General features: G+C 33.4%; 1 protein-coding gene across 1 annotated transcript; it reads left to right on the top strand.

The window, feature by feature from the left end:
• The first annotated feature begins 17,693 nt into the window (after positions 1 to 17,693).
• LOC143229890 (transcriptional regulator protein Pur-beta-like) lies at positions 17,694 to 64,449 on the top strand. The gene is made up of 8 exons (XM_076462756.1): positions 17,694 to 17,789; positions 28,583 to 28,670; positions 34,872 to 34,990; positions 44,985 to 45,087; positions 49,939 to 50,057; positions 53,292 to 53,421; positions 56,626 to 56,732; positions 59,964 to 64,449. The coding sequence occupies exons 1-8, from the start codon at positions 17,709 to 17,711 to the stop codon at positions 60,087 to 60,089; spliced, it is 873 nt and encodes a 290-aa protein (XP_076318871.1). The 5' UTR covers positions 17,694 to 17,708; the 3' UTR covers positions 60,090 to 64,449.
• The last annotated feature ends 7,640 nt before the right edge of the window (positions 64,450 to 72,089 follow it).

Raw genomic sequence — 72,089 nt, 5'->3', positions numbered from 1 at the left:
TCAATAAAAAAACTTATAAATTAAAGAAACCTCTGTTCACGTGCGCTAAAAGTAGTTACTTAAAAATTCTCTAATTTTAAAAAGAATGAGCCAAAAAGCTTCTGACAGATTTGCAACTGTTGGTCTAGGAGACCGAAGTTATCCAAAAATAAAATTTCCTCAAGATGTAGGAGACAGTATTTATCCAAGAAATAAATTATCCTCAGGATTTAGGAGACAGCAATTGTCCGAGAAACGAATTACCCTCAGGACATATGGATCAATAGGTGTCCAAGAAATTTTTTTTATGACGTATAGAACAATAGTTGTTCAATAAAGTGAAAAAAACAAACAAAATAAACCTTTTTTTTTCCATCAGTATGTAGTCCACACACTATACTCGGCAAGTAACTGAGTAAGTAATATTAATATATTCACAGGAAATAATTTTCCTGCTTTCCAACACTTGAACCTGTGCCTTGTGTCTACTGTTCTTCTTTATTGCGTAGCTAAACAATGGACTATCTGCGCTCTGTACACAGCGAGACATTGAATCATTCAATTAAGCGTTGTAAATGCGTATAGCGTAGGGGAAAACACAGAAATACAAAGTGTTATCACGAAAACACGCAACCTCACTGCTTTAACTGCCAACAGCAACACACGGTAAGCTACAAGTGAAATACAAGAACATTAAAACACGCATAATGAACATAATAAATAACACAAACACGCAACCACCACGTCAGGAAACAAACAGAACACCAAGTGTTTCCAAGAGACCCACCTCTCAAGAAACAATTAACATAAATCAGCAATCCATTACTAAACATACAGTCGCACAGGCTACAAAAACACGCATTGGGACTCATTACACAACAAAAGAAATAAAGAACACACAACTGACAACGGCTCAACCACAAAATGACGAAACAACAAATCAAGCAACAGAATCAGCCAAAAATATATTCCATGAATATCTATCACGATAAGAAACCCTCAAAACCAACATAACACCGTAACACTAATAATTAAAATAGGTATTGAACTCTTAACACCATTACTATCACGAATCATCCAGTCACTCGTACTCCCACAAGCAACACAGCACAAAAATAAACAGCAAATCAAGGAAATACATAACCCGGCAACATAAAATAGACATAGTCCTGAAAAGGAATGTTACAAACAAAAACGAATAGAAATCCAAACCAAAATTTGATTTTAATCAAGTTTTAGAAAATCTAACAAGGACAGCTCGCGAAGGAGGAAAAAACCTATTTTACACCTGACCTTCCCAGGTCATCAAAGACCCAAATATCAATAAGTGGAACCTGACCTTTCCAGGTCATCAAAGACCCAAATATTAATGAGTGGAACTTGATTTTCTCAGGTCATCAAAGATCAAAATATCAATGAGTGGAACTTGACCTTCCCAGGTCATCAAAGACCCAAATATTAATGAGTGGAACTTGATCTTCCCAGGACATCAAAGACCCAAATATCAATGAGTGGAACTTGATCTTCCCAGGTCATCAAAGACCCAAATATCAATGAGTGGAACTTGACCTTCCCAGGCCATCAAAGACCAAAATATTAATAAGTGGAACCTAACCTTCCTAGGTCATCAAAGACCCAAATATCAATGAGTGGAAAGCAAATCCGTAAACATACCGTTAATTCCTCAGTGGGATCCATACATTGCAAAGATCTGTGTTCAAATAATTACCAAGAGCTTGACAAGACGTTTAAGGTTTCACTGGGAGGATGATGTAAGTGAAACTGGTGAAACCACAAAAAAAACCAAAACAGATTAGCAGTTAAGGGGATCTTCGTGTCGAATGTCGCGACGTTTCTAAACACCACTTATAAATACAGCCCTTTCACATCTACGAACACTTGCGTCTACCGAGGTCTGTCCAAACCGCTTTGTATTGTTTTAATGATACATTAGCAAGTGACAGCTGTGACAGAAGAATACTTGTGTCCAAATCATTATCAAAACAAGTTAATAAAGCTCACTCACTAAACGTTGACTACAACTTCTAACGATTTAAAATAATCTTGTTTAATTTTTCACTTATCCAACATTACCATAAATTACCATAAACTCAGTGATCTTTTATCCAAGAGTCTTATCGAGAAATGTTCCGTACAACTTATATCAACATCATGAAGAAGCACTGTATTATTTGAGTTTGTTAATAGTGAAGAAACTGTTAAATGGACGTGATTTTTTAATTAATTTATCTGAACGTTGCATTGCAATGAATAAGGATAATGTGTGACTGGAAGAGTTCTTGATGAGATGAAAGCCACGGTGGGAAGATAATCACCTCAGAATTAAAATCGTCGCACTGTTCAGTTTCTGAACGTGTTTACATTAGTTACAGTGTTGACATAAGTACTGTGTTTTTACAAAACATTAAAGTTAATGAACTGGAAATAAACGGAAAAAAAATCAGTATTCATTAAAGTAAATGGTTTTATTTTCAAAAGTTGAATTTTGTCCCGTCTTTCACCCGCGGTGTTACAGAGGTATCTTTGCGGACTTACAACGCTAGCAAATGGGCCTCGATACCCGTGGTGGGCAGAGCACAGATAGCGCATTGTGTATGTATGTGATTTATTTCAAATAATTGAACTTAAAGTCGTATTAATTAATATTATATCTTCCTTGTGTTTTACATCAAAATTTGCAAAAAGGAAAGAACATTTTCGGTAGTGGATAATTAAATAGTCATCTCAGTTAATTTGGTTGCAATTGTAGTAATTTTCCCAACTATTAATTGTTTAATCACAGTCAATACAGAGAGTCAGAATCAATCTTTGTTATGTATTAATGATGCTGATTTTTGAAGAATTAGCCTATTTATTCATCTTTTATCCAACTATTTTTTTAACGTTTGCTTCATAGAATCAACGAATAAGAGTGTTGCAGAATCTCCCTCATACCTAGGACTCGTGAAACAAATTAAAATTGTTTATAATACAAATTATATTTAATAAATAGTTTCATTTTTTACTACTGATCTGAAAGTTGCGTGTAGGCAACTCCAAACATAGTCAGATGCAATATAATATTATAACTTTCAGAACGAACGTTATTAAACTTGTTAGCTGAAGCTAAAAAAAGGCCCGGCATGGCCAGGTGGTCAAGGCGCGCGACCCGTAATCTGAAGGTTACAGGTTTGAATTCTCGTCACACCAAAACATGCTCGCCCTTTCAGTCGTGGGAGCGTTATAATGTGACGATCAATCCCTCTATTCGTTGGTACAAAAGTAACCCAACAGTTGACGGTGGGTGGTGATGAGTAGTTACCTTCCTTTTAGTCTTACACTGCTAAATTAGGAACGACTAGCGCAAATAACCCTCGTGTAGCTTTGCGCGAAATTCAAAAACAAACAAAACTACAAAAACACTAAAAGCTGGATATTTCGCTCTTAAATTATTCTTTTAAAAAAATTAATAACATAACTAAAATTATAATGTAATGTACATTTGGAATACCATTTATTACCCCTCATCTCCGTGGTTAAACAGTAAATTAGTGAATTATTTATAACACTACGAATTGGGGTTCAATACCTTCGGTTAACACAGCGCACGTAGCCATTGTGTAGTTCTACGCTTAGAAAATAATAAAAATTTATCAATAGAACTGCAGTTACTAAATCGATTTCGTAGTTAATAGTTCACTAGTTACAACCCATGGTTCATAAGGATTCTTATATAGTTACAACCCATGGTTCATAAGGATTCTTATATAGTTACAACCCATGGTTCATAAGAATTCTTATATTGTTACAACCCGTTCTGCAAAAGGCTCATCGTATAGTTTCAATCCATAGTGCATTAGTATCCTCACATAGTTACAGTCCGTGATGCATATGGATCCTCAAATAGTCACAACCCGTGGTGCGTAAGGCTTCTCACATTAAAAGTTATTCAACTTATCACTCAGATAAATAAAATCACTTGAAAAGGTTGTAATTAGGAAGAAAGGTTCATGGTACCCTTTCCTGTGGATTGAAACAGTCTGCAGAAAGGATACTTCTAGCCAATCTGTGAGTAACGTTCTCTCTCGGGAAGTCTGTTCCATTCTTCTGTCAGCATAACGCCAAGCACTTTGATGTATGTTTACATTCACCGGGTTCAAGAAGTGTCTCTGAAATGTCCTGAATGATCTACGATCATGCGTGACCTCTATTAGTTGTTGTTAAAGGTGATTTACCCTTGTAAACGTTTACAATATTATTGGCTCAAGACCGCGTTTCAGAATGGAATTACGAAGATATGAAATCGTAACCACATTTTGTAAGAGATATATCAAATTATAAAACTGTTATTTTTGACGTTGAATATCTTATTGTGCTGAAGTATCATAAGTAAGCTATCTTATGATAAAATAATAGATGTTAGCTATGTAATATAAAGTTTTTATGCCTGTATATTAAATAGTATTTGGCAAAAAAGTTTGTGTAGGCCATTGATGTGCTTTAAAACCATTGAGAACTGCTTTTCCCTGTTGCATTCTAAGTAATACAGTTTTATCATTGACAAATATAATTCTTTTGTACTTAAAGAGCTATAAAACACACTCCTAGCATTATTACACTTGGCAAGTTCCGTTAGAATTCTTTTGAAATAATATCAGCTTTATTCCAGAAGCAGATAGAAATAGGCTTTCTCAATTTCTCAAAATACGCGTGTTAATTGAATTGTAAGATCACAATTACAGTCTTTGCTAAGAGTAAGCTAGAATTTACGAATATTTTACCCTTTTAGTACATCAAATTGGTTTAAGCTTTAAACTAATTATTTTCTGTAAACGGTAAATCTTCGTTCATTGTCATCATTTTTCTTCCAATAATGATATCATAGATTGTACTTAAATATATGTAATTAATGTTTGAAATAAAAATATGATGCTTGATAAATATTTCTTGTATTAAACACATTGTGTTTAAATTCTAATCTTAAACCATAACGTTTTATTTTCATCATTAAAATTGTTGTTTGGTTTGAATTTCTCGCAAACCTACACCAGGGCTATTTGCGCTAGCCGTCCCTAATTTAGCAAGCTGAGACTAAAAGGAAGGTAGCTAGCCATCACCACCCATCGCTAACTCTTGGGCAATTCTTTTACCAACGAATAGTGGGATTGACCATCACATTATACCGCCCCCGCGGCTGAAAGGGCAAGCATGTTTGGTGTGGCGGTGAATAGAACCCACAACCCTCATATTACGAGTCGAGTGCCTAAACCACATAGCCATGCTGGGCGTTGCTGTTTCTATGTTAGATACTTATGCAGAGAAATAATATTACTAGAGCATTATAGTTTTATAATATCCTATCTTCTTTTCCTTGAACTTCCCATATATGGAGCATTATTTGTTTGTTTGTTTTTTGAATTTCGCACAAAGTCACTCGAAGGCTATCTGTGCTAGCCGTCCCTAATTTAGCAGTGTAAGACTAGAGGGAAGGCAGCTGGTCATCACCACTCACCGCCAACTCTTGGGCTACTCTTCTACCAACGAATAGTGGGATTGACCGTCACATTATAACGCCCCCACATCTGAAAGGGCAAGCATGTTTAGCGCGACGGGAATGCGAACCTGCGACCCTCAGATTATGAGTCGCACGCCTTAACACGCTTGGTCATGCCGGGCCCTATATGGAGCATAGAGCGCGTGTGTGTGTTTTCTTATAGTGAAGCCACATTGGGTTATCTGCTGTGTCCACCGAAAGGAATCAAACCCCTGATTTTAGCATTGTAAATCCGTAGACTCACCGCTGTACCAGTGAGGGACATGAAGCACAGAACTACATTTGCCCTTTTTAATTATCAGAATGTTTCAGGTGTTTATCAAAATTCACATATTTTCCACAATACTAGTCCATTTTCCACATAAAATAAGTAAATCCTGTCGAAGTTTCCATGAGCCAAGTACATGATTTTACACACTCCTCAATATAATATTGGAATTTGATTTCTCAGTTGTAACCAGTCACACGATAGTGGAGATTCTTTTGAATAAGTAGAGTACTGAAATAAAAACTCAGCTCTTTATAGCCTCTCATAATCATCAGTGAAATGCAAATTGTCACTGTCCAAGATGATACAAAAATCGTAGTACATTTGTAATGAATAGCAAAGGTCTCAGAATTAATCTGTCAGAAAACCCACAAGTCATATTCCGCTAAATTATAAATACGCCCTCGAATGATTGTTCTCTATTTTATGTAACAAAGCCAGTTATCTGTCCACGCTTACAGTTCTTCATTATTCCATTTAAAAAGCATCAACTGGTTAACCTCTTTGAGGCATCCAACGTTTTGTTTGGTTGTTTTTTACTGAAAGTCAAAATAGACAACAGCAAATAACTGGGGATGTGGGTTACCCTCGTATAAAGTTTTGAAATCTGCATGTATATCTAAGTTTATAAGCTAAAGAAGATAATTTTTCTTTCCTAAACCACTTTGAGAATTATTAGTTAAATTAGCTTTAACTGAAGTCAAACAAATACGAACGTCAGGAGCAAACTGCCAATTATTTGGTCAGTTAAGTTTCACCATTAACTCTGTGTTGCATATTTTCAAGATTTCAATCAGGTATCATAAGTGGCGCAAGGTTTACCTTCAAGACCGCCGCTTCTGAAGTAGTTTTTTTTCTGAACACAAACTTAGTTTAAGGGAAATAAAATTCCTCGTTCGTTTAAGGAAGTTGTTCGGTTTGACAGCTCTTTACTTGCATCAGCAAAAAATAAAAATAAAGCAGTGTTAAGCATTTTAATCATGTGTTATTTGCCATAACGTTTTATGTTTCATAACGTTTCGTTTGATAAGTCTTAAATGAATAACATCTCCCTTGAGACTTTTGTTTTTGCAGCTTGTTTGTTTGTTATTAAGAACAAAGCTACACAATGGGCTATCGATGCTGTGCCCACTATGGATATCGAAGCCCAGTTTATAGAGTTGTAAGTCCGTAGACACACCCTCTGTGCCATTGAGGGGGTGAGGTGGCTCCCTTAAGTCACATTTCTTATTTTGAGCAAAGAGGCTTTCATAATCCATCTTAGCCTAGAGGAAAACTTTTATTTAATTATTTTTTGTTAATTGTAATAACCTCAAAAGCTTTTTTGTTTGTTTGTTTGTTTGTTTGTTGAATTTAGGCAAAGCTACATGGGGGCTATCTGCGCTAACCATCTCTAATCTGGCAATGTAAAACTAGAGGGAAAGCAGTTAGTCATCACCATCCTCTGCCAACTTTTAGGCTACCCTTTTTATCAACGAATAATGGAATTGACTATTACGTTATAGCGATCTCACAGCTAAAAGGGCGAGCATGTTTAGTGAAACGGGGATTCGAACTTGCGACCTTCAGATTATGACCTCAGAAGCAGCCATGGTGTTAGCAAAGTTTATACTGAATAATAAAAACGTGTTTTATTAAATTCTAATGAACATATTCGTGAGGATTTAGCATTTTTGAGCTTAAATAGGCGGGAAATGTTATAGTTTTATTTAAATGCAAATACTTTGAGATCTGGAAAGGCGTAAAACCGTCTATGAGACTACCAGAATATTGGAATCGAAACATTTCTGAATTCTATAGCAATTAAACTTTCACGTTACGAGAATCAAGAGACAAACGCTTCTGTTTGTGTGGGTAATTAACTCCTGGCGGATCTCTTCAGGGTCTGTTCAATCACAGTTTTCATTTTCCAACTCTACTGATGACTAATGAACAACCAGGAAGTGATCGTATATGTGCATTCTATTTCTTCGGTAATGTGAAGACTACTAGCCCAATTATGCTCATCTCGAATCAGCTCCTAATCTAAACATAATAAATATGTTATTTGTATTACCATATAACTTGAGTGGCACGTTTTCTTTCATTTTGCCAGCGCATATTTGAACTTATATTTAGTTAACTCACTCGATTTGTGCTTTCTACATGTAGTTGGTATGCCTAGCCTATACCTCATACCAGAATTCCAGACTGTGAATTACTTATGAATGACCTAATTACACAACGCTGTAATAAAAGTTTGGTAAGAACATTAATATTCGTTCATCGGTGTCACAGCGATGTATCTGAAGTTTATAGCTCTAAAAACTGTATTTTGATACCAGTGATGAATACAGCACAGATAGCCCATTGTGTACCTTTGTGCTTAACTACAAAACAAATAAGCTTGCGTACTTTATATGTTGAACATTTTAATGACTGAAATATGAACATATCTTTGAATAACGTTTGAGGATTCATCAATTTAAACACATGTGGTGAAAATAAGAAGAGAGAACTTGAAGAAAAGCTAAGAAAGACTGGCCAGTGTAAATAGATCAGCGTTAGCTCTGCCACGCCCCCAGCAAAGAGTGTGTTAACACTCCTACGAAAAGTGGGGCCTAATAGGGCCCACTTTTCGTAGGAGTGTTAAATACTGTGGCAAGGAGTGAGAAAGTCTAGTAGAAAAAAAAATCAAACTTACTTAATAGTACCACGATGAGAATAATACAATCTCAAACAAATTAGGTTAAAACCATCATATTAACAATATTGGGAAACTATGTCTGCTATTATTCATTAAATCATAATTATTCAAAATAATGCCTCGTTTCTACTCTCCTCAAACGTCACTTCCTATGCCTCCTAATGATCCAAGGGAATATAAAACCATTGACTTCTGTGGTTAACTTGTAGGGGCAAATTATTGTCCAGGTAGTTTTTGTGTTTCTTTAACGTTGTTTATTATGCTTAAAAATATATATGCCTGACAATAGTTTGTAAAAAAAAATCTGTTTTACTATTGTGTGTTATTAAATTGATATATATACACAAGTATCTTTACTCATAAAATAAGGTTTTTTAATCAGTTGCATTGAAATTTCATGTAGTCTTAAACATCGATTTAACATATGAAAATAATGCTCTTTACATCGTTAATGAAATACCAAAAGCTTAGTTTATGTAGAAAGTAGATTAATTTTTTTAATTCAGTAAAACATAAACATCAAAGTAGCCCATCATTTTAGGCCCGATAACAAATGTAGTGTTGTTCGTAGAAGTAGGATATCCCTAAACAGATAAATTAATGTCTAGCAAGTGGTATATCTTAACGTTAACATTTTGCACAATGCTCTGTTAATAGACAATAAATAACATCATTTCTCCAATGCTCCACTAAATATGCTGGGTATTACTTAGGTAAGCCTAGCATTGTGCTTCTCAACTGATTAATTAAGAACTTAAACTTCTTCAAGCAAATAATCAACGATATGAAGGTAAAACGTTTTATATGTATATTTCATGTGACTTCTTATTATATTATATAGCAGCTAAGAAAACTAACATTTTTATAGATCTAACTACTAACGATAGAACAATCCATTTAAATATGACATTTCAGTGTCTTAATATCATATAGTAACACAGTATTGACATATGACGAGTAACAACATTACATAGAAAACTGATTAAAGTGATATAAGTTATTTGTTAAAATTTCCGAATGTGTTAAGAAGATTTATAATTCTTGACACACAAGTTAAGTGGCATAGAAGCATGTTAAGGCAAAACCAACAGCATATAAGATTAAATATGTCATTAGGAGTATTCTTTGATCTTACATGAAAATATGACTCTTTAAAACCAAGAATATATGTGATTAATGATGTCATTATGAGTATATGTTGATCTAACATAATTGTATAATATGACTCTTTAAAACCAAGAATATATGTGATTAAAAATGTCATTATAAGTATTTGTTGATCTAACATAATTATATAATATGACTCTTTAAAAGCAATAGTATATGTGATTGAAGATGTCATTATGAGTATTTGTTGATCTAATATAATATGACTCTTTAAAACCAAAAGTATATGTGATTAAAGATGTCATTATGAGTATTTGTTGATCTAACATGATTATATAATATGACTCTTTAAAAGCAAGAGTATATGTGATTGAAGATGTCATTATGAGTATTTGTTGATCTAATATAATATGACTCTTTAAAAGCAAGAGTATATGTGATTAAAAATGTCATTATGAGAATTTGTTGATCTAACATAATTGTATAATATGACTCTTTAAAACCAAAAATATATGTGATTAAAAATGTCATTATGAGTATTTGTTGATCTAACATAATTATATAATATGACTCTTTAAAACCAAAAGTATATGTGATTAAAGATGTCATTATGAGTATTTCTTGATCTAACATGATTATATAATATGACTCTTTAAAAGCAAGAGTATATGTGATTAAAGATGTCATTATGAGTATTTGTTGATCTAACATAATTATATAATATGACTCTTTAAAACCAAAAGTATATGTGATTAAAGATGTCATTATGAGTATTTCTTGATCTAACATGATTATATAATATGACTCTTTAAAAGCAAGAGTATATGTGATTGAAGATGCCATTATGAGTATTTGTTGATCTAACATGATTATATAATATGACTCTTTAAAACCAAAAGTATATGTGATTAAAGATGTCATTATGAATATTTGTTGATCTAACATAATTATATAATATGACTCTTTAAAAGCAAGAGTATGTGTGATTAAAGATGTCATTATGAGTATTTGTTGATCTAACATAATTATGTAATATGACTCTTTAAAACTAAAAGTATATGTGATTAAAGATGTCATTATGAGTATTTGTTGATCTAACATGATTATATAATATGACTCTTTAAAAGCAAGAGTATATGTGATTGAAGATGTCATTATGAGTATTTGTTGATCTAATATAATATGACTCTTTAAAAGCAAGAGTATATGTGATTAAAAATGTCATTATGAGTATTTGTTGATCTAACATAATTATTTAATATGACTCTTTAAAACCAAAAGTATATGTGATTAAAGATGTCATTATGAGTATTTCTTGATCTAACATAATTATATAATATAACTCTTTAAAAGCAAGAGTATATGTGATTAAAAATGTCATTATGAGTATTTCTTGATCTAACATAATTATATAATATGACTCTTTAAAAGCAAGAGTATATGTGATTAAAAATGTCATGATGAGTATTTCTTGATCTAACATAATTATATAATATGACTCTTTAAAAGCAAAAGTATATGTGATTAAAAATGCCATTATGAGTATTTGTTGATCTAACATAATTATATAATATGACTCTTTAAAACCAAAAGTATATGTGATTAAAGATGTCATTATGAGTATTTGTTGAACTAACATGATTATATGACTCTTTAAAACCAAGAGTGTATGTGATTGAAGATGTCATTATGAGTATTTGTTGATCTAACGTAATTATATAATATGAGTCTTTAAAATTATGAAAGATCTTACATAACATATGCATTTCAAGTACATTAATGAAATTTAATCAGAAGAAAAACCTTAATTACGTGTAATACGCAGAAATACTAAAATATTATAGATTCATTACATGCACGTTTTATACTATAATCTGTATGTTTGTTTATCTGTCCGTGACGAATATGTTTCAACTTTTGATCACCATCAAAGTTTCAGGGATTCTTGTGGAGTTCCCTGGAGTGAGTCTTTAAAAAAATACTTTATCTGTTTTTAAGGAATTTTTCAGCTATTTCAATGTATCTTTGCTGTACCTCCCCTCCTTGGTGTCAGGTAATGGAAAACATACACACCGTCCTGCCACCCACGTGAAGTCAATGAAATAAATGCCTATAAAAGTGTTTCAAAATTAGAACGATTCCTGTTTCCTCTAAGCAACTTAAAAATTTTAAATAGAGCTTACTAATCCCAAAGCTATTAAATCTCTTTTAACCAGTGAACACATTCAGTAATTCAACAAAACAATTTTAAGCTTTGGATGTATTTAAGATTACAGCAGCTTACGCAGTGTATTACAAATATTGAACGTTCGGAAAGAAAATAGAAGGTGGGAACATTCTATTTTACTATCGCCAAAACTCTGCTGCAAAGTGATAAAATATCGTATAATCACGAGACTAAGGAAGAGAATGGATACATTAATGAGCCAAAACTGCACAGTGCAAACTCTTATAATCTATTTAAGATATTACCTGAATGTATTTCCAAATGGACGATAGAGGTATTAAAAAACCTTTTATTAAAATAAAGAAGAAAGAAGGTCAAAACATTGTTTTCTACTTTATTTTAATAAAATATTTTTATTAAATTAATTAAAGGTTTTAAACTTTTATTAAAAGTCTAAGAAGTTCAAACAAGAATTTAGAAAATACCAGAAGATAAAATAAACCCATTTTAGAATTTCATCATTAAAACTACAGCTAACACTAATAGTCAACCATCAAAATTCATGTTCTGTTCTTTTTTTACGTTTTCAGAATTGAAGATGTTGTGTTAGTGTGCTGATATTCTGGTTAAGAACCAGTTTTCTTAACTTAATGGCAAGAAATTCCAGCATTTTAAGGTAGAATTCTTCCAGGAGAGGATGATGATGTGAAAGAAACTGGAGATAGACATGACATCACATTCCTTTTGTAACACTGCTGGTGTTGTAGATTTTAACGTTACAATGTTCTTTTATTCAATCGCGGGGCCCTCTAGTGGTTAATTAAATATAGCTCTAATTGCACATTGTGATATTAAATTGATTTTGTTTGTCTTTACAGTAAAAGAGTCCGTTTTATCCGGACTCTGTTTGAAAGACGCGTATTAAATGAACTTTTGTATATAGCTATTTAATAAGTTTCTTCTCATTCATGTAACACTGCCTACGTGGAGCACCCCATTCTGCGGACTCACACTGCTAAAACCTGGTTTCGATACCAGAGCACAAATAGCTCATTGTGTTGCTTTGTGCTTATTTCCAAACGAACAAAGACTAAATGGTAGTATAGTTAAAGTAATCGTTTTTTGTTTTTGTATTTATCTGTGGATTATAATATTTAGAAACGACAAAAAAAAATTAGAGTTTCTTCAGTTTTCTCAACTTCTTCCAAAGAATGTTTTCTCGTGATGTTTAAACACTATGAATAGCAGGTCTTTAACCAGATCCTTACAGACTGAAAGAGTAAAGTCATCAAAACGTGAATAAAGCCAAATGAAAGTGTGTTTATAATAAACTTTAGTAACAAAATAGACTGGTTATATAAGACACGAGCATCTAAGAATTAGAGTAAACCTTACATTCGATGTTTAACATTTATAAACTAGACAAATAATTTAATTGATTCAGCATTCTTAAAATTCGTTAAGAGTGTGTTTTTTTTTAAATTTCGCGCAAAGCTACTCGAGGGCTATCTGCGCTAGCCGTCCCTAATTTAGCAGTGTAAGACTAGAGGGAAGGCAGCTTGTCATCACTACCCACCCCCAACTCTTGGACTATTCTTTTACCAACAAATAGTGGGATTGACCGTTACATTATAACGCCCCCAGGGCTGAAAGGGCGAGCATGTTTGTTGCGATGGGGATGCGGTTCGTCATTTCAGCCATGGAGGCTTTATAATGTGACGGTCAATCCCACTATTCGTTTGTAAAAGAGTAGCCGAAAAGTTGGCGGTGGGTGGTAATGTATAGTTGTCTTTCCTTTAACCTCACACTGCTAAATTACGGACAGCTAGAGCAGATAGACCCAGTTTACTTTTGCGCGAAATTCGAAAAAAAACAACAACAACCCTAACATTAAGTAAAATATTTTTATTTACACTACCATTTGGAACGAGCATGTTAATTTCTATACACAGAGTTCTTAATAAAAAAACCCTTTTGTCTTTATTAAGTTTGTCACGGAGAATTAATGAAGAGCTAACCATCAAAGAAAAATGTTTTTTTTTTTTTGCAAATTGGAAAGAAACCCAACGACACTACTTTTATAAATGAAATTACCATGTCATCTTTATGAACGAATGCACTGGTTGATAAAAATAATTCTTTCTCTCTTTACCTTGGGTCCTATATGTGTGTGTATGGCTAGTGGCATGTGAATATTTCTGAAAACAACACAGAATGAATAAAAAACACAACAGTAATGAATAGCACAGCAAATTTTTGACCTCTGGCATTATTTGACATTCTGTTACAACTTATTATACACTTTCCAGAATGTCACAGCATTAGGGAAATCCATTAGTAAAAAAAGTAAAATCCGAGTTTCCAGCTTTCTATCTCAGCACGCGAATAACATGCCAACAAACCATTAAGACACCCATTTAAAGGGTTTCGTAGGACGTCAGCTAAATGTAGAGTAGACGTGCTTTTACCAAGCATTCGCTCACGTGTGATCGTTGGCACTCGAAAGAGCATACATAATGTGGTTATTCTTACACACTTTACTTTTACTCAGAAGTACTTATTAATAATTAATAAGTTTGAGATTGAACGTGGTCATTGAACTATATCATGTTGCTAAACATTATATCTGTATAAAAAAGTGCGAAATTCAAAAACAAAACAAAAACAAACATCTTAAAATGGAACATATGTGAAGTTATTAAAATTAATAAAATGATTTGATTTACTTATCACATTACGTAGTGGGTCCTCTTTGTTCGTGTTTTTCTTTAACGAGATCAGGAATGATAGTTTAAAACATTAACAGATTTGAAATTATCAAAAATATTTCTTTAACTGCTTTATAACATCATCGATAATAAGGTAATTACTTTATAACTCAGTTTCTCTGTCTTATTTTTGGTATAATGACGGCATATTTTAAAACTTCTTGATTTTTTTTAAAATTTCGCCCAAAGCCACACGATGGCTATCTGCACTTGCCGTCCCTAATTTAACAGTGTAAGACTAGAGGGAAGGCAGCCAGTCTTCACCATCCACTGACGTTTCTTGGGCTACTCTTTCACCAATGAATAGTGGTAATGACTGGCACATTGTGGTACTTTCACAGCAGACAGAGCGAGCATGTTTGGTGTGATGTGACGGGGTTTCGAACCCACCACCCTAAAACCCCTAGAATAATTCCTTCATCCATAGTTAAAACAACTTAACATGTTATTATCGATGTTAATTTATCAATATTTTCTTTTAGATTGTAATTTTATATTTTTTCGTATCTTTTTCACTTTTTACAGGTTTTATGATTTTCATAATTGCATATTCAACAGTTGGTGTTAGATTTTAATTAATTAAAACTTGGTAGGCGTTTTCGTTTTAAAGACCTTTGGGGAGACCCCAAAGGCAAGCCAGGAGCGCTCAGAAACTTCTGTTTCTCTTCAGCCCCGCACATGAAAAAAGATTAAAGTAATGAGGAATTGAAGAATTAGCACTTGGTAGTTTGGTGACTTAGTAGATTTCTGCTGGTCGACTTGAGGTCATTCGAGGGTAGTTGCAATGAAGGCCAGAGAGTCGGGGGAGAAAAGGAGGAACAAGCTAACTTGAAGTGAGGAAAAAAATAACAACACTAACGTAACGAGCAGGAGTAGACAAAGAGGGTACAGTAGGGAAACGTATAAACTTAGATCCTGCATGAAATGAAGTGGAGGCACAGGGTAACGGATCACCTTTTCAGGGCCTAGGTAAAGAAATACCCAAAATTTTGTTGTGGGGGGAAACGGGAGTACCTCGAGAAAACCCACTTTCATGATCATGGCGCCGAATAATCTACCCAGACCGTGCCCTGGATAGCTGGGGAATTTACATCAAATAATTGTGGAGGGGTTAGACATGGCCAATCCTCATTGGAGTGAGACTGTGCTTGTTGGAGCCTAGAAGATAACTTTCTAAGTACCAGCAAGCATCTTTGGTTCTTTAGTCTTTCCATTTCGGCAAGTCTGTCGTAATGATTTACATATACTGAATTGTAGTCTTGGTCAATTGCACAGGCTTGTGTTAATCTTGGTTTCGGTGGGTGTGGTGTCTGACCTTGTATAGGTAAGTTTTCCGGGTATTCCTCATATGTCTGGGAAAATTTATTTCTTCTGGGCAATCTAGTTTGAATAGCTTGAGAGATGGTTTGTTTTGGAATTTCGCACAAAGCTACTCGAGGGCTATCTGTGCTAGCCGTCCCTAATTTAGCAGTGTAAGACTAGAGGGAAGGCAGCTAGTCATCAACACCCACCGTCAACTCTTGGGCTACTCTTTTACCAACGAATAGTGGAATTGACCGTCACATTATAATGCCCCCGCGGCTGAAAGGGCGAGCATGTTTGGCGCAACGGGGATGCGAACCCGCGACTCTCAGATTACGAGTCGCACGCCTTAACACGCTTGGCCATGCCGGGCCTTGAGAGATGGTAGACAGCTTGTCTGTCATGGTTGATTTGTCCGAACAGGTAACTTGTGTAGTTTGCATCTATGAAAACGTTTTCGAGCGAAGTGAAATAGATAGCGTCTGAGTGAGTTTGTTGAAATACTGTGGCTTGTTCTGTACCTGACCAGCGGTCGAGTCGTCGGCTGTTTGAGTATGGTTATCGATCTTCATGATGGAGGTTTGGATTGAGTTGGATGGCGGCTTCACAGGAAACGATCTGACAATAGCCTGTGGGAGGTGGATGAGTAGATTAGATGACACATTGGGTGGCGAAACAGGTTCTGGTTGCTTGGGTAACCTGGGATGAATTGAGCGGCGGTGACAACGTTCAGCACTAAAATGGAAGATGTGATAATAATAACCATTACGTAGAATGGTATCGGCAGTATGCTTACTGGTAGTTACTACTTTCATGAAGTTGGTAGCTTGTCTGGAGTATTTCGAGAATATCCGGTGCATGCCGTATATCACGGACTTTGTTTGGCTTTCAATGGCGTGTTTGACTTCACTTGGTTGAATGGAGTGGTGAACTCCTCTCAGGAAAACAGTGAAAAGGTTAGTAGGGCTCTTGGTAGGTGAACATTTAATATTAAATTGGGAATTCCATGGTTCGCAAAAATATGATAGGTCAGCAGGCGTTGACGGCTGGAGGAGAATTCCCCCTCGGCGAAGAATTCGCGTTCTGGATGGGTCTAATGAGGCACAACGAACGTAGCAATTTGAAGAGGCGACAGGTGGGGTGGCAGACCGTCGACGATTACCGGCGGGACCGTTGGCGAGATTGGCATAGCAGGACCAGGTAATGAGAACGTCATGCTGGTATAGCAGTGAGAGAAAACACGTCTGACTAGCTCGCTGTCAAAGCTGGGGTGAAACGTGTTAGATACTTGGTGCTACGCAAACGCAAACTAACGTGGCAGGGGTTTAGTTTAGAGAGAGAGAAATCAGAAGAATTCTCTCTCCAACTGGGGTGTTCAGGAACGTTGTGGTTCCTCTTCGTCCCCTCACGTGAGAAATTGTTTAAAATTTCCATGGGGTTTTTTTCCTTTACTTTTATTTTGATATTTTTAAAGTGGAGTGGGGTATTTGTGAGTGAGAGGAAAGACCGGAGAACTGGACGAGACCAGCATAAGTGAAGTGAGCCAGACCTTGGCCCGATGACGGAGTACACTGGCGGCTAGCGAATTGATTTAAAATTTACTATGGCTGGATAACCTGGGACTGAATAAACGGCCCTTTTCAGAATGTGGCTGGGACCTACAGATCCGATGCCAGATATTTTGCTGTGGGGAAACGGGAGTACCCCAAGAAAATCCACTTTCACGGCTTGGGCGCCGAAAAATCTACCCAGACCGTGCCCGGAAGTAGCTGGGAAGAAACACAGGAAAAAAAATAAGAGAAAAACTGATGAACTGTGACGGTGGTATACATGGAAACTGTTAGCTGCGGTCTTGTAGCTCAGGTAGTAACTTCGTCATGAACTTGTTTTCACACTTGAAGCCCATTGGTGCAAGTAAAAAACGTGGTCTAGGTGGTGGAACAACTGGCTATTTTTCGGTGAGTTGTTTTTCGCTGGTCTGTGATGCTTTGTTTCTTCTTGTGATTTTGGTTTGAGTTTTCTGCGTGGAGGTAGTTTGTTTTTCAGTTTGAACTTGGTGTTACTTTGAACTAACAGTTATATATCTTTATATTGTACAGGGTAGCCCGTAAGTCCCTACCCATCCATATATCTTATGTATCCAGTGTATCTGTGTGGTGTCACCAGTATTTTTGTGCTCATGTACCCATGTACTTGTCACAATACGCTCTTCAAGTGTAAATGGGCTTACATCGGCCATATTTCTCTGAAAAAAACAAACAAATATATAATACATGCGTAATTGAATATAACATAATAACATATGGATGGGTATGGAACCCTTAATTTAATCTAACTGATCTTTACTTAAGCGCTGTATTAATTTACATTAAAACTTCTCTTTGTACTATTTAGGGAAAATATATTAAAGTAACTTTCATGTAGTTGAATCTCTATGTTAAATTTATTATTTCTGTTATCTACTGAAATACTTTCAAATGGTGTGATTTTCTTCGAATAATCTCATTAGTTATACATCAATGTATTTTTAATTATGGTTATAACCTCAAGTATATTTTCCATATAGTAATTTATTGTTGTTTGTTTTAAAGCACATTAATCAAATTATTTGTTTGTTATTGGCCCCCCGCTTGTACAGCGGTATGTCTCCGGATTTACAACGCTAAAACTAGGGGTTCGATTCCCCTCGGTGGGCTGAGCAGATAGCACTTTGTGGCTTTGCTATAAGAAAAACACACACATTCTTTTTTATTTTACTAACTTCATTCTGAGTTGATATTTTCCCTAAACAATTCGTTTTTATGCTCAATAGATTTTAGTAATTCACGGTTTCAGGACTTTTATTTTTAAATAGTTTATAGATGGTATAATTATATACTCTTATATTTCCCAAAATTTTTGCATGCATGTTAAATTAGCAACTATTAAAAAAAACTTCTAATATCTGCTTGTTTTATTAGTTTAAAGAGTTCTTTATAATTTGCTATTGTTATTTCACTATCATCCAAACTTGTCATATTTGACATACACAATAGGTTTTTTAGTTAATGTTTAAAGCTATATTACATTTATAAATTTTTGTTTGTTTGTTTTTGAACTTCGCACAAAGCTACTCGAGGGCTATCTGTGTTAGCTGTCCCTAATTTAGAGGGAAGGCAGCTAGTCATCACCACCCACCGCCAACTCTTGGGCTACTCTTTTACCAACGAATAATGGGATTGAATGTCACATTATAACGCGCGCGGCTGAAAGAGCGAGTATGTTTGGTGTGACGGGGAATTGAACCCGCGACCCTCGGATTACGAGTCGAGTACCTTAATCACTTGGGCATGCCGGGCCCACATTTATAAGTAACCCCAGTTTTTGTAACCACTATTTTATTGAGTCCAATTTGTCTGTTCCAATAAAAGTATGACCAAAACACGAGTTTGACTTTTCGATTGTAAGAGAACGTATGCAAGAATAAAACTCATAAAAGTTAATATATATTTTTTATTATTTTCAAAATCTATATTTATCTTCTACAATAAACACATTACATATTGCTTTTAATTTTAAAATAGTTAATTTGTGAGATAAAAGTATGCATGTTATATTTATGTGGCCTACAGATTATATTGAACTTGTTGATTCTGTATGTATAATGTATAGTCACTGCTTCAACTACATCAGATGCATTACTTACTTTATGCCTCACATTTTTCATCATTTCTAGTTTTATAAGATATCTCTGAATAGTAAACAAACTTCTATCCTCATTAATTGTACAGGTTTTTGTAAAGTCTGTAATATGAATCGTCAGTGCACATTTATATATAATAGATTAATTCTGTTTGAGCACATATCGTCACAGGTAGCATGGTTGTTGGATAAGGGAGATGTTTTTCGAACAAAGGACATTCTTCTTGTCACTTCTCCCAGTGACACAGAGTTTCTACAACTCCAGAAACTGATTATTGATACCGGTGTGAGCAAAGAGTAAATAGCCCATTATGTAGTTTTGTGCTTAATTGCAAAAAAAAAAAAAAAAATTAGGTAAAGATTTAGCCACTCTTCTCCATACTTGTTAGTCAAACATTTTAGCGACATGTCCCATTATGAAGGCTGTCTTCTGCACCAGTTTCCATACCTTAGACCATTAACCACTTCTAACCCCAGGATTAAACAATATCAACGTCATCAAATCTTCCTCTGACAGATGTACTGGAATAAAAGTTAAAAAAGATGTCAGATGACTGGTAAGAAATGAATATGGTAATACTAGTTCTGGAACAGTAGCTGATTTTGATTTCTTCAGCTCTGGAACTGATAGCTGATTTGGGGATATTGTTACTCAAATGATGGTGTACATGGATTTTGCTTTTATATTTCTTTTTTTTTTCTCCAAAGAGTTCAAAAGGGCAGAAATATATTGGGCCTTCTTTTACTCATTTTAAAGAGCTTTGTACATTAAAATAAATGATGCTGAATTTCTGGCAGTAACTGAAAAACTGCATAAAGCTCTCTACACTGGTTGGACCATTACAGGTTAACAGAGGCTGTTCTAACTTATAGTTCTAGATGCACATAAGTTGGAGTACTTTTTGACCAATAGAAGACTAAATTTAATGGGGTGATGGGGGCGAGAAGTTTGTAAAATTCACCATCCACAGATAAAACAAAGTTCATTTCCAACATGGTGGTTTAACAAGAATATGTATAGAATTCAGAGCTATCTTTTGAAACATACAGGATCTCCCAACAGTGATTGGTAGCCATGGCAGAGTGTCAAGTCTACTAGAGAAGGAAATATAAGAACCTGAGAACAAGGGTTACTTATGTCAATGCCATAAACATGCTAAACAGCTTTGTAAATTTTGGCCACTGCCTTCTTAGCCTAAGCAGCCAATGCGTACAGACTTAACTACCAATTTTAACAATTGCAAGAAGCTTAGCATGAATCTTTGATGCTGTATAGGATATGTTCTCCACCATCACCGTTGAAAATACTGTATCCTACCAATTTTCTCTCCAATGTGAAGTAATTGAAAATAATAGTTTTATCTCATCTGTGAAGAACAAACAACGTCTCTCTTTCGTGCATGTCAACGCTCCAGTTAACACTCTGATTAAACTATACTATTGTTTAGTGATTTTTTACGTATGTACACAATCTCACACATGTAAAAAAAGTGAATAAATGCATGAAATGCACGTGTCCTTAGATGTATCAACTATATTATCAAGAAAATCCATGTGTGCACGTAGCTTGTTTACTACAGTTTCACAACTGCTTTCCTTAGCCACTGATGTACAATTTACATGTTCGTCAAAGTGATCAAACAATAAAATATCATTACTAACTATTAAAGGCTTATTCTCTTTGCCGCTCTGTCGACAAAGGTTTCACGCTTTTTTTCTGGTAATGCTTAACAATAAAAATCTTCGCTTAGCAACAAAACTATCACGTTATTGTTCTTAGGCCAATTACATATTTTATAAATTCACATTTGAAACCATCAGTGTTTAGTGAAACTCCATAATTACAGCATTGAGAAAAAATAAGCCAATTGTATGCGTCACAAATACGTCATTTATTACAACTGTGAGTTCGCCAATGAAGGCATCATCAACTACATGCTGAAATTTTTTGTAGCAGGATTTATACATTTGTTTATTTAAACAAAGAACCGGAAGAGACCATGACTTTTACCTAGAAACAAGTGGAGTTAGAAAGAAGCTAAAGTTAGCTTGCTTTTTTAGAACTTTTACTGCATCTGTTTTTAAAAATTTATTTATTTCTAATATTTTCAGATTATTTAATATTTTACATTTTTCACAGATAAGTAACATTTTGCAGTTTGTTTGGTTTTTTTCTGGAGCAAATTGGTTTTTAGTTTCCGTAAGGTAGGATGCAGAGATTGAATATATCTTCCTTTATATTTCAAAGTACTAAGAGTGTTCTTTAACTTCCCGTTCTATAGAACGTCCTGGTTTAACTATACACTGCTGGCCAAAATCTTAAGGCCAATGAACATAAAGAAAAAAATATGCATTTTCCCTTGTTAGACTCAATCACTTATTTAAGTACAACTTCGAAAGATGAAAATAAGAAAAGGAAAAATAAAAAAAACTTTTCTAGCGTTTAATAGGGAAAATGTGAACACTATGAAATTAGCCTAAATACTAGCTGGTGAAAAGTTTAAAACTATACTGAAACGAAGCGTTAATCAGTAAACACATAACGAAATTTAGTCATTTGTGTTCAAGCATTAGCGTTGTGAACATCTCCCACTGATATCACATGTGTTACATTGGGTAAAAACATGGCAAAGGCTAAAAAGTTGACAGAGTTTGAAGGTGGCAGAATTGTCGAGCTGCTAAAGCAAAGTCTCTCTCAACGTGCCATCGTAGGTATGATTGGACGTAGTAAAACTGCTGTTGCAAATTTCATAAAAGACCCTGAATACGGAACGAGAATTTCAAATGGTCGGCCCACGAAAATTTCGCCGGCCTTGAGCAGGAGGATTCGACGGGTTGTCCAGCAAGACACCAGCCGATCGTCGAACCAGATTAAGGCCCTTACGGATGCAGAATGCAGCTGGAGAACAATAAGATGGCATTTACGAGAGAAAGGCTTTAAAACCGTAAATGCCTTCAAAGGCCACGCCTCCTTCCACACCACGAAACAGCTCAGTTAAACTTTGCTGAGAAGCACCAAACATTGGACGTAGAAAAGTGGAAGAAGATTTTGTTCTTTGATGAGAAAAGATTTAACCTGGATGGTCCAGATGGCTTTCAACATTACTGGCAGGATAATGATATCCCACCAGAGACATTTTCTACACGGCACAGTGGATGAAGTTCCATCATGATCTGGGGTGCTTTCTCCTCCCATGGAACAATGGAGCTTCAGGTTATATAGGGGCGTCAAACAGCAGCTGGCTTCATTGATATGTTGGAGAGAGCATCCTTATTGACTGAAGGCCCTCGCTTGTGTGGAAATGACTGGATCTTTCAACAGTACGACGCTGCAATCTACAATGCCCGCAGGACAAAGGACTTTTTCATGGCGAATAACGTGATTCTTTTGGACCGTCCAGCTGGTTCGCCTGAACTGAACCCCATTGAAAATGTTTGGGGGTGGATGGCAAGGGAAGTCTATAGAAATGGACGTCAATTCCAAACAGTGCATGATCTTCGTGAAGCCTTCTTCATCACTTGGAATAACATTCCAGCCAGCCTTCTTCAAACGCTTATATCGACCATGCCAAAGCGAATGTTTGAAGTTATTCGCAATGACCACCACCGTCACACTATAACATCCCCGCCTTAACCCACCTGGCCATGCCGGGCCTAAATTATAATGAATAAAAATATATTAATAGTTCTTGTTAGAGACCAGTTTGATTTATTATACATGCTTATCTCATAAATTATTGGCCCACACTAGTACAGCGGTAAGCCTACGGGTTTACAACGCGAAAATCAGGGGCTCGATTCCCATCGGTGGGCTCAGCAGATAGCTCGATGTATCTTTGCTATAAGAAAAACACACACACATAAATTATTGGCCTGGCATGGCCAAATGGTTAAGGTAATCGATTCGTAATCTGAGGGTCGCAGATTCGACTTTCCGTCGCACCAAACATGCACGCCCTTTCAGCCGTCGGGGCATTATAATGGTTGGTCAATCTCACTATTCGTTGGTAAAAGAGTAGCCTAAGAGTTGGCGGTGGGTGGTGATGACTAGCTGCCTTCCTTCTAGTTTTACACTGCTAAATTAGGGACGGCTAGCGCAGATATCCCTCGACTACTTGGCGCGAAATTCAAAAACAAACTTTACTTTTATTTCTAAGACTTCCAGTGTGGCATAATGGTTTACGTCATAAGTTACATGAAATGGCTTTACCCCAGGAAACTATTCGTTGGCTGTCCAACTTTCTGGAAAACCAAAAGTGCAAAGTATATGTGAATGGGGCCCACTCAGGGTCCTTTTCACCCGAAGCAGGAGTCCCGCAGGGAGAGATTGTTAGCCCTATATTATTTATCATGTATGTGAGTAATATGCCTCTGTCGGACCTAAATTTAGGTCATGCATCACAGTTTGCTGACGATGTAGCAGTCTGGAAAAGTGCCCCCACTCCTTCAATTGCAGCAACGAACCTACAACCAGTTCTAAATAACATCGAAGAATACTGCTAGAAATACAGAATTAAAATCAATATACCGAAAACCCAAGTGATATTATTCAGCAGACTCAATAAGCTGAAAAAAAATCCACCAAAGCTCTACATGAATGGATCACTTTTACTGACTGCTACTTCTGCTAAATTTCTAGGTCTAACTTACGATTCAAAATTAACGTGGTTACCGCATATTAAAAATATACTGAAACGAATCTGGAAAAGAGCAAACTATGCAAGAAGTCTTTCAGGTAAAAAGCAAGGGACATCACCAGAAAATATACTTAAAATCTACAAAACGTATATTAGACCCATAATAGAATATGCATCACCTGCCTGGATTAACATAGCACCCACACAATTACAGAAACTTCAACGAATACAAAATTCAGTTCTAACTTCGGCATGTAAAGTACCACGAAGTACTTCATCCACATTCATGCACAAGTATGCAAACATAGACACAATATTTGAAAGACTCTTGTATAATTCTCTGAAATATTTCAATAAGAATTGGCATAAGAATAATTTAATATGTGATCTCGACAGATACCACGAACATGATGTAAATAGTCCTAAATACCTCTCCCCATTTAGCATGTATTTAAGGAATGTTGCACAAGCTGGCCATCTTGCACTGGACACTTAATCCTTGTTTTTCTTTAATGATCCTAAATTTTCTCATATAATTATTTTTTTTTATACTTTATTTTATTGTTACTACTAGTAGTAGTAGCATTTTCTCTATGGAGAAAAGCAACATAGGAAGGAAAAGGAGAAAAATACAAAAAACACATCAAAATGAAAATCAAAAAGAAGAAAAAAATACAGAAAATATATTAAAATAAAAAAGAAGAAATAATTAAAGGAAAAAAAAACTTTTCTTGTGCGTCCATGCATGGACTGTGCCCTGAAATGAGCCAGAGTACGATGTTATACTTATAATCTGGCCCAAAGCTGTAATAAAACAAATCCCTGAACGACGAGAGGGAGGAAGAGGTCTAATGTACCTGACCCTTCTGGGTATTTAACATCAATACCCAAATACCCACTCAGCGAAACTCGAACTTGAACTCTAAGACTTCGATATTCCAATATAAACACTTCCTATTTATTATCGAGCTTTTCGCTTTTAAAATCCCATACACCCACTCTTATTCTCCAGTTGTGAACTTATTACTTTTTAGCACTTTACTCATTATTTTCTTGAGTAATAAGTAATATCATACGTTCAAAATGTTCTAAAAATACGTGTTGCAAATACTTTGCCATTTTATTTCATTTGTGCTCTATCTGGATATTTTAAGTTTTTAACTGTCTTGCTCATCACACACACAAAAAAAAAACACTTCACTAATTACATTACCATATCTTATACACACTTGTTTTGTCTTCTTTGCTTTGATTCTATTACATAATTTTATTTAATTCAGATTTCTCTAATTTTTGAACCAAAATGTTCTTGAATAAAAATGTACTGTTTTTTTTTCAGTTATAGGTTTTTTTCATGACATATTATCTAACCTTGAAAATTGTAGGCTTCACTATTAACAAGAATTAGAAGGAAAGCGCTTTCATTATTGTTATTGTTTTAATTCAGTTTTGTGTATTCTTTTCAAGATGTGGTCATATGCAATTGATGTAAATTTACTCTTAAAGCTAAGGTTTTTGCATCATCTCCCTGAATTAACCTATTTTATCCTGTAACCTTTAGTAACCTAACGGTCATTTCAGTATCGCCTAAAGAGATTCATACCATGCTAAGTTTTACGCATACCAGTTGCTATTTTTATCATAATTCTTCAATCTTACACATAAATCTTTAATATTCCTCTTACCAAAAAGTAGCAAGTTTTATCCTGTAAATCTCTTTTTCTCTTCTTCTCATAACTTCAAATTCAAACAAACGTCTTTATTCACTTTTAGAAATATGGTATTTTCAAACTGAACTGGTTTTCCTTAAAATGACAAAATATTTACGCAGAATAATGGAAAAAAAATCATAAGTAATTGTAAATTCTCTGAGTTCGTGAGGAATAAATAAAGAAATTGAACGCAATAGTACTTGCTTATGGATAATTGATGATCGCTTAACTTGAGCATAACCTATTTTCTCTCTAAGCTGCGTCGGCTAAGATCCCTTTCCAAGGAGGAAAAGCGAAGATGTCTGATATCCCTTTCTCTTCAAAAAAGAAGAGTTACAGAAAATATTTGATGTGTTTAAGATTGTTAAATGAATTGATAGTCTTGAAGTATCATGTTTTACCATTATTAATGGTTAGAATGATAGAACTAGAAAACACATATACAAATTTTGGCAAGGAAGAAGTTATCTTCAGATAAGACAGTTTTATTTTTCTATCTGGATGATTGGCCTTTTAACGGGTTGCCTACGGATGTTGTGGAGGCCTTAAATTTAAGTGAATTTGTTTGTTTGTTTGTTTGTTTTGGAATTTCGCACAAAGCTACTCGAGAGCTATCTGTGCTAGTCGTCCCTAATTTAGCAGTGTAAGACTAGAGGGAAGGCAGCTAGTCATCACCACCCACCGCCAACTCTTGGGCTACTCTTTACCAACGAAAAGTGGGATTGACCGTCACATTATAACGCCCCCACGGCTGGGAGGGCGAGCATGTTTGGCGCGATTCGGGCGCGAACCCGCGACCCTCAGATTACGAAGCGCACGCCTTAACGCGCTAGGCCATGCCAGGCCCTTGAGACATACTAGATGAATCTGTAAGTCCCTCATTATCCGTAAACATTATACTGTATTATGTTAACCGAACCTTAATTTAATTTTTAAATAATAACGTACATTTTGCTCATGTTAACTAACTCTACCCACATGACTTGTCATTCAAACTTAAAGAAACTTGTAATCTCCTGGTATTACCTAATCTATCACTGACAGACAATAATGCAAAAAAATGTAAGTGTACAACTTTGTCTCCCATGGGCAGACAAAATTAATGACTTTTTATACCATTTTTTGAGAAACTACAAATACCTAAAATAACTAAAAACGTTGGAACAGATTATTATACATTACACCAATATTACTGATTCATATTTGTGTTCTATCACAGTGTGATATTATCAGTGAAACTGATATCTCTACAAGTATATGGCAAAGTAGTTCATAGATAACAGTTAGTCTGTCCAGTGATTATTCAGTGTTTTTGAATGAGACACTCTGATTTACATTCTTAAAGTGGAATGAAAGAGTGTGGATAACTTGACGGCTGTTCTTTTTCCCCTAGATTTCATTTAGTCTAGACTCATCTTTCTCACAGGACTGATTGCAAAAGAATCGAGAACTATGATTCCAGATGAATAGATCGTCTTTCAAAGAAATTAATAAACAAAGCTCGCTCAAACCTAGAATGTAAACTCGCTTATTTTGTACATTGGACATCTTTACCTTCAAACTCCTGTTCCTGACAGAAATAGTTGGTTGTCATATTTGGTTAAGATCATAACTAGCCAGCAATGGATATTCCAGTGCCAAACCCTACAACCCAGATGCTTCATCTAATGATGGAAGCTCAATACTGTCAGAGAAATCGTCACCTAATAAAGAGAGTAAAAACTGAAGTAACTAGAATTTGAACTAAAACTTCCTAGATCACCTGATTCTGTTACGAAAACTAACCAATCGAACATTTTGAATATTTCTATATCTATATGGCAAGTAGAAAATATACGATAAACCCACATATTGCAACAGCTCTTGTGAAATAAATCCTAAGTTTTGGTTTGGTGTAAAATAGTAGTGGCTTCGAAATTAGTTCATTTTATTACACTAAAACAACCCAATTTTTTTTTATAAAGGTCTATTAGATACTTGGTATTCATTTAGAACTCAAGAGCTAAATAGCTATGCAAAAGACCTCTAATGTTCTGGAATAGTTATTTCTAGTCTAGAAATGCTGATCAGCACTGAATAATAAACAGCTAATAATACTCGTCTCCTACACGGCTATTCTTAACTATACAAAAGAAATTAACAATTACTGTTAGAATGCCCCGAAGCTAAACATGCGAGACGTGCTTAGCATATATGACAGACAGAACACTGAACTTTCAAGAAAAAACTGGCACACTAATTTCAAGGCTGCGACCAGTCCTGAATAAGATATATATTTGTTTGTTTGTTTGTTTAGAATTAAGCACAAAACTGCATAATGGGCTATCTGTGTTCTGCCCACCACGAGTATCGAAACCCGATTTTTTTTTAGCGGTGTGAGTCCGCAGACATGCCGCTGTGCTACTTAGGAGCGACAAGATGTAACTAACGTTTTATGCAATTAGGCACTAGTTTCGTTTTGCTTTTAAATAAAATTTGTTGATCTTGCCTCGTTCCGTGAATTTACTTTTTTTTAAAGTAAACTTCATCAAATTCTATTTTATTTTATACTGCGAATTTGAAATAACACGAGTTTATAGATGTCGTAACTTAACAATAAAACAAAACAAAATACAACAGCAAGAAGCAAATTAGACAATAAAAATATTTGTGTATACAACCATTTGTAAAATGAAAACATTTTTTGAATTTTCTGATTGGTTATTCGTTAAATATTCACAGATTCCACAGCAAATTCTCGTGAGCAGGCGCTACAGGAGTGGCACCATGTCGGATCGAGAGAGTGAAGATGAGCAGGGTCGAGGGAAAAGTACGTTTGAGTAGTTGTTTGTAAATAATTTTTTTATGTTTGGTACAGCAAATATTTCTTGTAGCCGTATTAAGTGTTCATATTTTATTTAAACTATTCTAATATGTTTATGCGAGTGTTCAAATGTACTTAAAAGTTATGTACGTATGTTAGTGTCTTGTGTTCATTTTTATTACTAATAGTAATTTTATTTACTAATAGCAAGAGTGGATAATAAATACCTGAAGTTTAACACTAAAGCCTAAAAAAGTAAAACTTCAACTCAAATCTAAGTCTAACGGATCCAGTAGTAGTAGTACTTGCAGTCACCACTTTTACCTTCTTTTTGTAACTTAGTAATTAATCGTACCATTGTATCCACTACAATTAGTGGCATGACTTTAATGAAGCCCTAGTCAGGTGAAAAGGACGTCGTCTTATGAGATTCACACTTTTGAGTTTTACAGATGGTTCTTACTTTTAATCCTGTGTTATTGAAACTCTTGAACAGGCTAAGCGGATAGTTGCACCGAAAAATACTTGCACTCACAGTCATACTGATTTGGAATGTAATCATAAAATGAAATTTATAATTATCGCTTAAGCCTACACAGTACATAGCAGTGTTAGCACACAGTAGTTCACATTGTTAACAATCGTAACTTATAATATTACTGGTAGTAGAATATGAATTTTATTAAAATGCCATGTTAGATATTTTTCATTCTCATTGTAATTTGTAGTGTAACTGTAACTGCTACTTGTGGTAATACTCAGCAAAGTGAAAATTAAATGTTAACTTAGAGAAATAAATTAGGTTTTTTCTTGGGTGGGTGTAACTACTGGGTTAAAAAAATGTTTGGTTTTTACAATTATTGTGAACAGCTTAGAGACATTAGTCAGGCCTAGTAGCTGCAAATTATAAAGGGCTCTGTCTGCAGTCATTACGCTCAGTCATTTAAAATAGTTGGTATCTCTGTATTTACAAAATTACAAACAGACTAAACACTCACTAGCACAAGGGTTTGTCTTGAAAGAGAAGACTCTATTATATTTGAAAATGGCTGAGATAAATCAATAAGAACATTTTGAACTTCTGATTGCTTATTCATATGTTGTATAGAAATGAATGTATACAAGTGAGCATTTCCAGAATGGAAAGAGGTGAGAAATGACCACTGTGTGTGATTCACTAAATATAGTGATAGCTCAGCAAATAGAAGAGATAAAATGTTTTAATTTTATATTATAGCTTGTCAGTATTGGTAACTCGATTCTAAGTTACACAAAACTGACTATATTTTAACATCACAAACATATTTTGAACCATTGCTGTATTCAATATACCATGTTGCACACAAAAATTGATGTTTAGGTGTTTGATATTTAAATTAAGAAATTAAGTAATGTACAGTATCTACATTTGAATTATAATCTACAGTTTGATTTCAAAATTAAGAGATATTCATAAAATAGTTTATCAAACTTTTGAATGCGAGTCAACAAACGAGATGACATGGTCTTTGGCTTGACTCATTAAAAGTGGGTTAAATAAAAGTAAGGTTGATTAAAATATTGACTTAGAAAACTGACAGTTTTCTCTTAAACTTGTGACTGTTGTAGGTCTGCTTTTTTGCATTTATTTTTTAGTCATATCAAAAATCAAGTTATAACTTTAAAATTTTCTATTGAATTAGATTCTATGAAGGGCTGAATCCATTAAGATTTCTTTCATTAAATAAAAATGACTTAGTTTTGCTATATGACTTTCAACACTTTGTAGAAAATGAGTTTCAACACTAAAATGAAAAGCAATGAGGGAATATTGTGATGGAGCTGTGCCTTATTATGTAAGGCTTGTGAGCTGATGTTGTTTGTCTTGAGTTTTGGAAGCTTTCTATTAGGTATTGTACAATAGCTTAATTTATGTTGGATGCTTTTAAAATTTTTTTAAGTTTAGAAGTTGATAGAAAATCAGCTTTTTTGTAGAGGGCAAAGGTTAGTAATATTAAGTTCTGATGAGAAAAACCATACAGTGCACTTGAATAGAAGTCAGAAAGAATTTAGGGCAAGAGTAGGAGGATGGTTAACAATAGAAAAACAACAGTGAAAAGTAGATGGGGAATCATGCCAAATACCAAAAAGAGTTGAAATTAAATTTTAGTAAAAGTACAATGTTGTATCCGAGCCTAGTGCATAATGTAAGTAATTTTGATGATAGTTTACTATAAGCTTATTGGATGTCTTTCAACAAGTTTTATTCTATTTGTTTAATATCAGTAGGTTGTAACAAGTACTGCCTTGAATTTATGTTCATATTAAAAGAAATGTAAATTATTATTTAGTAAAATAGTTATTGTTGCATCTTACTGCTGTATTACCATAAAAAAAAAAACCTCAATGTAACATGTGGCTAACAAACAACCATGTGTACTTTCAAGAAATGCACACACACATACATCTTTGAGAAAAGTTAGAAATATAAACCCATCTATTATTTCTCAGGAAATGAATATAAAATGTTGGCCTTCACTGTTGTGGATTACAACTCATTCCATAAGGAAATTACTGTTTTAAGAAAGTAAACCTATTTCCAGATCTTTAACTTGTGACTAATTGTCATTGTCTGTAGAGTGTAAACAACAAATTCAGTGTCCTTTGTCCTATAAATTTCCTGGAATAATATTGTAAAACTTTAATAAATCTCCATTATTCCATAATTTCTGAAAAGAAAATATGCAGAAGAGATTTTAACTATCCTAATAAATAACCTTTTCTCTCTCAAATTATCACAGTGACCATCTGCTGAATCCATTCTAATAAATCAATGTCATTTCTTGACAAGGTTGCCCAAGCTGTATGTAGCATTTCAGATGACTGCTAATTTTCAAAATAACTGCCACATGAATTGTAGGAGGTACAAATTGTGTTTTTGTTGTCAGTAATTACAGTAATTGACATCACTAGATTAGTGGTATTTGTATGTGAAGAATCTCTCATTTGATTTCCTCCAATGATTTGTATTTTGTGTGTGTGCGGTAGATTATTGTTAATGTACCAAATGGATTCTCCTTACTTTGGTCTTCCATATACCACTTGTGTAAATAACAATTGTTGTTGTGCGAGTTATTTAGGTTGTAACTATGAACACTGACTAATTTTGTTTTCCTTTTCAAGAACACTTACAACACTGACACTATTATGTATAGCTACCTACTTCATGAAATTTATTTTGCATATTGGAGTACCAAATTGATAGAATAACTGTGGCAACAAGGAAATTAGGAAAGCTATAATTAGAGCAGAAAAACTAAAAGTTTGAAAAACAACTCTCTTATGTATGTATAGGGCCCGGCATGGCCTAGCACGTAAGGCGTGCAACTCGTAATCCGAGGGTCGCGGGTTCACGCCCGCGTCGTGCCAAGCATGCTCGCCCTCTCAGCCGTGGGGGCATTATAATGTGACGGTCAATCCCACTATTCATGATGGGAGAGAGTGATGTATATGTAAAAATGGCTGGTATGGGTAGCAAAAGCTCTATGTAGAGTCGGAGTCTGGTTGAGATCACCCATTGGGGGGGTATCAGGCATCCTAGCCTACCTGTCACAGAGATAATCATCAATTGTCCAGCACCATTTCCAATGCCAACCTCAAGGGAGAGAAACTTATCCACCATTTTGAGTGAATCTGATGACATTTACTCTTTTTCTTGGCCTCATGGTTGTAATGTGGTAGTTTGCCAGACGGTTGTGGCAATTCCTGCTGTCCAAGATCTATGACATTGCATCCCAACACCTGGCCACACTATCTGCTTCTGATCCTGACTCAGTCTCTTCCATCTTGTATGTCATTTGTTCTGTATAAAATGCCATTCCTACTAAAATGTTGACTTTGGAGTACTCACTGAAGTTTTGATAAAAATCTGGCCATTTGTCATGGATACTGCAATTTGTAACAATAATAACCCTTGGTTACAGCACCAGAATATTACTTTTCATTCTATTTTTGTACAGATTTACCTCAATGTAGACATTTATAGGCATAATATTTAGTCACAAAGTAAAATAAATGTAGGATATAATACTCACTATTGAACACAATACAAAATAACAGGTGTATTTCATGAATATGTAGAGGTATTTTCCTACAGAAGACTAGTGATTATCTGATTTGGCAAGAGAAAAACAATTGTTAATGCACATTAGTAAAAGGGGAAGTTGAGTAATTTACATGAATATCTTTTTTTTGTTTAAACACATAACAGGGGAAAAAAAATTTTATTTCGAAACTAAGGAATGGAGCTGAATTATATGGTGCAGTTCAAACTATACCATATTGCTGTTAACTTACCAATCTAGATTACAGTTGGTCATCAGTTTAAAACACATTTCTAGTTTTTCTACATGAACAGTAAATATGGCCCTGTGTACAGGGTAAGTAAAATTTGAGGTTATTTTTGGCACCTTTTATCCACCTTAAATATGATTGAAAATAATGAAATCAATTATTTTTTTTATGCTAATGGTCCAAATAATATAATAAATTTGCATTATTTGTACATTAATACAACAACTATTTTACTAAGTTAAAAAAATATGGCATGAAAACCTTCAGTTTCATTGTTGCAAATGTATATTGTAAGTAGTATACATATACAGGGTCATAAAAATTAAGGCCCGGCATGGCCAAGCGGGTTAAGGTGTGCAACTCGTAATCTGAGGGTTGCGAGTTTGTATCCCCGTTGCGCCAAACATGCTCGCCCTTTCAGCCATGGGGGCATTATAATGTGACTGTCAATCCCACTATTCGTTGGTAAAAGAGTAGCCCAAGAGTTGGCGGTGAGTGGTGATGACCAGCTGCCTTCCCTCTAGTCTTACAGTGCTAAATTAGGGACGGCTAGCACAGATAGCCCTCGAGTAGCTTTGTGCGAAATTCAAAAAACAAACATAAAACTTAAACTTGACAATACAGCAATAGGATAAGAGTATTATATTATGAAGCTGTGATGCAGTTGTATTGATACATTGTCTAATGTGATACAGTAAACATCATTATTTTGTACAGAAAAAAATGAATGATTCAGAAAGAGAAAATGAGTATTGAGTACCACATGTTGTTTTAATTTCTTTTATCAAAAACATTACATGTAAAGTAACATAACAAATTAACAGTAATAAGTTTTTTTGTTTCTCTGGCCAACTACCATTTGCTTGATCAAATCTGAGAATTTGGAAAAACCACTCTAAAGGGTGAAGTACACAGATAAGATAATGGTGGTAATGCAGAAAATACATTACTGGCATGACTGGCAAATTTTGTAATAAACTGTTGTCTTTGGCAAAACTTTTGTGTCAGGGTACATATTGTATTGTGATATCAATATCTAGATACTTGTCGTATAAAGTATTATGATGAGATACACCCTGAGTAAAATTTCCTAATGCCTGCTGTGATATTATGAATGTCTGCCTTTCTTTAGACTTCTGTATTATTTGCAGAGTTTTTGTCAATAAAATATGCCTTCATAAGTACAGATATTATTTCTTGATGGAACTTTGTGATAGTTGTGAATACACAATTTGAACATTTGTGTATCGCAATGGGGATAACCATCTTCAACGAGAAAGCGCCTGGAGTTTCAAATGCTTGACATAGGCTTAGAGATAGTTACAAAATTATGTAAATTTTGGAAAGTTGTAAGTGAATATATAATTACTAACCTGGTTATTGAGCTTTACATAGCAGTCAATGGTAAATATGTTTGTAGTGATTTAATATCAACCTACAGCATGTCTTCTTAGATCCATGATATATGTGTCAAATGTAATTTGTATTTTTGAAGTACAAGATAATACCAAAAATATGAACAAATAACTTGTTTTCAAATAGACAAGTCACAAAACAATGAATACAAGATCAAATAACTGAATTTCAGTTCCTGAATTATCAGTATTATCAATCATATATTGTTTCAGTTTTGACATTTAATTTTTTGTGTGTCAAAACTACTATCCAGTGTATACATTTTAGCACACAGTTTTACACTTTGTGGCTTGTAGTAGAAGGAACAAATGGCAACTAGTTTTTGGTAACCTAATAGTTTAAAAATAATATATTTGTATTGTTTAAATCTGCATTCTATGCATATAAGTATAGAATATTTACATGTGTACATATTGAAGTAATAGTTTTAAAATGATTTTTCTTTGTCTTCTTTTACAGGACCGTTACTTCCAGCAACAGAACAGGAGTTAGCCACTAAAGTGCTTCACATACAGTCTAAAAGGTTTTATCTTGATGTAAAACAGAACAAAAGAGGTCGGTTTATTAAAGTAGCAGAGGTAAGAAAATTAAGGCCTTACTGTTTGCGTAACTCAAGGTTTCCCAAACCTTTTTGAGTTGTCAACCCCTTGATAAACCTGTAAAGTTATCATTGACCCCCAAACTCTTAGAATATAAATTATAAATGAAACTTCATAGTCAGAAAACTTCAGTATATAATCAGCTTCTATTTGTCATAATACAGTAATCAGGAAACATAGAATGTAGAAAAGAATGAGGACTTATTGATTTTGTATGATGAGATGGAAGGGCCTAATGGCCTCAAACAAGAGTATGAATATTAGTCTGAAGGTTGGTGATTTTGAGTCTCAAGTCCTTATGCCCTTCAACATTGTTTTCTTAGAAGACCATTGGCTAAATCCAGATTTGGTCATATATAAACTTGAAAAGGCTGCAAGGTGGTTAGGTGCATAGACCAACATTACCCTAGGGACCATTTTATATCCCCTATTAGCCACTAGGTCTTTATTCACCATCTGTGTTATCTCATTTGACCCCAAGTGGTCAATATTGATCACTTTTGGACACCCTTAATTTATGCTTTCTTCTTGAGGAGTTAGAAGTCTGTTTCAATCTATTTAAGTGGGATCTAAATCAGTTTTAGTCAAGATGTAACATTGTTTCAAATATCTGACCAAATAATTTAGATACTTGTTTAATTATTTAAATAGTTTTGTTTTTTTTAGCTTTAGGGGGCATTAAACTAAATATGGAATTCTGGAACAAGATGAATTACAGAGTGAGCAAGACTCAATAAGTGATCCCATCAAAGAGTTATATAATAATTTTAGATGAATATTCATTTTATAGTTGGTTGTGTCCAATGTCTAAAAGTACCAATGATACTTTTCTGCAGAGAAAGAATTTTAAAAGTAACCTCTGACATGCCCAGTGCTTTTTTAAATATAAACACATAGTATGACTTGCATTATATGCAAGTTGTAACACTATGGCCAAAAATATTGCTAACAAGGATTTCTAACTTCTGAAACAATTTTTAACCGTATGCTTTGTTTTATGACACTGTATACTCCAAGTTAAACCAGTATAATAATAAACTAGCTTCATTATCTACACCACTGAAGGTGATAGAGGTTATGGTTTCAATTTTTTGCGTTTTGTCACCAAGAATTCTCAAAAATGGCAGAATGTACTTGGATGAAAATTAGTATGCATTTGAACTATGACCAAACTTAGAAGTAATTTGTTTTTGGAGAATAAAGTTTGCAAAAAACAAAATCCCTATTTGTTAACATGGGAATGGAATGATCACTATTTGTGTTAAGTAATTCAGCTGAAACTGAGCAGCTATATTTAAAATATTGTACCTCATTATCCTGCTAATTGTTCCACATGTGTTGATAATGATGGACACATTTTGTGCATTTTTTGAGGGCCTGATATAATTAACACTGTGTAGTAGAGGTATGAGCTCTGCTGAGTGCTCCTCTAAATGTATCTCAAGATGGCTGGTATGGGTGTTAAAACTTTTATTAAAATAAAGTAGAGAATAACATTTTGGCATTTTTGAGTCTTCTTCAGGTTGGCAGAGAGTTTGCAACTGACCATTGTGAGGCACATGTTGCCAGTCAGTTGTAAACTCTTTATTTGTTAACCTGAAGATGACTCAGGATGACTTTAATAAAAGTTTCAACACCCATGCCAGCCGTCTTGAGATGCACTTTTACTTCAAGCTGGTTCCTCATCATCATGAGTGCTCCTCTATTTATTTAATGGGTTAATTACTAGTTATGGTATATGAATGTACATGTAGCTGGCTGTGGTAAGAAGCTATTGATTATATTAACAGGTATAACCTTAGGATTAGTCAGAAAACAAGAGGTATAAGTTTATCACTTACAGTGAATGTACTGGTGTCTGAGACTTACATAATGAATGCTCTCAGTGATGGGAAAAGAATATTAAGTTGCAACCTGTTTATTCACTGATTTAAAATGGAAACAAAAGACTTATTTAGGATTCCTTTGGAAAGGATGGTGATATTAAAATGAATGTGAATTATAAAGCATATTACTACTTCTACTATCCCAGTGTACAATAACCTTTAAAATAAGTATATAGAAGGCTATGAAAATTCACAATACATCTATGTTTACTGGATCTCGTACTGAAAGTGAGAGTGCGGCATCAAGTTCCAGGGTGTTTACCTCATAATAAATCAGGGGTGGCCAAACTGCAGCTTGCAAGCCATGTGTGGCTCACGGACATATGTTGGTTGAGCTCCTTTTTGCACCATGATTAATACAAAAAGTAGATAAAGAATTTTCAAGCTTTATAATTATTTACCTGGTATAAACTGAGAGTCCACTAGATTAAAGCACAAGTTTAATGTTCATGGTGAGTAAATATATGTAATACTTTAAATTTTAATTTTAATGTTATATTTGAGTTGGGAATTAAAGAAATTTCAGATCAGCAAGAATTTCAGAGGAATTGTACTGGAGAATCAGTAATCATACAAGGAAGTATTACAGAGGAATTGTACTGAAGAATCAGTAATCATACAAGTAAGGATTACAGAGGAATTGTGCTGGAGAATCAGTAATCGTACAAGCAAGGATTACAGAGGAATTGTGCTGGAGAATCAGTAATCCTACAAGCAAGGATTACAGTGGAATTGTGCTGGAGAATCAGTAATCCTACAAGCAAGGATTACAGAGGAATTGTGCTGGAGAATCAGTAATCCTACAAGCAAGGATTACAGAGGAATTGTGCTGGAGAATCAGTAATTGTACAAGCAGGAATTACAGAGGAATTGCACAGGAGAATCAGTAATCATACAAGCAAGGATTACAGAGGAATTGTGCTGGAGAATCAGTAATTGTACAAGCAGGAATTACAGAGGAATTGTTCAGGAGAATCAGTAATCGTACAAGCAAGGATTATAGAGGAATTGTACTGGAGAATCAGTAATCACACAAGCGGTGCTGACAGCATTAGTTTTAGTGGGCATGGCTTACGATAGCTTGATCGTGGTTGTGTTGCAGGCAGTGAAATCAGCTGAGTGTTAGTGTGATACTAGATGCTGTAGGGTTTGGTTGTGTTGCAGGCAGTGAAATCAGCTGAGTGTTAGTGTGATACTAGATGCTGTAGAGTTTGGTTGTGTTGCAGGCAGTGAAATCAGCTGAGTGTTAGTGTGATACTAGATGCTGTAGGGTTTGGTTGTGTTGCAGGCAGTGAAATCAGCTGAGTGTTAGTGTGATACTAGATGCTGTAGAGTTTGGTTGTGTTGCAGGCAGTGAAATCAGCTGAGTGTTAGTGTGATATTAGATGCTGTAGAGTTTGGTTGTGTTGCAGGCAGTGAAATCAGCTGAGTGTTAGTGTGATACTAGATGCTGTAGAGTTTGGTTGTGTTGCAGGCAGTGAAATCAGCTGAGTGTTAGTGTGATATTAGATGCTGTAGAGTTTGGTTGTGTTGCAGGCAGTGAAATCAGCTGAGTGTTAGTGTGATACTAGATGCTGTAGAGTTTGGTTGTGTTGCAGGCAGTGAAATCAGCTGAGTGTTAGTGTGATACTAGATGCTGTAGAGTTTGGTTGTGTTGCAGGCAGTGAAATCAGCTGAGTGTTAGTGTGATACTAGATGCTGTAGAGTTTGGTTGTGTTGCAGGCAGTGAAATCAGCTGAGTGTTAGTGTGATACTAGATGCTGTAGAGTTTGGTTGTGTTGAGCATGTTGCAGCTTGTTATTTCTCTTCACTTTAATTTTTTTAGAAGTGGAGGAAGATGTTATCATCAAATTGTAAGAAACAAAAGTATGAAGATGAAAACAAATTTTAAGCCACAGTAGGAGGAAGATCTTGCATTCACCATTAAATGAGATAAACCTTTATGTCTTATTTGCAACGTGATTATTCAGTCATTACAAAGCCAGTAACTTGAAATGCCACTATGAAACAAACCACAAAAACTTTTTGTCTGATTATCCACCTAAATCAGAATTATGGAAGAACAAGTTAACTGTGTTAAAATCATGACTAAATAGCCAGCAGATACTGCTGACAACGTTCAGTAAGGAAGTTTATATAACGACTGAAGCTAGTTTTCTTGTATTAAGGAATATTGTTCGTGGTAAACGTTCATATTCTGAGGGTGAATTTGTTAAGAAGAATATACCTGAAGTTGTTGCAGTGTCAAATCCAAATAACACAAAACTTCAGCGACTAATATTGCAAACACCAGCTTAACTCCATGCTACAGAAAGGCGTATCTCCCAGATAAATGCTGATGTTGCAGGTAAAATTCAAAATGATTTCCCTTGCATTCAGCTTTGCCCTTGATGAATCGGCAGATATGTGAGACAACCCACAACTGGCGATATTTGTTCATTATGTTTCCTCTGATGTAACTGTGAAAGAAGAGATGTTGGACTTAGTGGCACTAAAAGAAACAACTTGTGTTGACATTACAAATGTGCTTGACAGAGCCTTAACAAATGCTGATATTCCAGTGGATAAACTGATTAGTGTTGCAACAGATGGAGCACCTGAAATGGTGGGGGAAAAATGCAGGATTAATTGCATTTACAAAAAGTGATTCCAGGTTTTCAGATTTTCTCCTTGTTCATTGTATTATTTATTGTGAACACCTGGCAGCCAGATACTTCAAGTATGAAGATGTTAGGAAATTTGTTCTTGAAATGATTAATTTCATATGCTTAAATGGGAAGACCACCGACAGTTCAAAAATTTTATTGAAGACCTGGAGCTTGAAGATAAACCCAGTAATGTCTCTTTCTACTGCATTGTGAGGTGGCTGTCAACCAGTGATGTCTAAAATAGGTTTGTGGATTTGTTGGAGCCTGTTATTACTTTTCTTGAAGAAAATATTCTATTCTCAACTGGGAAATGATGAATGGATGCAAGATCTAATGTTTTTTACTGATATAATGAATCATCTACAAACTCTTAACATTCCTACGAAAAGTGGGGCCTAATAGGCCCCAGAGCAACTTGAAAGGTTATTAATATTAGGCTAATTATTTTGTATTTAAATGAAATTGCCACTTAAATCCATTAATGAATGGATTAACGAGATTCCCACTGTCCCTAAATACTATCTAGCGAAACCACAGCCAGGGGAACGGGCTTGGAGAAATCAGGACTAGAAACGTCTTTTCGTAGGAGTGTTAAATTGGCACTCCAAGGGAAAGATAAGATTGTTTCTGATCTTACTCGAACAATTTTCAGCTTTCAGAATAAAACGATACTTTTTCAAAGAGACATATTGTCAAGAAACTCAAAAAAAAAAAGTAAATACATTCCCTGATATTGAAATAAAAGACCACAAACTAGAAGAATACAAAGATAAATTACAGGGACTGATTGATAATTTCCCAGACAGTTTTGAGGACTTGCTGAAGCCCTGCTTTATCCTTTCTTGTTAATCCATTCATGGCTGATGTGATCTGTAATTCTTGTCCAGTTCTTGATCCTCTGGTTACAGAATCATCTGCTATGGAAATGGAACTAATAGAACTACAGGAGGACATGGGTCTAAATATGATCCATAAATCCCATTCTACAATTGAGTTCTGGAAGCAAGTTCTAAAAATAAAATATTCTGAACTGAAGAAAACTAGTGTACGACTCATCTCAATTTTCAGCACAACATACTGCTGTGAATTACAGTACACTGTAATGAAGCTTGTGAAGTCAAAGCATTGTGCAATCCTTTGAAATAAACACCTGACAGAGCTAATTCTTACAGTGTTCACAACATATCAGCCGGAATTTCAACGACTCACAACCAAGATCGAGACTCACAAGACCTCTACTCACAGTAAATAGTCTGATAATTGTATCAATGTCTGTTTGTGCCAGAAAAATATTATGATAATACTAAACTTTTCTAAGGTGGTATCTAATTAAAATGTCTAATTTCATTGTTTTACATATTTTCCTCCATGTTTTGACGAGATATTTACTAAGACAAATATTAAAAATATCTGATTTTTGCATCTTTTATTTTTTTAATTGGTAGTCTCAATTAACGTTAGTAAAATTCTTAGATGTTTCTATAGTTCATTACCGTATTAAATATCCTCAATATAGTTAAAACAATAATCAGCCAGGATTTTGAAAACATTTGGTATATATGTGTACTTTATACAAACTAACAGTTTAAAACTACATACATGAATAAATATTATTATGTGCATGTATTTTTTAATACTTGTATGTAATTTATGTAACAAAATGTACATGTAACAATAAAAACCTGTGTAATATTTGTTCTTGTCATGTAGCTGTCAAACATCTGAAGTTTATCATATGTGACTCTTACATTAATCAAGTTTGGCCACCCCTCTAATAAATCATTCAGAAATGTTTCCAAAAGAAAGAACTTTCAGACAGTTAATGATTTCATTAATAATACCTTATTTCAGTTGTAACTCATGAGGATTTGTTTTCTTGACAAAATACAACCACAGTCTTGATTGTGAAGTGAAATTTATTTTATAGGAAAATGTTTCCCAAGTATGCAATTTCTGGTTGGATTTTTAAAGTCAGTTTACTTTCCCTAAGGTGATGTATCTGGGTTTGATCAACAACAGTTTTACAGAACATATGGATTTACAACATCCTGCTTTTAACATTAAGCATTTTCCAGGAAAATGGTACTGGTGGTGCAGCAGATAAATATTTGAATGTCTAATGGATGTATGGAAAACAAAAACAGTGTTAATCCTATAATAATAGGTAATCAACCAAAGTTATGGAAAACTTGGAAAACATGATCTGAATTATGAAGTGAACCATGTTTCTTCCATGTGTTATAAATTATCATAAATGCTGTAAATTCTTGTAGAACTGTAATAACGTTATATCAGTAACAGTCATTATGAAGATTATTTACACTTTATTCATTCATTTCTAGCATATTCCAAATTTATATCTAATCACAATGATTTTAGGGTTCATAGATAACTAGTATGAGATTTATGTATAAGAAGGAATAATGCAGTATCTCCTTGAAAGGATTTTGGAGCAAGAATAATCAGTGTATTACTGACAACAATATTTACCAACCAGAACAATGATCAGTAGTCCCTATTGAAGAATTTTTAAAAGTGTTACAAATGTTTGAAGAAACGAACAAAAAATGTACATTCGTAGACTCTGTACTTCCAGAAGTTGCTCCAAGTGTGACTGTTACTCTTTGCCATCTGATAAAGATTAATGCAGACCACTCTGGACTAAAGTGATGAAAGTATCATTGAGAGAATGACTAGAAACTGGGATTATTTTTTTGGAATACAAAACAAATCCAAATTTCACAAAATTTTAATTGGATCATCTCTTTTTTAAATATAATTTTTCAGAGAGCAGCAGTGATAAATAGTGAAACATTGTTTTATTGTGGAAGCATTGATACTGCTAATTTCACAGTAAAATGTGGTAGAAGATAAAACTCAGGGAAGTAACATAAATGAGTCATCACTGTTAATATTACCACTATAAACACAGTTTATAATGCTGCAGTAAAATACCTGCAGGTACCTGTGTTATCAGATATAGTTGTGAAACAGATGAGGATAAAGATGTTTAAATCATTTAAACTGCTTTCTTTGTCTCTACTGCTTTAAAGCAGCATTCTCCTGTTAGCCACATCCATCAACATGTATTGTGTTTGTATAGTCAGCAATATATTTATCAGGCAAAATATAGAAACCTGTTGTTTCCATAAATTGCAGATAGGATGATACGAGTAAATTTTACCAGAATGAATAAAAAATCCCTAGGCCCGTTACACACTTTAACACTTTCATGACGGGTCAAAGGCAATGTCATAGTGTTTGTTGACTTGCATTCAAAATTTTATTGAACTATTATTTTATGAATTTATTACCATAAATTTGGAATCAAATTGTAGATTATAATTCAAATTTTAATGTTATATATGACTTAATTTCTTAATCTAAAAGTAAATATTAAAAAAAATCTAAATATAGATTTTAGTGAGTCACATGGTGTGTTGAATGCAGCAGTGTTTAAAATTAGATATTTGTGATGTCAAAATACTAAATATATAGTTTTGTAGAAATTAGAACTTGTATTACTAATATTGACAACAAGCTACAATGTAGAATATAAAATACGAACCTCATATCTTTTATTTTGATGAGATATGGCTTGTGTACTGAATCAAATACAGTGGACTCCATTCCCCTCTATTTTTTTGAAAATGATCCATTAGAAACACTTACTTCAACATGTGACATGCAAATAACCAGTCAAGAGCTAGAATGTCCCCAGAGTAATTTTCTCATCCATTTTAACCTAAGAAAAGGCTACTACATTCTTTTGATTCAATATTTCAAAGGCATAGATTGTATTTTTAGTCTTCTTGAAGTTTCATAATTTTTAAATCTAAATACATCTTAATTAATAAGGTTAATAAATTACAGTGGAATTGTATGGTATCTGTGTAGTTATTTTTTTTATTCAACAATAAAAAAGTTTGAAACCTTGCACATGCAAAATTTTAAAAGGCTTAGCAACTTGTGTCCAGCACCAACCAAGTACGGAGTGCGTAGTGAGAAGAGATAATTGTTTGCTTTACTTCTTGTTTTATTGTTTTATGCTTTAAGAAAAATAGGCTTAGTAATTTATTTCTAAATAGTAATAACCTGTATACGTATATATAACGTATAATAATTGAAATGTTACTGTATCCTACAAAATACTAGTCTGCTGAAACACAGCCAAGACAGGGAAGACTATAGGTCAGTTTAATGTATAGTAAATTTGAAGCTATGTAGACTAAACATTTTTATTTTTGTGTTATAATATATTGTCCTTCTAGCATGAAAAAACATAATTTGTTTATTTCTTAATTTTTTTATAATGTTTGTGGTTGGTCATGTGACAGACCCCATATAGTTAGAACATAGGAAGTAACATAAAATATAAAGTCTTACTGGAAACAAACATTTGAAATGTTAAGGAGGTTTTAGAGATTATGTAAATAATATTTGAGATTTGTGGGACCAAGAATTAGTTTTTTGAATCAACATGAAATCACTTAGCACTCACACTAGTGACAAAACATTCTTTTCACAAACAAAGTTTTAGTAAAAATATTTCATTAAAAAATCTAATTTTTTGTATACAAAGTACTTGTAATCTTGACTACAAGTCTGTCAAGCTGTGTGAAAATACACATGCTGTATCAAAAGTTATAGTACAAATACACAACCTGTGCTGATGTGTAGAAGAACTTGTATTAAACTGAGCACATAGTGAAAAGGTTAATAATTGATTTTTACAACAGTGTTTTGTTTTATGAAATATTTAACATAAATATCATGTTCCTTTAAAACATTAAGGTAACAAATTGTTTAGTAAAATGATAAAACACTTAAACAGTTGGAGGTTAAGAATGATCTCTTAGAGAAGTGTAATATTCTGACTGTTGTGAAATCCAGTAATTTAATTTTCAGTTCACTTAAGTTCAATAAGATTTGTGTAACATAGAGCATGATCATATGCTTTAGAATATACTGAAATGTACTTATGCATGCAAACATGTTATTTATATGTAAGTAATCATTTTTGTATTTGTAATATTTTTTGGAAAAACAAAAGTCATCAGCCCAACATAGCCAGGTGGGTTTTTAAGGTTAAGGGTTGCAGGTTCAAATCCCCGTTGAACTAAACATGCTCACCCTTCAGACATGGGGACATTATAATGTGGCAGTCAATACCACTCTTCATTGGTAAAGAGTATCCCAAGAGTTGGCAGTGAGTGGTGATGACTAACTACCTTCCCTCTAGTCTTACACTTTAAATTAGGGACGGCTAGTGCAAATGGCCCTCATGTAGCTTTGCTCGAAATTCAAAAACAAACAAACAAAAAAATTAAATTTAACAATGTTAATAATGTTCTATCTTAGTAGAGCTAATAATTAACTCATCATTTTATGTTAGTTTACAATACCAAACTATGTATAGTAAATTTGTTTTTTTTTCAGGTAGGACCATCAGGAAGGAAAAGTCGGTTATTATTAGCCATGTCTTCTGCTTTAGAACTAAGAGACCACCTTACAGCTTTTAGTGAAATATATGCTTCTTTAGGTAAGAAAAAAAAAGTGTGGTTATGTAATTAAAGTGCTACATAGTTTTGAAACTTTTTTTAGTTTATTCAATCATGTAATTACTTCTGACAGTATTCATAAACCATTTTTAAATGTTATTCTGAAAATCTTCCAGCCAAGAATTTTACATAAACTTGAAATCTTAAAATTAAAATATTTAATTTAAAATATTTAAAATATTTTTCTTTTCAGCAAATTTCATTCAAAGTTGTAATACTTTTTGAAACTTAGTTCTGTTTGGAAAAATAAAATGTTTCAAAGGTTCACTTTAAGCTGTTTATAAAGAGTTTAAGTGTTCAGATATAGTCTTGTTTTGATCTAACTTGTAAATTTTAGAAAATTCCCCATACTAGTGGCAAACAGAATCCACAGAATATTTTTTAAACATACAGTGATATGGTTTAAAGTTATAAAAACTAAATTTTGTAATTCTGGTGAAAACCAGTAGAGATACACTAAGAAAATTTTAAATTTTCAGAAAATATGAATTTTCATTACTTTAAAATATCTTTTTTAATGTTATACAAGTGCAATCACTGACTAATATAGTGTATAAAATTATCTGAAACACTTGTGAATATTGTCTGAAGAGGTAGAAAATGTCTATAAAGTATTTCCTTAAAAGTCGGATTTAGTTTTGGGGGGTCATTCACTTCGTGGCTGTTTGTCATTGGTATTCCTACGTCTTTAAGAATTTAGTACTCTCTTTGTTCTTTATTTATGCTACCAAACTGTAGCTATTTACAGAATGTTATGTAACAATTTTAATTCTAAATATGAATCGTGGAACTACAACTGATTACTACCTGAGAGGCGAGAGGATTGACACTTTTTAAATTAGTTTTAACCTAATGGATTACCAGTCAGTCAATTTATGGAATACAGTATTTGAAGTAAAGGAGTTAAAGATTTTTAAATTCCTTTGAATAAAGAAAATGGTGCTTAAAAAGTAGGGAACTAATGACACTTATTATGTTCTGACCCAATATGATTGAAACCCACATCTATTGGCTCTTTCAGGTAGATTTATCTCTGAAGAGCTAAAAACCTTTCCTTGTTGAATTTGTTTTCATTCTGTCAACAATCATGTGAACTTGTATTGTGAATATTCTTAACACAGTGCAGAGCATTCATCATCTCACTCAGTTTTCCACTTTTTCATCTTCCATGTGATTTAATGTTCATGCATCAGTAGAATTATTGTAAGCTTTGCTTTCCTGCCATAATCCTGTTTTCTTGTTTATATTTGTTCACTCCATGGGAATTCTAAACTAATTTTCTGCGACAGTATCATAAATTTTATAATTTGATATGAGGCATTATTCAAGCAGACTACATTTAACATGCAGAAGACATCATGTGATTACATTGTCAACTTTTGTTGATTAATATATTTGAGCCATTCATTCTGAATTATTTGCTATTTTCTCTTTGAATGCTCTATTGTGAAACACCTGCTCTCTTCACAGTATAAAATAGAATGAAAAATGAGTTACCTTTAGCTTAGGACTTTTTGCCTTCATTGTCTAAAATGCAGGGTTTATCAGTAGCACTAATTCTAAAGGTGTCTTTGGTCTTGCTTCTTTGTCAAGTATGTTCTGTTTTAAAATATTGGGCTAATTTTTGTTACTCATGATGCTGTTGGAGTCATCCTACTGCTTTGGCTTGCCCATCTACTTCTCATTCAGTTGAAATGAGTGGGCGCACACACACACGCACACACACATATATAATAAGGTAGGTCTTCATTTGACTTATTAATGTTTTTCCTGAACACATTTTCCATCAGTACTCTTTTTGTTTGTCTTGGAACGTTGATTTATCTGTAAAAGCATTGGATTTGGTATTGTCGAGTTCAACAGGTCATTCATTTTGGTCTTAATATGTATTCTTCCTTCGAATTTAGTTATTTACAAATCTGGATCAGAAAGCTTCCAATCTCCTTTAGAAAGGTGCAGTCATGATCATCAGTATGTTTCTCCCAGTTTTTAACTCCTATTTTCTTGTGGTTTCAAAGAAATCAGAAGATTAAAGATCCATTTTAACTCGAAATTTACTTTAACACCTCATCTGAAAGTAGGAAACTTGAGGTTCCTTACAAAGTTTGTTGCAATCATTAGATGATAAAGGGGGATAAACAGGATGCTTATCTTTATAACTATATTCATGGACCATTTCATCATTTTATTTTTACCATCAGAGAGTTAGCTTGACTTTGGCTCAGTATGTTTTCTGTCAAGTGGTTAAAATGTTTACTTCTACTTATATTATTGACTTATACCAGTCCTTTCATCCACTAAGACTTATGTTCAGCTAACCATCCAGCTGGCTACATCTGTTTATCTGAGGCTTTGTAATAATATGGATTAAGGTGTACTCTAGCTATCTTGCAATCTTGTGTACTGTCTGTCATGTTCTTCATTGTTTCATGAGATTATTCCCTTAGGGTGCACTCACATGTAATTCCTGCACTTGGAAATTGCTTCTCAGTGGTGTCTGATGTCAAACTTGTTGTTAATGTAGTATATCTGTTTCTTACATTACTTTCAAGTTTCTCCAGTTTTGGTTGAACTGAGATTTAAGACAGTAGGATCCCTTTTTTTTCTTCCTTATCGTATAGGTCTTCATCCTATCACAGATACATCTTTCTCAGATTCAGTTACTGCACTGGAGAATCAGCAACATTCTGATTCTTGTATTCCTCAAGAAGCTACAGTTCACATTAGCATGTTAGAACTTTGGGCTGTTTATCATGCATTCTTTGAGTTTCTACTCATTTGATGTTGATATAATGCACTAATTCACAGTGTTTGCTTATGTCTACAATCAGAGCAGTATTTGTAATTGAAAACTTTGCTGTAGATTTGATTTATTTGGCTTCATTCTTTACTTGTTCACCTTGAAATTATCCATATTCTTGTGAGATGAACCTTTTACAAATTTTCTTCAAGTTCTCCTTCAAGGCATGAACACCTTCACCACTTTGCTCTCAGTGGTTTTTCCGATGGTTGATTGTTAGATGATCTATGCCTTTGCTACACCTGTCAGCCGTTCATTTTCTTCCTCTCAATTTGTCACTAATTCCAGATTCCTATGTCAGTTTTGGAAGAACCTCTTCCTCTATGCCTTCCCTCTTCTCAACCTTCTTTGCTGAGTATTTGCCAAGATCGGTTACTCCTTGTTTATACGTTATGATGATTCGTATACCTCAGATCTTACTTTGAGTACAGTAACTAATCAGCTTATGTAATTGATTCACTGTGCTTACTTTAATGTTCACAAATCCCTTAAAAGGGAACTTTGGCATGCATCTTGTGGAACTTGCATTTGATGATGTCTCTTCAGTCCCTTTAGAAAATATTCTGCAGATCAGCATGTGGATGAATCTGAATATATTCTTAAAATTTTATTTATGTTGCAGTGGCTCTCCTTCAATGACAGTATGCTGTTTGCATCTGGTTGTGCTTCTTCAAGCCAGTGGATTGCTAGTAGGAGAGTTCTTCTCTATTACCAGCTTTGAGAACACTTAGGTATACATCTTACTTGTACTACTGCAGTTACCCTAGACATAAAATTTTTATCTTCTTGGCACCCTCTTGAAATGGACAGGAGTTTGCTATCTTATGACTAATAATGCCTCAGTGAATACCTTTTTCACTTTCTTTCCACATCACTGCATAATATTTGAGATGACAGAGAGAGAGGATTGTACTCAATATTATGTCTCAGAGCTCTAACCAGAATAGATAACACCTCACAGCTTTTTTTTAAACCTTATTTGGTGTTCTTATTTCAGTGTTCTAGTGTTATTGAGACAATTGTCAGTTCTGCCTAGGTCTTTGGATTCTCCCTTAGTGCCCACAAACTAAATCAGTTTCAGAACTTAGCCAGCTTTTTCAGACAAGGATGAAGTAAGCCATCATGAGAGAAGTATGTCTTATCACTAGTTTATACTGGTCTCCTCTTGTGAGAACTTAGTACTGTAGGTACAGAACAAATCATTGTGTTCTGATCCTGCATTCCTGTTATGTCATCACCTGAGAATGTACATGGCTATATTTTACAAGTAAATACATATTTTAGGAGTGTCTAGGACAATGACATAATCTGTTGAAAAGATTATCTCTTTATGAATGTCATCACTTGGGTCCAATATTTTATTAGGCTGGTTTACTACAGTTGATTCCCCTCATGAATCCATTCCAATGACTGGATTCTATCCACACTGCTCAATAACATCTTTTGTTACCTGTGAATTTTTCTTTCCTTCACCAAAATGAATGACATGGACCTCATTTATATATGCAAAAACAGCTTGTTTGGGTTGAGAAAATATTTTCTCGTTTTTGCATATATATTTCTCTACAAGTGGATTTTCTCGATATCACTGATGGACCTCATCTGTTTGATTCACTACTCCCTCTGCATTGGATTAGTTTTGCTAAATTAACAGCTTTTCAGTACTGTCTTGAAGAATGAAGCAAACAAATACATTAAGATTTTGTATATTATCCTGACACTTGCATAATAATTTAGATGAAAAATTCAAAAACTTTGGGTAAGTTGATAGATGCTTTGCATTGTGTGAGAGACATTCAGAATGTGAAGTTACATAATTTGACAACATTAGATGAAACTCGACAAGGAAATGCTTTTAGTATTTCAAGGGTAAGTACATGATTAAAATTCATTTAAATTCTCAAAATATCATATTTGGATATGCCTTTAAGGCACAGTGAATTCAAAAATATTTCCTGTTGTAACAGCAACTCAACTTTCAACTTCTTGGCAATGATTAACTCTCTTAGGAAAGTTATTTCTAATGTTACAGGTCCTCCTAATCCTGACAACTTACCAGAAGATGGTAAATTAAAAAGTGAATTAATAGTTAAAGAAAATAGACGATACTATCTTGACCTAAAAGAGAACTCTCGAGGAAGGTTTTTACGGGTGAGTATGACCTTTGTTTCTACAATCTTACTGAGAAAGCAAACATTTCATCTCAGAAATATTAACCTGTATTTTTGCCCACTATACAAAATTTGTTTTTAGGCTTTAGACTATCTTGTTGATTAACATATACTCTTCGAAACAAGAAATGCAAAAGGGATATTTTTTTTATTTTAAAGAGAAATATATGTAATAACGTTACAAGCTCAGAGTATGTGATGTTACACGTGTTAAGGCACTGATTGTCAGACCAAAATGACAATAAAAGTTGTGCACTTTGAATACGGAGGAAAACATCGGATTTTTTGCTAAAACGCATGCGTGTCCAATAAATTTGTTTGAGAAATCTGCATGTTCTGCAAGTGCAACACATGCTTTTGCATCCCTATAAAAGTGACAGGTTCTCGGTTTCCATAGCTCAGTGTTAAGCCACCGACACACAATACAGTTACGCCAAGACTGACTGAAGCACAACAGAACAATGCCATTTGTCGCTTGGAAGCAGGCGAATCTCAATCAGATGTTGCCAGAGCTGTGAATGTCCACCCAATCACCATCACAAGGCTATGGTATCATCACCAACAACATGGATCAACTCGTGACCGTCCACGATCTGGCAGACCTCGTGTGCAGGTTGTTGACAGATTTGGTGGTGGCAGCGTCATGATGTGGGCTGCCATTGCCTACAATGCCAGAACAGACCTTTCGCACATTCGAGGGAATCTTACGGCTCAACGATACATCGAGATTCTTAGGCCCCATGTGCAACCCATCATGGTGAACGTCAACGATGTTTTTCAACATGACAACGCCTATCCTCACACAGCCCGACTCACCACTGTCTTCTTGAGACACCACAATATCAATGTTCTTCCCTGACCCTCCAGATCACCAGATTTAAACCCCATCGAACATCTTTGGGACGAGTTGGACCGACATCTGCGACGGCGACAACCTCAACCGCAGACTCTACCTCAGCTTGCAGCAACTTTGCAGAATGAGTGGACAGCCATTCCACAGGATGTGATTCATCATCTCATCGCTTCCATGGACAAGAGATGTCAAGCAGTTATTGATGCTCACGGGGGGGCATACTCATTATTGACGTTGAGTGACGTTAAACTTCAACTAGTGAGAGTGGACTTCGCCTTTGCAGACTTTGGATGTTCAGCAGTGAATGTACAAAGTTTCACACATGTCAAACAGAACTACCCGGAATAAACTTGTTAACAATTTGTCTCATATTTTGCCTTTTGCGTTTCTTTTTTTGAAGAGTATATTTTCATTATTTATAATGTCAAATTATCTTGCAGTTCTGTTATTTTTTACGGTTAACTCTTTTAGCATGGGCTCAGTCTCTGGAACCAACTTCATAACCATTTTATTCTTGTTATGAGTTTCATGCTATAGCTTTTAAATTAGTGTATGTTAACAACATTTGGCAGATTATCAGTAAATATTACAAGGCTTTCATATGCAAAATATCAGATTTTGTAGTAATTCTGAAGGTTTTTTAAACAGTTTCTTTCTCATGCCCTTTTATTTTTCCTTTTTTGCACATGGTCTATCCAACATGAAAAGTAATTTTTATTTTAAGATTTAAATATTTTTATGCATTAGAAAATTTTCAAATTTCAAGTGCAAAATCTTTATAATGTCCAGACAATTATCTTATGTTTCTTAAGAAAACTTTATATTTTGTGTTACTTTCACTGATGAATCTCTGTATGGGTTTAGTCAGTTTGACCATTCTCACAACCACCATAATAATACTAATACTAATAAAAGCTAAATACAAGTTATGCCTTTTTCACTGTACAATAACTACAAATTACAATACAAAAATACAAATGTTTAGACTGAATAGATTGTCTAGTAACATTATACATTTATAAATATTTTTTTTATATTTAACTATCAGTAGTATTTGACTAACAATACAAAAGTTACAGTCATACAGCACATGAGTGTTCTTGTTAATGTATCCAATGATATAAAACTGACCTTTAGTCTTTACAAATTACCTGTTTTTGTTGCATTTTTATGGACTATTATATGATAAAATAGTCCCATTTCAATTTGTATATATTATATGTGTGTGTATATATGTATATTATTATTATATACAAGTAGCTTCTTACTTAGTTTTCTTTTAACATAGAACATTAAATAAGTAAAGCAAACAATTATCTCTTTTAGTTATGACCTTTTTACTCATTTTCTGCTTGCTGTTGGTTGTTAAACCTTATAAATATTTTTCACATGGAGGATGTGAAATGGCATTTTTTTAAAGTTTTATATTTACATTTGTATTAACCAAAATTCACAAGTTACTGTTGATATTGTAGAATTCTACTATAAATCAATATATTTTTAAATGTTTACTTTTTAAACTAAGAAATCAAATAATGTATAATACTAAAATTTGAATTATAACCTTCAGTTTGATATAAAACTTAGCATAAATTCATAAAATAGTAGTTCAATAAAATTTTGAATTTAAATTAACAGATGCAAAGACATGGCCTTTGACCCATGACCTATGTATAAAGGGTTAAATACTTTTTTTTTATGTCTTAGGGAATAACAAACACATTTAAAGTAGCAAAGGTGTAATAATGTCATCACTACAGAAACAACAGCTTTCATGTTGGACATTATTACTAATAATATCTCAGTTATTTATTAGCTTCTGCTTGTGAACAATGTCTGGTAGCTCAGTGAGAAGTCTGAGGGGTTATAATGCTAAAAAATAGACAGCACAGTTAACCAGTTGTTTAGTTTTGTCCTTAATACTAAACAAATGCAAAAAGGGAGTGGTTTGTTTTAAACAAAATTGTACTACTAAAATCTTTTTGGTTTATCATCACTGAGAAATAGTTATTAGAATGTGAAAAATATTAAGTGCAGTAATTACAATATAAAGACATGGTGTGTTTTTAATAGCAATGACTGTATTACCAACCTCTCTTTATTTTTTCAAGTTCTGTTAACTGTGAGAGAAGATTACATTTCCTGTGTCTTTGTGTTGAAAAACATTTTCAGAGTTTATAAATCCTTTTTTTTTCTTCATTACTGATAACACTTCCTTTAATAGCTTTTTAGAAAACTTTGAGTAGCCACTGATTTGCCACTCACTTACAAGTCATCCTTTTTAGCCAATACAGTACAATTTGTAAAAACAGAAATACATGAAATCATATTTTTTGTGTATGTTTTTGTTAATCATAATAGATTTCTCAGACAATCACACAAGGAGGGCCTCGTTCCCAGATTGCTATACCTGCACAAGGATTGATAGAATTTCGTGATGCCCTCACAGACCTGTTAGAAGAATTTGGTACAGATGATGGAATAACATTTGGTAATTTCATGTTAATAATTGAAGCTTGGTTAAGTCTATGAGTTTTTAGTTGTTTATATGTCCAGTATACTTTTAATTAGGACCTAAATAAAATTTTCTGTCAGTTATTAACATTAAATGTGTCACAACTCAAAAGATTGGAGGAGCTACCAAAATACAAAAATTTTTGCTTTGTTATACATAATAATTTACTACATCATGACTCATGTTACAATGAAAGCAGTTGAACAAATTAAACCAAAACCAGTTTATAGTAACCAAAGAACCCCCATGCTGTAACTTTTAACATGAAAATTTTCCTGCTTTTAATATATAAATGAACATTTTTAGAATAAAAATAATTCTGTGCAAAACATTTGATCTAAAACACTGATTGTGAATTTCAAAATATTTTCATATGCCAAATTGAAAGATGATTTTCAAGCTGAGAAAAAAAAACATTTATTTAACTTAATTTGCACTGTTATCACATCTAGAACATTCTAAATAAGTTCATAAAGAAATTAAAATTACATTTGAAAATATACATAAAAATAAATATTAGTAATATACCCAGTATGAGCTGCTTGCATTTGTTGGCAACAGGTTGTCTCAGAGCCTGTCCTTGGATGCTCTTCATAAATGTTTGAAAAATCAATTTTGAAGCTTTAAAAATATAATTTAAGATGCACAAAAACATTTTCTAAAATATGCTATTCAAAACTACAAACAATATCACATGATTATATTTCATTTAAAAGTAGCTAAAAATAATTCAGCTCGAATAAAGCTTTGGATTTGATTCTTTGAGAAATGGCATGCAGTAGGCAGTATTTTTAAGATTTTAAAGATTTCTTTCCAGGTTCAAAGACTGAAACTATATTTCAGAAAGATGACATAGAACTAAAGAAAAACGTTTTTAACTCTAAATTTCAGCTTGTGCCTTTTTCAAACATTTTTGTGCAGCACAGGCCACAAATCTTGTCTTTAAATGAATTAAAATAACTGAAAAAATATAAGGTCACAATAACATGATAGAACAGTGCTCATTAAAACGTTACATGTTTCCTTAACAGAATATTCTAATGAAAGTAGTAAGTTCAGTGTAAATTTATATGATATACATTGAAACAAAAGCCATAAAGATATTGTTCATAATCTCTGCTTTTTCTAGGAATGATGTGTAGACAAAGTTATTAAAAAGTGAGCCATCTGACTGTTCTTGCCTTCTCTTTCTTTGCTATTTTGACCCATTGTAAAAGTTACTGTCAGTCCCATTATTCAATTCAAAGAGATAAAACTCTGTTGTCGTTGCAAGTGACTCACTGCTTTCTTTACAGTAGTTCAAATTAAATATTACTATATCTGATTATTCTCAACTGTAATGTCTTTCATTGCAACATGAAGTTGATTATTGCAATCCAGAATTTTTTTCAATGCATCAATTTGTTAATTTAAATTTAAAATAGTTGCTGAAGGAAAAACCAGTTAGTGTATGTTAATTTGTATATATAATTAATTTTTCATTATCTATATATGTATTGCAAATAAATATTTTGAGAATCTTTTTCATCACTACAGTTTAATTTTGCTTTTATTTAAACCTCATGCCATTTTTTTTAGATGTCCATACAAATAAGTAGTACATTAATGTAACCTATACTTAGAACTGAGAAAACTGTTAGCTGTGATTATTATACACTCTTTAAAGAACTTGTATTTGTTGTGATTTAATATTCATAAAAATAAGCTATCAATAAATGATATTGAAATTACTCGTACATTTTTTTACAGTGCATGATTCCACCTACCTTAGAATTAATGTTAAGTTCTAAACAAAACTGAATCTTGAAAAACCTGATAAATTGTATTATTAAAATTGAACTTTTCTTGATGTTTTCTTGTATTTAATTCATAATTATAAAAAAGCAGATTTCTCAAACCACAGAACTTAGTCATTACTCAGTTGTTTTTATATTTTGTTAATTCAAAAAACTAAATTATTAAAAAAAGATAGCACTTTACTCAAATACTAAAATACAGATTTAAGGAAATATGAATGTGTATCAGAAAGGTTTAGCCCAGCCACAAGTCTATTCATATCTTCATAATATTTTTATAGTTTATCAGGTATGCATGTCATGTAGTATTTATAGTGTGCAGAATAAACCTGTGATTGGATTTAAACAGCAATTCCATGCAAATGTGGTCAAAGTTACAGTGTTAATTGGCCATTGACCACCTGGCTGTATCTTTAAAAGCTATTAAAGTAGTTGAATAAGTAGTAATTTTGCTGCACATATCTTTATAAAACTAATAAGTATTATATTATTTTCTGTGTATCTTCTAAATATATACAAATAGATATAATTCAGTGTGATAGTTTTTTTTTGTTAAAATGACATCAAACTGTTTAGGATGTTTAAGCTTTACAATTTCTACTGTTTATTTGCAGTCAACATACCTAGAAAACATTTTATTGAAATATTATTAGAGAAAATTATTCACCAATAATTCAGTTGTATGTCATAAAAACTGTTTTAGTATTGTAACTTGTACATCAGAATCATGGATTCAGATGTGAAAGAAAAACATAACTTTTAAGTAGTTAAAAAAATGAAAACATTGTCATAATCTGTATTTTCTATTACTTTTTTTCTTTATGTTTGTTAAAAATTTTAAAATGTTAAACAGTTGGTGTCACAAAGTCTACTATAAATGATTGATTGATCAATAGGTGTTTTTTATTCACTTGTGATATTATTTTTAATCTGATGAATAATTTGGGAAACTTTTGTTAAAGTTCATTAGAAATATGTGATATGGATTTCTTTTTCATTTCGATGGTTGGTATTAACTATTGTTGTTTTGAGAATATGAACTATTCACCACCCATTTTCAATGTAAATTTAAGTATTTGATGAAGTCTATCCAGAAAACAAAAATTAACCCTAGATTTTCTTATGTAATTTAATGTGTGTTTAAGACATTATTAGAATAATCCACTTGCAGTATGCACTTCTATAAATACTTGAATGTTTAGTGGATTTTCAGTCTTATATATTTAATTCCACAGTGTGAAAGATTATTTCAAATTCGAACAGTGATTTGCTAATGTCAAGAATTTCCTAATTAGAATGATGTATAAAATATTTCACATGGATCTAGGAATGTTTATCTCTCAAACAAATTTTGCTATTTCATTGAAATTACACTTTGTTTTAGGATTTAAAGGGAATCTGCCAGAGGCTCATCACATGCGGGTAGAGAACAAAAACTTCTATTTTGATGTTGGCCAAAATAGTAGAGGTGTTTACATGCGTGTTTCAGAGGTAAAACTTAATTTTTGTTGTATAAGAAACTTTTAGAATTATTATATGGTTTCAATTATACAGGATGTTCAGAAAGTCACTGTGCAGTTTTGTAATCATATTTTATTCAGTTTATTTCAATCCAGCAACTGGTAGTGGTGCTTAGAAACAAAATAAGAAAGATCCAGGCCTGTATTGATGCCAACGGGGGTCACTTTCAACATTGTTTATAATTGTCATTCATATTTACCTCCTGTATTCTATATTGAAACATGTCTGTTAATAAATATATAAGTGCACAGTGACTTTCCGAACACCCTGTACTATCCCTAAAGACTTGAAAAATAAAACGTTCATAAAAGATGTTTTTCTAAATGTTATACTTGTCTTCTTAATTACTGTAGAACCTTTTGTATAATTTTTTTCTTAAACTACCAACACCATTACTAATACATTTGCTTTAAAATCATGGATGATATCAAAACTGTTCATAATAACAAAATAAAATATTAACTCAGATAAAGAAATCCCATAACAAGACAAGCTGAGATCTGCATTTGAAAAGCCAGATTAATTTTATTATCTGTGTTTATTATAAGCAAAATTATCAAATTGTAGAAATTGGTTTAGGTTTTATTTAACATACAATATGGAAGTACTTTTGTGTCATTGAGATGGTTTTTCAGTGTTTCATGTTCAGATTTATGTAGAGCACCCATACATTATTGAACCATTTTATTGGTTGAATAGAATGAGAACTAGATGGTGTAGTAGTTTCCACTTTATGGTAGAATGAAGGTTGACCACTCATTTTTGTGACATGATTAGTATGCATACCTCAACAAAGAAAATTGTAGAAGTTTGTGAAATAAAATTATTTGTATTTGCATATTATAATACCTTCTAAATCTGTATAACATATTGTTTTATCTGTTCTTTCTGCACTAAATAAATCAGTAGCAAATGTAATTTTTATTTCTGTAAAATATCACAGACAAATAAAATAATTAGAATATTGAGAAATGATTAAGTAAAGCGTGTAATTTTGTTTAAGAAGCTTAATTTTGTGTACAAAGTCTTAACATGGTTGATGCTGTGAGAAATGATTAAGTAAAGCCTGTAATTTTGTTAAACTGTTGTTTAAGAAGCTTAATTTTGTGTACAAAGTCTTAACATGGTTGATGCTGCATCTGCTTGTTATGGTATTTGCTGTGTTTTATCCACTGGAGTGGCTTTATTAACCATTTAATAGTATTAAAAGAGATAAGTTTTTCTACTAAATATTAATAGTAGCTTGTATTTACCACTTTCTATAGATAGTTTCATATGTTAGAATATGTTCAATATTTTGGGTACTGGTGGTTGAAACAGTGTATGTATTCTGATGTATTAAAATTTTCAAGTATCTCTTGCAAGTTGTAAATACATATAAATAACCAATGATGTATTTTATCAGTATAAATATAATTTTTTGTATTTTTTTATGCTTGCTAGAAAATGTAAATTGTGTTTAATATTTTTTAACAAATGTTTTGTTCACCCTAAATTGCCCTAATATGTTATATAAAACATATTCAAAAGGTGTAAAACAACCTCGTATATCACCAAAACCTATTATTTAATGTGAAAATTACAAACTTTTCCAAGGGTGCATACCCCTGGACTCTTCAACTGTGGCTTTGCCATTTATATTGTTTTTCCTCTGAAAGGAACACCCTTGCCTCCTTTTATAAATGTCTGCTTATATTTTTAATAAACACATGCCAAACACATCAGCGACAAAAAAATAAATTTGATATTGAATTTTACGTTGACAGTAATTATGAGTATCTTTTAAAATATTAGAGAAAATACATCCACCATTAACCTGTATTAACTTTTGAACTTTGTCCATTATCTACAGGTCTGTTTGATAGCAAGTGTTAAACAAAAAGTTAATTACAAGTAATTCTATTATGGGAGTTGCCTGTTTACATTTTAACATTTGTACTATGAACATATGTGCAGTATGCAAATATTGATTTGTCTTTCAGAATGTGAAATGTAATAAATAATTCATAGAACTATATTTATTATCTTTATATAATGAGATATATATGAAAGAAATCAATGTAATTTTAATGCTGTAATTGTAGGAATAATACATTTTGGTGAGGCAAGTCTGCTACTATTTGCCCATACTTCTGTTACTTTTGAGAGGATTTAGTTTACACTTAATACAAAAGAATACTCGTGTCTTTAAGATTCTCTGTATAAACGTTTATGCTTTTATTTGGATGTGAAAGTAAAATTACAGTTTACAGGAGATGTTTTCACCTCTTATGCTGAGGTGTGGATACTGTTATCAAGTATAACTTGTTTTAATGCTGGAAAATTAAAAATTGTGTGATATTTTTGTCATCAGTACCCTTCTCTTATTTAAATATTGAAAACGCATTTCTCAGTATTTCAAACAAAAAGTTATCCTGTATCTTAGAGGCTGATGTAGGTAATAACACTGTTATTGATAAGCAGAGAACGTTTCAACCTTCTTAGGTCATCTTCAGGTTAACAGAGAGAGAGTTTGCAACTGACCATTACTGGACACGTGTAGGGACGAGACTAAGACGTGCCTGGCAATGGTTAGTTGCAAACTCTCTCTTTGTTAACCTGAAAATGACCTACAAATATCAAAATGTTGTTCTCTGCTTATCAATAAAAGTGCTAATACCCATACCAGTTGTTCTGAGGTACATTTTTATTTTAAGTGGGTTTTTCATCATCAAGGAAAGTTATCCTACAATCTATTTATTAGAATACGTACTTATAAGCATTACGCAAAGCTTTAACTGTAAGATCTTTGATAAATGCACAAATACAAAAAGATCAAACAGCAAAGTAACCAAAGATTTACATTTTATCAGTGTTTTAATGTAAGTTTTAAACATTGTAGTGTAACACATTGTACAATGTACAAGAATTTTGAGAAATTACTGCCTTTTTTAGTTTTATAAAATCTACAAATACATAAAGGGTGGTGGCATTTATCTGTTAATGTTTGTGTACAGTAACTTATTCTTAAAATAAGACTGCAAAAAAAAATTAAGATGTCAGGTTACTGTTTTTAAATTTTCAAAGGTCAAAAGGATTACCTTACTACAAATTTTATTTAAAAAAAAAATACCTAAGTCAGCCCAACCAACTTTCTTAAATATTATAAAAGAAGTATTAGTTATATATGAATTGAGATTTTATTTTTTTTTTATGTTTTAGGTAAAAAACAATTTCAGAACTGCCATAACCATACCAGAAAAATCATGGTCTCGCTTTCGAGACACATTTGCTGAATATGTTGACAAAATGAAAGATACTGCAGATGCATCTAATGAAGGAAAATAAGAAATTATTTTTAATAAAACAGTGACTCTCTATAACCTGTAGAAAGTGTGTGCTTAGGTCTGTTGCTCTGACTGTCTTCAAAAAGAGGCAAATTTTAGTGTGGAACTCTCTGTTACCTGCAAATGAAATGAAGATAAAAAGTGTCTTGGTGTCACTAGTTCCTTTACGAAGAAACTGCTGACATCATCCAAACACCACGATACGGCAGCTCCCATAGCAGTGCAAAAACGTGACTGTTTGGTCTTTCTTTTTGCAATAGTGTGCAGATTGTCATCTGTTTTGTCATGTAGGCCAAGTTGAAGTTTCTGTTACCTTGTTACAGCCCACATGAAGAGATATTTCCTGCATAAAACCCGGTGAATGGTGTACAGTTGACTGAAAAATAAACTTGATGTTAATTTTGTAATTGTTTTGTATAAACTACCAGTGAACTAAATGCAAGTCTTGATTCACTGAAGTTTATTTTAACCTCCTACACACTGCAGTTGTAGTGAAGGTTTCTAAATATAGAGGGCATTCCATCTGCAACTTCTGGCACATGCAGTTAATTTAATGGGGTAAGAAAGTTAAATCTATTCTTTGTACATGAAGTAGAAGGATTTTAGTTCATCGTAAAGGTTTTTTTTTTTTTTTAATGTGAAACTGAAGATATAAGTTACAAGTTTTACAAAATATTTTGAATTTATTATACACAATTTTTATGTCACTGGTACAAGTTTCAATTCACTTTTATCTAGTAGGTATCAACTCTACTTCTAACATCCACTAATGCAGGTGTTTTACAGCTCTGACACCTTGTTAGCATACAACGAAGTTAACTGTTATTGGATTTTTGAAGTTATCATAACATGTAAACACCAGCCATGGCATTATTGGTATAATAAAGTTCTGTGACAAAATATTCAGTTATAATATTTGCAGTTTATTTAATGTAAGCACAACTTTCCAGTGATTTATTTGTTTTATTTAAATAATTCTTAGTACTTTATGATTTGTTTTTGTATAACTTTAGTTGTAACCCATAAAATCTTTCATAAATCCTTGTTTTCTGGAGAGAAAGAAAAACATATCAAATTACTTATTTACCAAAATAAATGCAAGCTCATTCAAACAGTTTTTTGATGGAAGTTTGGTCTTCTAATCTTAAGTATTATTTAGAACAGTCTGGAATGATCCTGTATGTTGAGGGAAATGTGTGTTTATTAGGTATTTGATATTAGGTTGTACAAAAATAAATGTCATTTTTGAACTGCGAAGTTTGTAAAAGTATAAACCAGTGTTGTAAAACATGCTTTAATCAAAGTAAACATCATTTGCTTCAACATATTTTTGCCAACGTGTAACGATGCTGTTTATGCTCCTGCTATAGAAATCAGAGTTTCTGTGGTCAATGAACTCCTTGAAAGCTTCTTCTGCAGCTGCCTGGTTTTGAAAGTGTTTATTGTTCAAAGACTTGTCAAAATGCTTGAAAAAATGGAAATTTGAAGAGGAACAATCTGGGGAATAAAGTGGATAAAGCAGAACCTCAATTCCCAATTCGTTCAATTTTTGGAGCATCATCCTTACAGGTCTCATAATGCCAATTTTGTTGACCTTCAGTCAGTTTGTGTGGAACCCACTTATCCAAATTTTTCATCTTTTCAGTCGTACTCAGGTGGTTGGAAATGCTTTATTTGCTTGTGCCTAGTTTTTTTGTAAGCTCACTTACAAAACTGCTTCCATTAATGTGTTTTCATCTAAGGATTGCTTCCTTCCACAACCTTCATTGTCTTTAAGAATTTCACCTCCATGTCAAAACCTTTGAAACCAATGCTAAACTGTACATTCAGAAACAGATCAGGCTGAATGCCTGGTTAATGTTCCAGGTAGTTTTGGTAGCTTTTTGTCTTGTGTTTGTTTGAAGTCATAGAGGAAAATCAGACAAAAGTCTTTTGTCTGTGCTGCCTTGGAGGTTGTGAAACTTACTCTGAGTAGAGTTGAAACAGCAAACAATTAAAGACACCTTGTAAGTGACAAATGTGGGATTAAACCACCCAACGATAATTTACTCAATATTTAGCTTCTAAATGTCATGGTGAGAATTCCAAAATTTATTTCTGGACAACCTAATAGTAACACATGTTTACAAGATATTTTCAGTTAATTTTAACAACCTGTCCTTAGCCTCCAGTAATGGAACCCAACTACTTACCTGTTTTATGTACTGCTGCAATTTGTGTCTTTTATAAAACTATAAAACATATAAAATTTAATATTTTCATCTAGATTGATATAGGTTTTATCTTTCATTTCAGGTAGATTTCACAGACAGTATGAACTTCATTAGATTACATGTAGACCTAATGTTAAGGTCGTGATCATTTCAACTTCAAAATCTATTGCCCTTGTAAGTTAGTAATAAAATTGCTCATTGAAAACGTTGCAGGGTTCTCAAATTTTTAGAAATTCCTTAATCTTCATTTTGGTTCTTAGGAACCCTTAAAAATAACTAATTTTGTTTCAATTTTTTTTGTCCTTAAAAAGTAATTATTTGTTGAGGAACTACAATGCCCTATTTTTTTTTTATTATTATTTTTTCTGGAAATGAGAGGAATCGCATTCTGATCCATGAAGTAAAGTGTAAGGGTACAACTGTCTGGTTTGTACAGCAAGTGTGTCATGTAACCATATCACTGAATCATCAGTGATTGAGTATTTTTCACTGTCACATATAACAAACATGCTCACCCTTTTAGCTGTGGGGGAATTATAACATGATAGTCAATCCCACTGTTTGTTGATAAAAGAGTTGGTGGAAGGTGGTGATGACTAGCTGCCTGTCCTCCTCTTACACTGCCAAATTAGGGACGGCTAGCGCAGATAGCCCTCGAGTAGCTTTGCGCGAAATTCAAAAACAAACCAAACTTCTCACTGTCTACTGTTTAACATTTAGAATTAAATGGATTCTTTGCCACGTGTGTTAACATGGACAATTTTTTGAATCCTTAGAAAGCTCTTAATTTTGAGAATGTTAAAAGGGGTAATAATTTTAGCATGAAAAATTTGCCAACAGTGGACCTACCAATACTACAAGTCAATAGTAAATTGTATACATATTTACAAAGTACAAATTTTATTGTTAATGTATTTTACATTCCTGTTCTGGGTCAACCAGGGACAATGATGTTGTCTCGCTTTACTATTTTAACTACCTTACAGAAAAAAAAAAAACAACAAAGGTTTAAAACTAATTTTGTAAATTCCAAACTTATTCTAAAGAGGAAGGTAAAATTAATATATCTCAGTAGCTTTACCGTAAATATATAATATAAAATCAGAGGAAGTTTGGAACTTTCTGCCTTATTAGTTACAGCTATATGACAATTTAAAATGAAGGTATAACAATAAGCATTTTATTTTCTCAAAAGTAAAAAGAAATATTAGTTCTTTTGAAGTAATTTATTTTATATTTAAGAGAATATTCAGTTTAACGTAAAACAGTCGTAGTAAGTATATTATGAAAGTGTGTGTGTAGACTATTAAATGCTAAGAGTTTTCAACTATTTATGTAAAATTTCTGTGCCAAAAAATTAGACCAATCACGTAGTTTTGTTTTTATTCTAATGCATACCAGATGGTTCACTTTTCCTTTTTGTCGTTTACTTCTCTTGTGTTTAGACTCTGATGTTAACTGGAATTATGAAATTTTTGTTTTCCTGTTGATATAAATTATAGAATATTCTTCAATAAATTCACATAAGACTTTCCTACTTTTAACCAAACTAATGGAAAGGCTTGTTTAAAACTAATTTGTATTCTGTTAAAAATGAATATAAAACATCAAATAAGAAAAATGCTGCAGAAAAAAAGTTGTAGGGGTTTTAACAGCGCTGAGTAAATGCATCTACTTATAACTTCCAATAAGACCTGACCACCAAATAAAACAAATTATAGGCCAAGAGAAATTATAGCTCGTATGTCTTCAGAATGTAATAAATCAACACCTTCTGTCCTCAATCACGGTAGATTAGAAATTAAAATATTTACATCAAGTCGATGCAATTTGTTTGCTGTGGTTCTTAGCCATGGAACGAATATATCCAAAATGACAACTGCATATGTAAAAATTTCCATAAGCCAAGATTTGAAAATACAAGTTAAAAAGACTTTTTACTCTCTTTTGTCAATACTTAGATAATTTAAAATCGAGTTATGAATTAAAGTTAAGTGTAATTAAATAAATCAAAGATATTGATTTTGTTCGCGATACAGTCTTACACATTTCAGTACAACAGATATTCACTCTTTGAGATAAAATGTTGTTTCTTTAAATAACTAAAGTGTATTATTAAATAAAGAGAGACTTTTCATATCCTAAAAAGTTTGAATGGTTTGTGATTACTTAAAGCACAATGACTCGCTGTTTCTTAACATTGCAGTATGGTTATGACTTGCGTTTTTGGTGAAATATTTTGCATACGTCGGTTTACATATTTTGGTTTTACTTTAAGAGCTATTATTTTCTGTAATATATATATTCTGTTTGTTGTCCCTTAAATTTTCTTCATTTCGGAAGTTTAAAATGTGGAATATGTAACAATATTGTCAGTTTTTACATTTATTTTCCAAAATGTATTATTTAATCTCCCCTTAAGTATTGCTTTAGCTCTTGGAGTTTCCAAAACCATGGGTTTTGGCATCTTTAGCGAAGTTTTCATTATTTCAAAACTTCTCTATCACAAAACAAATAATGACAGGGTTACGGTGTGTCAGACAGTTCATTTCGTTAAACCTTTAAGTATTAACTCGTAAGTACTTTATGAAAATGTAGATCGGGATTTCCCTCACTAAACGTGCTTTTGAGACATTATATTGGTGAATCATACCTCGTACTGAAAACATGAGTCGGTGGTTGACAGTGATGATTAGCTGTGTTCCTTCTAGCGTATCACTTCTAAAATAGGGATACCTGGTACAGCAGACCTAAAGTAACTTTCAACGAAATTTATCGAACAACCTTCTTTAAAAATTTATAATTTTAATACTTGTTTTAGAATTAGTTGTACAGATTATCATAAATAATTTGTTTGATTTTTACAGCAAACGTTTTCACTGGCTTTCATTTTTGTCTTCTTTCTGGTTTTAAAAGCTGATTATAAAGTATTAAAATTTATCTAGATATTTTAGAGAGTTCAATCTTTTTGTTCTGTAGACGAAAACTAACCACGTGTCATTTTATCGTTCTGTCTTGTTGATTTCCAGCGATAATTGAATGCCCATTAAAATAAAAATTAAACTTGTCAATCTCTTTTGGTACTTTATTTGGAGAGCTGAAAAGAAAAGCCTGGGAGAGCAAGTTTTATGAAATTACTAATCAGAGTTATAAAGAAAATGTGAAAACAGATCTTTCTCTGGCCACCCAACGTTGAATAACAGGCAGGTTAGTCTGTAAGCTGCAATTCTTAACGACAGAGGGTCTGGGATTTTGATCCTCCGTGACAATGAAAATCTCCCTCCCACAGAATATTAGAATCTTCATGTATGTACCGCTATGGCTAGGTGGTGAGGGCGCTCGACTCGCAAACTATCTTACAGGAGGTAGCATCAGCAAAGTTATAAGAGATTGCATTTTGCTCAAAATTAAACTGGATACCACATATTAAGAATATAGAAACCAGAATTTGGAAAAGAGGTAGTTACATTAGGAACCTGACTCGCAGCAAACAAGGAGATTCAACAGAAAACATGTTAAAAATGTACAGAACATACATTAAACCAGTAATAGAATACGCTTTTATAACATAGATAAATGTTTCAAAAACACTTGAACAAACTAGAAAATCATGTTTTATCAAAAGCATGCAGAATTTCACGGTAAACAAACTGAATTTCTACACAACTATTATAACAGGCTAGCACTATGAAACAGACTCTTAGATAACTCGCTTAAATATTGTAAGAAAATATATAATTTTTAAAATAAACGGATGACAAACTAGATAATATAAATTTTATGAACCGAATCCTAACTGCTACCTCCTTCTAAACATAAACATGAAACTTACAGGATAAACAGTGCTGTAACTAACTGAACCCTTCACACAAACGTAGCTCTAGTTAATACTAAATTCATTCAAAAACCAGGCACAAAACTGAGGTCTGTACTATGTAAAAACTACACTGACAAACACCACACCAACATTATAAAATACAATGTGATAATTGCCACGACTTCTATATTGGAGAAACAAGTAGAAAAATGGAAACCAGATTCGAAGAACATAAAAAGTAACCTTCACACGTTTTGAACACTGCAAGTCAAATAAACACAACATTTTCTATATAACCATAGAAAACATTAAAATACTAAATAAGCAAACATAAACAAACGCAAAATTAAAGAAGCCTTACTTATACAACAACTCAAGCCCAAAATAAACCAATACAAAGGAACACCTTTATACCTATATTAAAAATAATAAAATAAATAATATAAAATTATATATTCAAACATCTAAGCACGCCTCCTACATTCCGACACTCAGTTACACAACCTCTTACAAATATGTGGTCAGCTCTCGGTCAGTTACCTCTTTCTTTCTTTGAACCTGAATGACTGAAGAAGGTCGAAACGTTGTTCTCTCCTCTACGTAAAAAATATATATATATTCAACCCACACGAGCCGTTTTTACATATATATTTTTCAAACGTAGCTCTATTTCAAATGGATTTTGTACGTAAAAATAGGATTGTGTGTATATACATGACTGCTCGGTGGAACTTTATCGTGAACATGGACCAACAGTGCAATCGTACACAAGTGAAGTTAGTGAAAAGATGACTGGACATTGCACAAACAGGGTGAGTTAATTAAAACTGCGAACAACGGACAAAATGTAACATACTGTGAGCAATGTAACAAGAACTTCCACCTAGGATCTAGTAACAGTGCAAACAAAATAGTTTCTGAGATGGACGAAGAAGTCTGTGCTGAACCTCAACCTCCCTGGTCCAAAATATGGTTTTGAATCCAGATGAAGATGGCATAAAAAAAAAAGAACATTAACAACTATACTACACCCACTAAGTATATTATTAACATAGAGTTAATACCTCAACTCTCGTAATTGAAAGGTTGGAGGTTCGAATTCCTTCCCCACCAAACTTGCTCCCCTATTCAGCAGTCGGTAAAATAGTAGGTGGCGAGGGATGAAGATGACTGTCTGTCAATCTTCCAGTGATAAATGAGGGACGGCTTACGCATAAGAACCTCGTGTATCACTGCGCGAAGTTCAAACCATTCAAATAACGAAAATTAAGCTATTGATCAACTTTAGTTTATATTCGCCTGCTTTCTTGAAGGTTTTATTTATTAACTTGTTTTAAAAATTGTGCTCAGAACCACCAGTTTTTAATGCGTGAAATTTCGCAAAGAATGTTCACTGAATTATATATTATTTTCTTAAATTCCCAGGTTTTGTTTTAAAATATATTTAAACCAACGTCAAGAGTGTCTGTTTTTTTGTTTTTGCAGAAAGAAGAACGTCCTGGTTTGTGAAATAGTAGCAAAGATGTTTTTCACAACAATTTTAACAAGTCTCACTTTTGCCTGTTATATATCATAAATATAGATTTTCACATTAGTTTATTGTATATCGAAACAAACAACAAAACCAAAACAACCGATTAGCAAAACAAATTATTTGCCTATTTAAGCTTGCAGTATGAAGGCATACATGTGTTTACTATCCACTCATTTAACACACAGTTTTCAATATTTGTATTTTTGCAGCTATTTGTAGTTTTAACGGAGAACGTCGATCCAAGAAGTAGCTAAGTTCCTTTTGCCTGGGACCCGGCATGGCCAGGTGGTTAAGGCACTCGACTTGTAATCCGAGGATCGCGGTTTCGAATCTCCGTCACACCAAACTTGCTCCCCTTTCAGCTGTGGGAGCATTATAATATGACGTTTAATCCCACTATTCATTGGTAAAAGAGTAGCCCACGAGTTGGCGGTGGGTGGTGATGACTAGCTGTCTTCCCTTTATTTTTACACTGTCAAATTAGGGATGGCTTGCGTATGTAGCTTTGCGCGAAATTCAAAACAACACAAACGCACGCACTCTTTTGCTTGAGCTCTCTATTGTACTGGATCATTTCTCTCAGATATTATCTATGCCCATGGGAAAGCTTTTTGTAATGTTTTGCATACTAAATAAAATTTGACAGTGGATCAGGTGACTCCTGGAAGATTAACTTACCTTGTTTGTCGATAGGAATGTTATTCTCTCTCAATTATTAAGTTAGTAAGAAAACTTTAAGTTCCTTTTTTAATTACTAGCAAAATATTCTTTTAACTCTTGAGTGGAATATATCACGGATAGTAGTAGTAGAAATGCTATTTATATCACAATTTTCTAGAGCTACAGGTGTTTTGGTATGAATTGTAATTATTATAAATGTTATAAGTTGACCCTGAAGCAACTATAGAGGGGTGTAATAAACCTTCTATCAAATTCTCTGGTTTAGAGAGAGGAATGTCTAATAAAGACGCTGAATTTAGTCTTGTGCACTTGTCTGATTGCTTTTGAGTTTCAGCTTGTTTCATTTTATTTTAAGTCTCTTTCGTTATTCCAAGTCGATCGAAGTTAAAGGATTTAGGTTTGCTGCATAATGATTTTATTTTTTTTTTCTGTGAAATATCTACATCTTATTATTCTATAGAGCCTACCTTGTCTCACGTTGAAACAGTGGTAAGTCTTCCGATTTACAACGCTAAAATCAGGGGTTGATTACCCTTGATGGACACAGCAGATAGCCTGATGAGGCTTTGCTATAAAGAACACACACATACAAAATCTACCTGATCAGTCTTATGGGAAGTCAGTTTTGTTTTACATATATGTATATATACATATTTCTGTTTCGTTTTGTTTTCTGCCGATTGTACTTCCGTGTGTTATCATTACCTCTTGAGGTTTCAAATATTAAAAGGCTTCGTACTTAAAGAAGTTGCATTTTCAAAGGGTTGAAGGACTTATGATCAACAAGAAGACTTAGTCAGTGAGATCAGACAATTGACATCTCTGTGGCAGCAGTAGACACGGTAAGAACTCTCCTTTTTAATATAACACTTTCCTGATGACGGTTTCACACAATGGTCCAAAACATTTGACATTATTTTATTTCACGATAAAGTTAAGATGATTTGTTAATCACAAGATTAGTGATCTCAAAAGGGTGTTGCGATCCTTGTTTTCCAATCTATCAAGCAGAGTTTCGTAGACAAATATCCAGAGGATATTACGTGATAGCTACTCAATTATGTCAAGGATAGGATGTTTGTATTAGTTAAAATAGCACCTCTAACGTGAACAGTTTGCTTGGAGTTTGAATCAGTTAGTATATTGAGGAGAGAGTAGTGAGGATTGTGTGGTTTTCTCCATGGAGCTTTCAGCATTTAGTTACAATGGATAATCTTTTTTCATGAAACAACAGACATTTTATCTCACAAATTCGCTCAATAGATCAACTGATTCAAACTCCAAACAAACTGTTCACGTTAGAGGTGCTATTTTAACTAATAAAAACATCCTATCCTTGACATAATTAAGTAGCTATCACGTAATATCCTCTGGATATTTGTCTACGTACCATTCCACGTACGAATTACATTTTGTTTCAGCATGGAAAATGAATCATGTTGATGGATCTTAATGGAATAGTACTTGCTTCACTTGACTTCCCTGTATTTCCTCCTGTGTGATTCTAGCTTCAGCGATTGGAGCGTTTCATGTATGGCAAAGACCGTTTTAGTGTAGTTACTATGTTAGCAACATTCTAAGAGAGTAACTGAGTTTATTAAAGTAGTATATTCAGCCTACGTTGGTCTAAGTTTGTATTAATATATGCTGCAGTGATAACTCGAACTTTGATCCTGGATGTTGGAAATTTTAGCTGAAATGCCTTCTCAGTTTAACTGAAGTATATCGGAGATTATTTATTTCGTGAAGCGTAGAGAATCTGTTGAGCTTAATGGCTGATAAAAGACAATATGCGAAAACAGTAGATGTCGAGACATTAGTCGCAATGTAGCCAGCCTAAGTTACCATGAAAAATTTGAATCATGTTAAATGGAATCTGTCTTAAACCGCTACTATGTGTGAGAATGTACAATGGTGATTTATGTACATGACAATATACATGGGTAAAGGCATACATATTACACAAAGTTATCCATGAGTGTTGAACGACGTGAATAAAACAGCTGAAACACAACTATCATGTAACACATGAATGAGGCCCGGCATGGTCAGGAGGGTTAAGGCGTTCGACTCGTAGTCTGAGGGTCGCATGTTCGAATCCCCGTCGCATCAAACATGCTCAGCTAAAATTTCGTACATGCGGGATCAAAATTCAAGTTATCACTGCAGCGTATGTTAGTACAAACTTAGACAAACCTAGGCTGAATATAATACTTTAATAAACACAGTTATTAGACGTTATATCAAACAGTGATTAGTTTGGATGTGATCTAGGAGTCTGTATGTATCCTGATTACATTACTGTGTCGATTTTTATAATTCCATAGGATCAAAATTCAAGTTATCACTGCAGCGTATATTAGTACAAACTTAGACCAACCTAGGCTGAATATAATACTTTAATATGCACAGTTATTAGACGTTATATCAAACAGTGATTAGTTTGGATGTGATCTAGGAGTCTGTATGTATCCTGATTACATTACTGTGTCGATTTTTATAATTCCATAGGATCAAAATTCAAGTTATCACTGCAGCGGAAATTAGTACAAACTTAGACCAATCTAGGCTGAATATAATATAAACACAGTTACTGTCTTAGAATTTTGCTAACATAATAACTACATTAAAATGGCATGGCCATGTATGCTAAGGCGTTCGACTCTTAATCTGAAGGTCTTGGGCTCGAATCCCCGTCGCACCACACATGCTCACCCTTTCAGCCGTGAAGGCGTTATAATGTGACGATCAATCCACAATTCGTTGGTAAAAAAGTAGCCCAAGAGTTGGCGGTGGGTAGTGATGACTAGCTGCCTTCCTTTCTAGTCTTACACTGCTTAATGTAGGATGGCTAGCGCAGATAGACCTTCTGTAGCTTTGGCGAAATTCAAAACAAGCACATGAATGAAAATAATTTGATTTGCATGTTAAAATTGAGATATGAAGTTTACTGCAGTTAGTTATCTTTGAAGATGCTTATTAGTTGTCATTTGAAGATAAGTAAACTTGATTTTTTATTGTTGTTGTTGTTTTGAATTAAGCATAAAGCTACACAATGGGCTATCTGTGCTCTGCCCACCACGGGTGTCGAAACCCGGTTTTTAGCATTGTAAGTCCGCAGATAATAAGAGCATGTTTTAATTTACACTTTGAAATGTTCAGTAGACAGTGGATTTTCATAAAAAAGATAAGAGTAGTATATAAACTTACATTAAATTTGATAGAAAATACAACCTAATATTGTGATTTCAAATAACAGTAGTGAAATGTGTTTTGAATGAATGAAACTATATTTCAGTGGGTGAAATTACCTGTAAAAAATGAAATTCACTGACTGTAGCTTAGACGTTATATCAAACAGTGATTAGTTTGGATGTGATCTAGGATTCTGTATGTATCCTGATTACATTACTGTGTCGATTTTTATAATTCCATAGCGATCCCAGAAAATGATTTTATTTAAAGAGATGTGTTCTTTAACTCTACATTATTTAAGAATTTATGTACATGAATATATTTTCCCGGAAAGATCATAAGTTTTTTTTTCTTGGTGTTAGCGCTGCATTGCACATCTCACATCTGTAGTAACGTATAACTACATTAGTTTATATAAGTCATTCATATACATATGCTTGTTAGTGATTTTAACTTTTCCTTAATTTATCATTTGGTTATTCTTTAGTGAAATATAATACATTTATTTTTTCAAAGAATTAATTATGAACAACTAATTTTATTTCACCACTGCTTTTATCA

This window comes from Tachypleus tridentatus, chromosome 10 (genome assembly GCF_004210375.1).
Source record: "Tachypleus tridentatus isolate NWPU-2018 chromosome 10, ASM421037v1, whole genome shotgun sequence".
NCBI classification, from domain to species: domain Eukaryota; kingdom Metazoa; phylum Arthropoda; class Merostomata; order Xiphosura; family Limulidae; genus Tachypleus; species Tachypleus tridentatus.
This window is presented reverse-complemented; position numbering and strand designations above follow the sequence as displayed.

Bases quoted from the DNA above. Each gene is read 5' to 3' on its own strand.
- LOC143229890 (XM_076462756.1), top strand. From the start codon at position 17,709: ATGAACTTGTTTTCACACTTGAAGCCCATTGGTGCAAGTAAAAAACGT. The intron at 28,671-34,871 runs GTACGTTTGAGT...CTTCTTTTACAG, and splicing joins TGAGCAGGGTCGAGGGAAAA to GACCGTTACTTCCAGCAACA. The intron at 45,088-49,938 runs GTAAGAAAAAAA...CTAATGTTACAG, and splicing joins TGAAATATATGCTTCTTTAG to GTCCTCCTAATCCTGACAAC.